The sequence below is a fragment of the Ceratotherium simum genome, chromosome 13, assembly GCF_057802395.1.
Source record: "Ceratotherium simum simum isolate JZ-2026a chromosome 13, ASM5780239v1, whole genome shotgun sequence".
NCBI classification, from domain to species: Eukaryota; Metazoa; Chordata; class Mammalia; order Perissodactyla; family Rhinocerotidae; genus Ceratotherium; species Ceratotherium simum.
This window is the reverse complement of record NC_141912.1, coordinates 47,155,163-47,227,251: the sequence shown is the minus strand read 5'-3', so window position 1 is coordinate 47,227,251 and position 72,089 is coordinate 47,155,163. Positions and strand designations below refer to the sequence as shown.

Here is a 72,089-nt window from a genome sequence, read left to right as displayed (position 1 = left end):
TACAGTGGAGTGAGGCACACTGCCAGGATTTTAACACGAAGCAGGCATCTCTGGGGAACATTGACAAATGAGCAAGGGTTGTCTACACATGGCCAGGAGCCATGGCAGCCAGCTGGGCCTTACTTCCTGATGAATGTGACAGTTCCAGACCTTTGAGTGTTTCAGGATGGGGAGTGAAAGAATTCTAGTGGTATTCAAAACAACAACGAGGTCTTCATCATCTTTCTTAGGATTGTTATCCTCTCGATTATGGTGGCTGTTATTCTGCTGTTGTGGATCTTCAAGGATGTAACAGCCTACTCTTAAAACACAGGTGGCAGGGGAGAAACAGGAGCTAGAGAGAGGGAAGGAACTTCAGGGTCTGACAGGTCCCAGTTGGAACCCCAGCTCCATCTCCTGCTATAGCTGTGTGAACTTGGTCTGGTTTTTAAACTTGTCTGAGCTCCAAGTTTCCCAGCTATATAGTGGAAATAAAGTGCCTGATAGAGCTGTTTGAGCACTATAAATATTTATAAAAATATTTCCTTTTTTTTTTTTGCTGCAACTCTCCTCTCCTTAAAGAAATAAGTCAAGGAAAGTTTTCTGTTTAAATCAACTTTGAGATCTCTTGTGTGGGATTATGCTGATTATTATTTTTTTTTCTTTTTCTATTTTCCAAGTTTTCTATGGTAAACTTATATCAGGATGTTTGAAGTAGTATAATATCTGAAAAAAATTGGGATTTAGAAGCAGGATGGGACTCGTATCCTTGACAAAGTGTTAATTTCCCTAATATATAAAGGGTTCCTAGAAATTAATAAAAAGAAGACCAACAATCCAACAGAATTCTGAGTAAAGGAAAAGAATAGGCAGTTCAGAAAATAGGAAATGCAAATGACTCAAACATGTAAAATAATGCTCATTATAATTCCGAATAAGATGACTATAAATTCAAACTACACAAAAATATCGTTTTTGACCAATCAGATCTGCAAAAATACAAAAGTTTGGAAACACACTCTGCTGTAAGATTCTATGGAGAGCAATCTAATATGTTTACGTGTATCACAGATATATTCATGTGAACTGATATGGAAAGATCTCCAATTTTTTTTAATGTAGTCCCAATTTAAAAATACTTTTAATAAAAAGGATAAAGTATGTTAAAAAGAAAAGGTGGGAAATTTTGTATAGGCAGTCAATAGTGACTGCCATCACATGTATTAATTTCTAATTAGATAAAGAACATAAAAAATTTTTTAAAAGAGAACCATCTCCCCATTGAAGAACTTTATTCCTGAGATATCGTGGGTAGAGTGATCTTTTATTTATTTATTTATTTTTGTGAGGAAGATCAGCCTTGTGCTAACATCTGCCAATCCTCTTTTTTGCTGAGGAAGATTGGCCCTGGGCTAACATCCATGCCCATCTTCCTCCACTTTATATGGGACGCCGTCACAGCATGGCTTGCCAAGCGGTGCATCGGTGCACGCCCAGGATTCGAGCCAGCGAACCCCGGGCTGCCGCAGCGGAGCGTGCGCACTTAACCGCTTGAGCCACCAGGCCAGCCCTGAAAATGTCTGTGCTCTAAGCCATCCAGTCTGTGGCATTTTGTTATGGCAACCCTAGCAAACTCATACATCTCCTGTCTCAGTTCAGGTTGGTATAACAAAATAGCATCGACCAGGTGGCTTAAACAACAGACATTTATGTCTTGCATTGCTGGAGTCCATGATGAGGGTGCCAGCATTGTGGAGTTCTGGTGAGAACTCTCGTCCTGGCTTGTGGATGGCTGCTTTCTTGCTGTATCCTCACATGGCAAAAAGAGAGAGCTCTGGTCTCTTCCTCTCCTTATAAGAGCACTAATCTCATCATGGGGCTATACCCTCTTGACCTCATCTAAACCTAGTTACCTCCCAAAGGCCCCGTCTCCAGATACCATCGCATTGGGGATTAGGCTTCCATATATGAATCTGCAGGGGGGACACAAACATTCAGTCCATAGCACATCCCTTTGAACCTGGGTGAACTTTTATGAGTGCCTCGACCAAAAGAGTATGGCAGAAGTGACACTACGTGACTTCCAAGGCTAGGCCATAAACATGCCAAGCACTGTCTCCTTCTCTCAGGATATTCACTGTTGGAATCCAGAGCTGTGAGGGAGCCCAGCAACCTCACGGAGGAGCCACATGTAGGTGTCCCAGCTGACAGCCAGCACCAATCGCCAGCTATGACGAGTCTTCACATGGTTCCAGTCCCCAGTCAAGTCACCCCCAGTTTGCAAGCTACCCCAGCTGATACCGTGTAACACAGAAACAAACTGTCCCGGACAAACCTTGCTCAAATTGTAGATTTGTAAGGAAAATAAACGACTGCTGTTGTTTTCAGCTACTAAGTTTGGGGTGGTTTGTTATGCACGGCCCAGATCCCTTTTACCAAGCCAGTGTATCCATCCTCCAGCTGCTGTGAGTGTGGGCTGCTAACAGCTTACAGCTGCTCCCTTCTCCAGAGAACTGCCCTGGGCTGGCTGGAGTCACAAGGGAGGTTATGTCCACCACCCCCACCCCAGGGGCAGCCTGCACCGATGACTGATTGGTACAAAAGAGGTCCCCTTGCCTCAAGGCAGAATCAACTCTGTGGTACAGTTCGCACTCCAGTGCTCCCTGGGAATTAGGCTAAAGCTAGGACCCTGGTGAGGCCACATCCTTGTCCAGCTATTTTCCTTCCGCATCCCCTTCTCTCCCTCCCTTTCTCCTGTAAGTGCCCTCAATATTTCCCAGGTGCTGGAATCCCCCAAGTTCTGCATCTAGGTCCCTGACATGGAACAGGCACTGATGGAAGTCTTAAGCAGTAGGGGGAGAAATTTTTCCTAGCCATCTCTTGGTGCCTGCACTGCCCAGAGAGACCTTTGTTAATATTTTTGGGTACATGAAATTATCTAATACTTGTAGAGCTTTTAGTACATTCCCTGGCAAATAGTAAGCTCTCAATAAATGCTAGCCATCATTACCATATCCACCTGTACTCTTTCTATATTTAATAGTCATATCTATTTATTGAGCATGTACTACGTGTGTCAGGCACTGTTCTAACATATTTCACGTACAAGTCACTTAGTCTTCACAGCCATCCTATCTAGAGGGCACTATCATTACAAACGAGGCAACTGAGGCTCGCAGAGGTTCAATAACTGATCCAAGGATATACAGCAAATAAGCAACAGAGCTGGAAGAGTTATATATACGTCTGCTTTATATTTTAATCGTCATTTCAGTGATTACCTTTTTGTGGCCAATTGCTTCAGTGAGGGACTGGATACTTTGCTGCATTTTTAAGAGCGACAAGTATGCACCGTAATTCACTCCAGCTGTGATCGTCTCCTCCCTGTCCTGGGAAGGACCCTGCTCATAATCTCAAATGGGTTTTTCTTCCTGGAATGGAGTCACCCCTTCTAATTATCCAAATCCTAACCACCCTTTAAGAGTCGCATCAAATCTTATCTCTCCATATAGTTTTCCCTCATCTCTGCTGCACTTGCTCAAATCTTCTGCAACGAACTCCTATGGCCTTCATTGGATGTACAAGTCATTTCTTCCGCTAAAAATTTCCTCCCACCACTGGCCCTGGCATATTTCCCAACAATAGGGGTTTACCGATGGGTCTGTTTCCGTCAACTAGACTGCAAGCTTTTTAAGAATAGGATCAAGACTTATTTATTTATTTCTTCAGTATCTCGTATAGTGTCTGGCACAAAGGAGATTCTTAATAATAATTTGTTGATTGGATAAATGAATCAACAAACTATTTCATGTGTGTGTGTGTTTCCTGTCTTTTTGTCTGGATTGTAAGGTCCTTGAGGCCTAGATCTGATTTTCAATATCTTTTGCAACCCTCATGTTTAGCAAAGGTAGGACCAGAGCAGACGTATTCATGGAACTGAACCGGAATTGTCTGCCCTAAAGGATTGGGCACACTTTGGTCTCGCTCTGGGAAGAGGACAGTTCTCTGTCAAAGGGACAGAGTCCCATGTGAAATCCTACACTGGAATTAGAGAAATTTTTAATCTCTTGAGTTTGTTACATGGCTGGCCCTACATGTGCTGTTGCCATTACTCTGCATGTGACCAAATGTCCTTGACTTGACCTTGTGGGAATATGTAAACCCTGAGATTCAAGGAGGGGTGTTTGTGGGAGGAGGGGATCATGTGATGTGGAGCAAACTTTATTTGCAATTCCCTGACTCAGGAGTGATTTCTGGGAAGTGGCAAAAGGTGACTCCGCAAAGAGCCTTGCCAGCCTCTACAAAGACTCTACGGGGATGGCCCTCTGCCAGCCTCACAGGAAGTGGAAAACAAAGGGGTGGCCGACTCCAGGTCCCAACATCACCAGCACCAGCTTTTTTCAGGCTAGTTTTTAGCATGAAGCTTCTCCTTTTGGAGTTGAAAGCTGAGCTAAAGGAATAGTGGTATGTCCTTTTATACCGGAAGACCAAATTCACTTATTTCTATAAATAAAAACTAATTTTTAAAAAGCATCGAAGAGCTTGCAATTCAAAGTTCCCCAGTGCATGCATTTTCAACGTGAGCTATCTCACCGCCCCCTCCCAAGTTTACCTATTTTGTAAGCGTACAGGATCGATATTATGGTTTGTTCGAAGAAATATATATTTATCTTCAAAGAGTAGGAAAAAGGCAGTGAGGTACAGAGGGTTTAGGAAAGTACGTTATGCTTTGGAGAATATTTCAACCTTGCTCTCAAAAGGGGTGCCCAGATAACTTCACGTTCAATCTCAAGGTCACTGTGTATTAAGGTCACTATGTGTACAAGCTGCTTTGAGCTAGAAAGGATGAGGGCTCCTTGGGTTGGGGTCAGGGTTGGGATAGGGTAGGGAGAAATTCTGGGCATCCACAGCTGTAGGAAGTGCTTGTTCTTCCTTAATTTTGTTTACTTAAGAAGAGAAAAAGAAGTCCACATGTCTCTTTGAAGCCCTGTGGGACTGTTTTCACTGTGAACACACAGAAAAAGCCCGTGATTGTTCCTGGAATGCTGGTCTCATTATTTATTGTCTTTGGACTTAATGCCTGCTTTGCATTTGGGATAAAGATTCATTCATTCCTGTGCCAAGAAATAAAGAATCCTGCTGTCTTCCTGCCCAAATTGTTTCAAGATCATCTTTTTTTCTGAGGCCGACAGGCCCAGCTAGCGTCTTGCTCGGCCCCATGATCCGGTCTCCAAAGGAGATGTTGTGCCCTTTGTTGTCAGAGCTTGTCTGCCACAATACTGTTACACAGAGCAGACCTGTCCCCTCAGTACCAGGAACCCGGCCCCTTCACAAGGATCCTTAACAACCTCTGTGTGTTGCCAAACCAAACTTACTGTGATTCTCTACCATTAGGACAGTGGTGTCACCGGAATAGGCAGTGTGATGATGGGCCCGGGGTGGCTGCTAACTGGATCCACAGGGAGAAATGAGTGTAGCTGTTTTGCAGGCTGTGACATGCTTCATCCCAGAACATTCCTTGATTACTCACAAGAATAAAGGCCAATTTAATTACAATGATCACAGACGTGTGAAAAAATAAAGGGCAAAATAAATTTCAAGTAAGCTGGTTATCTCTTCAGACGAAAAGCACCCCCAGGGGCTGCAGTCTAAACAAATTCCTTTTTTTCTAACAGAATGTTCTTATTCATCTGAGGGTTTAATTTCAGTCATCACGACAACGGTCATGTTGTCTCTTTTACATCTGCCCTCCTAAACCTTCCTCACTCCCCTCCAGCCTTCCTCTGCCAGCAGACCTGTCGGTCTCCACCTGTGAGAGAAGGTTGGCGCTATGCCTAACCCCACACCTCTCACTTTTCCTCCAGTTTCAGACAAAGGCAGCCTTTCTCCAGTTTATTGTTGGTCCCTTGTCTTGTGTTCTTCACCCAAATGTCTCCTCCAGGTGCTTGTTTCAAGTTATTTCTGCTCTGTGTTATTTCTGCTCTGTGTTATTTCATCCTTTTCTCTAATTGCCATATCCACTGCCATAGCCTATAAAAATGCTCAGGTATCTGTTATCTTTTAAAAACTCCCTCCCATAACCTGTGTCTTTCTCTCCTTCTCCCTCAATGCTTCCCTCTCTCTTCCCTTCCCCTTCCCAAATAAGATCCTTCAAAGGATACTTCGTATTTGACATCTCTACTTCTATCTACATTTTGCTGCTACACTTTTCTTGACTGTGGTTTCCTCTTTAAACCCTCAACCTCCTCGACATTGACATTCCCACTCCCAGCCCGTAATTCCAATAAAATTGTCTGGAATAGGGCACTAAAGACCCTCTAATTGTCATAGACAAGGACTCAGTTTAACCTCACCTTGTTAGATTTTTATATAGACTTGTCTCCATTGATCACTCCTTTCTTCTTAAAATTCTACTCTTGATTTCCATGACACCACCACCTCCTAATTCTCCTTCTCCCTGTCTGATAACTCTTCTCCACCCCCACCCTGAAATACTGATGCTCCTTGGGGTCCTTGGGTTTTGTTCCTTCTTACTCTTTTCTGGTAATTTCTTCCATGTCCATGGTTCCACCTTCTACTTGTATACTGATGACCCCTATTTATATGTCCATCTCAGACATTTTCCCTAAGTTCCAAGTGCTTTCTTCAAGATCTTTCCTCCTGAACGTCACATAGGCAGCTCAAACTCAACATTCTCAAAATTGCACTTGTCCTTCCTCTAAAACCTGTTCTCCCTCCTGTACCCCAATCCAGGAAATGATACCATCACCCATCTACTCACCCAAGTCAGAGACCTGGGGGGTCATCCTAGCTTTCTCCCTTTCTCTCACCTCCTACAGCCAATCCATTACTAAGTCTTCTAGACTCAACCTCCTTAGCATCTCTGATATGTATCTGCTGCTCTCCTTTCCCCCAGCTCCTGACTTTTCCCTGGATTATGAAAATGCTTTTCTTGCTTCCAGTTTTTTCATCTGAAATCTCTCTCCCACAAGGCAGCTGAAGTGAACTCCTTCAACGGCTCCCTATTGCTTTTAGGATGGGGTCCATACTTCCTAGTGGGACCGATAAAGCCCGACATCATGTAGCCCCACTTGCACTCCACTCACCACACAGACACAAGCTTAACATACACACTCTTTTTACCTTGTCCAGAATGACGCTCTTCCTTTTCTGACTTTCCTTACTTGTTATTGGTCCATTTGCCTCTACCCTCAACCCACTTCAATGCCACATTACAATCATGTGTCACTTAACGATGGGGATACGTCTGAGAAATGCATCATTAGGTGATTTTGGGGTTGTGTGAACGTCAGAGTGTACTTACACAAACCTAGATGGTATAGCCTACTACATACCTAGGCTACATGGTACTAATCTTATGGGACCGCCATAGTATGATGCGGTCTGTCTTTGATGAAAACATCGTTATGCGGCACGTGACTGGATCTACATACATATCTGTTTTAAGACTCAATTCCAGGGTTATTTCAAGCTTAACCACTAGGAGGCTTTTCCTGAATAATACTCCATCCCCTACCTCCAGGTACAACCATTCCTTCCTTTGAGCCACACGGCACTCTGTACATTCTTCAACTGTGGAATCAATAGCCCTTTATTACCAACATTGCTTATGTTTGTTTTAGTACTTATCACAGTGCCAGAACTGAATAAATGAGTGAATGAATGAATGAATGGACTCGCACCATTTCCAATCTGATAAGTGTACCTTATAAATCTCAAGTATTAACAACTGAAGAGTTTTACCCTAAAGGATAAGTCTGCTATGAGAAAGGAGGTAAATCCCTTTGGCTTACCTGATATTTTTAATAATCAAGAATAGGATTTTCTCTTACTTAGCATTTGTGGCGTGTTTACTGACTGTTAGGTAGCACAAAAACATTCCCTGCTGTTGCTCAAATATTTAAATGGCTCTGTCAGGATAAGTGCTTTTAATGCTCTTTAATATTCTGAAGATAAAATTACAGTTTGTGGTTAGAGAAAACTTTAGCAATTTGAATTATTAAGTTTCGCAAAAGGGTTTGTATTTGACTTTTATCTACTAGCAACATAACTAATCTGAATGTGTAGTCTGCTATTTTATTTTTCGCAAGCCTAGGCTCACTCCTTAGTAACTGTGGGGAACACATCCTCAGGTTCATCTATGTAGAATATTTGCCTAAAGGTGGCAAAGGAAGGACACATCATACCTGCTACTATTTACTGAGCATTTATTATGTACCAGGCACTTTCTATATTGTTTCATTTAATTCTTATAACAACCTCAGGATACAGGGGTTCATTTACAAATGAGGAAACTGAGGCTGTGTGCATGTCTAATGTTCATCAAGGGCCTACTTTGTGTGTGTGTGGTAAGGAGGCAAAGGTACTTGTCTGTGAATCCTTTCTTATCACTGGCCCCCAGTACCTGTCAATCATCCTGGGTCTGGCCCTGCCCTGAGGCCTTCATCCTTCTATAACCATGCAGCATGAAGACCTGGTTGTGTCATTCTGCCCTACTTCTTACCCCACTAGTTTCCTTGCTTCCTGACTACCTAGGTGATGTTTCATCCTCTGAAATTCAACACCTCTGAAATTCAACTTGAGCCAGATGTTCTTTTCAAGATCAAATAAACTAATCCTGCAATCTTATAAACTAATCTAAGTTAATGGGTAATGGGGGAAGGGTTAGACAATCTCCATATTCCACATTCATATTGAAAATTCGTATTAAATGCTTTCTTGAAACTATGTCATACAGTGCCAGTGTCGTTTACCCAAAGGATGAATCTTAGGGTAAATTTCAAGGCATGAAATGTGAAAGGGTCATGTCACAGTTGGCTGGAAGATATACTATTTTAAGGAAAGTGTGAGGCCTTGAGTTGGAAAAGGGCTTTAAATTAGCTAGAATAGTACTGTCCAATGGAAATATAATGTTAGCCACATAGTCACATATGTAATTTAAAATTTTCTAGAAGCCACATTGCAAAAAAGTAAAAAGAAATGAGTGAGTTTAATTTTAATAATATACTTAGCCTAATTGATTGAAAATATTGTCATTTCAATGTGTAATCAATATAAAAATAGTTGTGAGATAGTTTACATTCTTTTAGTACTAAGTCTGAAATTTAGCGTGTATTTTACATTGGACTAGCCACATTTCAAGTGCTCAATAGCTAGCGGCTACTGTATAGGCTAGCCAGCCCTGGTGGTCTAGTGGTTATGATTGGGTGCTCTCAACACCACAGCTGGGGTTCTTTTCCTGCTCAGGGAACCACAGCACCCGTCTGTTTGTTGTCATATTCAGGCAGCTGAGTGTTGCTGTGTTGCTGAAAGCTAGGCCACTGGGATTTCAAACATCAGTGGGGTCACCCATGGTGGACAGCTTTCAGTGGAGCGTCCAGACTAGGAAGATGGACCTGGCCACCCACTTCTGAAAAAACTGGTCATGAAAATCCTGTGACTAGCAGTGGAGCTTTGTCTGATACAACTCTGGAAGATGAGAGGATGGCACAAAAAAGACTGAGCAGGGTTCACTGCAGTCTGAATAGACTGGATGGCACTAACCACAAATACCTTTTTTTTTTTCTTTTGAAGAAGATTAGCCCTGAGCTAACATCTGATGCCAATCCTCCTCTTTTTTGCTGAGCAAGATTGCCCCTGGGCTAACATCCATGCCCGTCTTCGTCCACTTTATATGGGACGCCGCCACAGCATGGCTTGATAAGCAGTGCGTGTGTCCGTGCCCGGGATCCGAACCTGTGAACCGTGGGACGCCTAAGTGGAGCTCGTGAACTTAACCGCTACACCACCAGGCCACACCCACGAATACCTTTTATTTCCTTTCTTGGCTTTTTGCATTGGCTAGAAGTTCCAGCACCAGTTTGAACAAGAGTGATAAAAGTAGATGTCCTTGCCCTGTTTTTGATCTTAGGAGGAGAGCATTCAGTGTTTCATTATTAGGCATAATATTAGCTGGAGGCATTTTGTAGATGTTGTTTATAAAATTGAGGAAGTTTCTGTTTATTTCTAGTTTTCTGAGAGTTCTTTTTTATCCTGAATAAATGTTGAATTTTGATATGCTTTTTCTGTATCAATTGACATGATCCTGTGATTTTTCTTCTTTTGCTTGTTAATATGGTAGGTTACATTGATTGATTTTTCAATATTGAACCAGTCTTGCATTCCTGGAATAAACTCCACTTGGTCATGGTGTAATTCTTTCTATATGTTGCTAAATTCTGTTTGCTAATATTTTGTTAAGGACTTTTGTCTCTATTCATGAGGGATATTGGTCTGTAGTTTTTTTTAATTCTATGTTTGTCTGGTTTTGGTATCATTGTAGTTTCATTAAATGAACTGGGAAGTGTTCACTCCTCTTTTATTTCTTGAAAGAGATTGTGTAGAATTTATATTAATTGTTCTTTAAACTTTTGGTAGAATTCTCCAGTGTAATCATTTAGATCTGGAGATTTCTTTTTTGGGAGTTTTTAAATTACAGATTCAATTCCCCTAATAGTTATAGGGCTGTTCAAATTATTTATTTCATATTGGTTGAGTTGTGGTGGCTTGTGTTTTTTAGAGAATAGTTCGTTTCACCTAAATTGTCAAATTAATGTGTGTAGTGTTGTTTGTAGCGTTACTTTATTATTCTTTTGATGTCTCCAGACTCTATAGTGATACCCTCTGTTTCATTCCTGATATTGGTAATTTCTGTCTTCTCTTATTTTTTAAATCAATCTTGCTAGAGGTTTGTCAATTTTATTGATCTTATCAAAGAACTAGCTCTTTGTCTCATTGATTTTCTCTATTGTTTTTTTGTTTTCAGTTTCATTGATTTCTGCTCTTATTTTTATTATTTCTCTCCTTCTAATTGCATTCTAATTGGTTTATTTTGATTTTCTTTTTCTTTTCCTAGATTCTTGAGATGGAAGCTTAAAATATTGATTTGAGATTTTTCCACTTTTCTTTCTTTTTTTTTTTTTTTAAGTTTATTTTTAAATAGTTTCACTGGTGGACATTGCTTTTTTTTTTTTTTTTTTTGTGAGGAAGATCAGCCCTGAGCTAACATCCATGCTAATCCTCCTGTTTTTGCTGAGGAAGACCGGCTCTGAGCTAACATCTATTGCCAATCCTCCTCCTTTTTTTCCCCCAAAAGCCCAGCAGATAGTTGTATGTCATAGTTGCACATCCTTCTAGTTGCTGTACATGGGATGTGGCCTCCGCGTGGCTGGAGAAGCTGTGCGTCGGTGCGTGCCCGGGATCCGAACCTGGGCTGCCAGTAGCGGAGCGCATGCACTTAACCACTAAGCCACAGGTCCAGCCCCGCCACTTTTCTAATAAATGCATTTAGTGCTATTAAATTCTTTCTCTACACTGCTTTAGCTGTGTTCCACAAGTTTTGACATGTATTTTTATTTTCATTCAGTTTAATGTATTCTTTTATTTCCTTGATAACTTCTTCTTTGAACCATGGATCATTTCAAGATGTATTGTTAGGTTGCCAAAAGTTTGGAGATTTTCTTGTGATTTTTCTGTTATTGATTTTGAGTTTGATTATATTGCGGTTGGAGAACATTTTCTGTATTATTTTAATTATTCTGAATTTTTTGGGGTTTGCTTTACTGTCCATGATATGGATTATCTTGGTGTATGTTCTATAGGCACTTGAAAAATGTGTATTCTACTATTGTGGAGTGGAGTGTTCTATAAATTTTTATTAAATCCTGTTGGTTGATAATGTTGAGTTCTTCTATATTCTTGTTGATTTTCTGTCCAGTCATTATATCAATTGTAGAGTGAAGGATGTTGAAGTCTCCAACTATAATTGTGGATTTGTCCATTTCTCTTATCAGATCTCGCTTCACATAGTTTGTAGCTGTGTTCTTTGGTCCATATACATTTAAGATTGGTATATCTTCTGGGCGAACTGACCTTTTATCATCTTGTAATGTCCCTTTCTTTCCTTCATAATTTTCTTTGCTCTGAATTCTCCTTTATCTGATATTGATATAGGCATTCTTGCATTTTTTTTGCTTAATGTTTCTGTGATATCCATTCTTTTATTTTCAATCTGCCCATACTGTTATATTTTGAAGTGAGTTTCTTATAGATAGCACATAGTTGGGTCATGTTTTTTACTACATCCTGCCAATCTCTGTTTTTTTATTTCCTGTATTTAGATCATTTACATTTAAGGCAATTATTGATATGTTCGGGATTAAGCCTACCATTTTACTTATTGTTTTCTCTTCTTAGTTTTTTAGTTCATTGTGGTCGTAGCACTGAGGTTTATGTTTCCTTGTTGGCTGTTAGCTAGGGGCTGGTCTTTGCTCCTAATGGGCCCACTTCCACTCTCCTGCTTTCCATGATCTCCTAAAGGCCCCTCTATGGTCTTGCATTTGAGCCCCTACATCTCAGAGGCAGCAGTGGTGTGCCAGTCCCTCTCACACTTCAAATCTGTCTCATTTCCCTTTCTGCTGCATCTCTCTTGCTTCATCTTTTGCCACACATCTCTTCTGCTTCTATCTGGAAAATTCTCTGCTTATAAGAGTTTATGTGATTAGATTGAACTCACTCAGATAATCCAGGTAATCTTCCTATTTTAAGTTAACTGCAAAGTTGACCTTAAATTTAATTACATCTGCAAAGTTTCTTTGATCATGTAAGGTAATATATTTGCAGATTCTGGGGATTAGTAGATGTACATCTCTGGGATGGGAGAGGGCATTATTCTGCCCATCATAGCAGTCAACTAGAAAGGAGAACAGAACTCAGGTATACTAGCTCTCATTATTTGTGTCTATCAGTTTCGGTAGGGCAGAGCTGAATAACTTCTTGAAGTTCTTTCTGGTCAAAGTTTCTTAAACCCACCCTCCTGATGTTTTCTGCCATCTCCCAGAATGACCTGCCATTGAAACCTAAGGCCACAAGTTAAAAAGAAAGAACAAAAGCTGTTTTCTGAATACAAAGACTTTATTATCCTTGGCTCCCTTCCATTCTTACCTGCCCCCTCCTTCCAGAGTGTTTCTGAGTATTAGGTGGGAATTTGGCCACCCAGCATGTGACAATAGATTGGGAACAAGGAGGAGGAGAAAGGGAGAGGATAAAATGGAAGAGTAGGAAAGGGGAAGAAGAAAAGGAGAATGACTGAGAAGGGGAGGGAAAGGAAGAAGAAATAAGTCATGGCACCTGAGGTAAGAATGAAGGAGATCAGCCAGCTGTAAGGATGCCACTGATCTTCTGTTTGCAAATTACCCAGCATGGCCATCAGGAGGCACAGATACACTAGTGCACACAGGGCCCACACTAGCATTTATGGAGCCTTTGTATAAATCAGAAAAGGTAGTCCCTCTGGGCAGCTGTGGCACGTGGTTTGGCAGGTGGACACCAGGCTGGGTTTCAGCCTTGATTGGGCCAGGTGCTCTTGCAAAGGCACAACCTGCATGGTTGTATGCAGTGCCCTCATAATGGCCTCCATGGGCAGCTGCCTTCACACTGTGTGTTAAGTACAGCGTTGGCCTTGGGCTGCTGGTCAGTCTCACCAGGGACCTTCTCCTGCAATGTCTAGGGGAGACCTGGAGGCAGACAGTCCTTTCCTGGTTATAGACTGGGTCAGGACTCTTTGATCACAAATCTCCTCCTCTCCTCCAGCCAAAAGAAGTCTCCAGTCCCCCGTTCTGTCTGTTTCTCATTTCTCCTTGAGATTAGTCATCAGGCCAGTATTAAAGGGAGCGGAGAAGCTGGCTGTCTCTCCCAGAACCCTCCCCATTTACAAGAAGTCTAAATGGCAGGGCCTGTCCGGTCCTTGCTGGTTGTTTCCTTTGAGACAGCAGCCAGAGGGAGAGGTGGGAGTTGAGGCAGAAAGGAAGAATAATGTTGTTTAACACTGCCCGGCTCAGCAGATGAAAGCCTGCAGGCCTTTGGCTGAAGATAGCACAGAAAGGGACAGGCAGAGTCAAACTTCAATCTTTTCTCATCATTGTTTTCTTCAGCGAACCACGGGCACTGCCCTGCTGGCAGCCTGGGTGCTAGTGGCTGTTGGCTCATGACCTGGTGGGATAGAGATTCCAGATTCTGGAGGGATTGGAGGAAAGTAAAAACAACGTGTCCTGTTCACTCAGAGGGTATGGAGGCCTCTAGAATGGCCCAATGGACAGGTCACCTGGCTGCAGGGTGATGTACCCTCCCACACCCAGGGCCACATGTGCCAGGAGAATCCCACATCTGGAGCAGGAAGAGGTCTTACATTAGGATATGGTTCAGCTCTCTGACTTCAGCTAGGGAAAGCAGGATCCTGCCCATTTTACAGATAAAGCAACCGAGACCTGGCCTTACCGTAGGATATACAGCTAGGAAGTAGACTGAAGGGGAATGAGGGGACGGTAGAAATGCAGGCTCTAGTCCTCTCTGGTTCCATCCTGGGGACACTGGCAACCTGGCCAGCCTGGACCAGCATGAGCCGCACTGTGGAAATAGTGCTTGCCTGTCTGCCCCTTACCCACCCAATCCCTCCACATGCCACCACCTCCTTTTCAGGAGTTGCCAGCATCTAATAAGCCTATTATCCAAGGATTAAGTTTGTGGTGTTAATTATTTAGGTAAAGTCATTCCCATCAGGGCTGGAGTACTTGGAGAGAAAGTAGCTATGGAGAAGAGAACTTGACTCAGGCTTTAAAGTTTTCATCGGATTTGATGAGATGGAGAAGAGGGAAATGGGCATTCCAGGAAGCTACTTTTGTTAAAAAGCATTTGTTATACGCTGATCATTAGCAAAGCACTCTACATACATTATCCCATTTAATCTTCACAGCAGCCTTATGAGGCAGGCATGAATTGTTCTAGGCTTATGGAAGAGGCTTGCGGGGTGCAATACCTCTTCAGCATCATCAGCTCATTAAGTGGAATTGGATTCAAACCCAGCAGTTGTCCCCCTGAGACCTTATTCTTAACCCCTGCACTGTACTGCTTCATGTGGTGCCATAAGAGAGACAAGAGGGTGTCCTGAGAAGAAATGGGGAGTGGAGTTTGATTGACAGAATGGGTGCAATTTACACACATTTTCTGTGGTCGGACATTGCTTAGGTGCTCAGCGCTCCCTTGGGCATCTGCTGCTCTAACACTTAGCCATTATACTAACGTTATAGAAAACCCTGCTGTAACAGTAGAAATGGAGTCCCCCAAATTCATTATCATGTGATGCAGGGTCAGCTCACTGGGAGGTTAATGAAATGACCTGGATGAGTCTGCTCATCACCAGTCTTATTAGACCCAAACTCCTGTTATTATAGGTGAGGTGGTGTCACTACTACTGTTTGTCCTTTGTTAATCTGTGTGTTCCCTGAGGGTGGAGACGGCTAGTATCTAGCTCAGTTAAGTCCCTCAGTAATTGAAGGAACCCTGTCCTGCCCCTCAGTCCTCTCCATTGGCTCTCAAGTTTAGTTAATTAAATGAAGTTATTTTGTGGTAATCATTTTACAATTTTTACATATATCAAATCATCATATTGTATACCTTAAACTTACACAATGCTGTATGTCAATTATATCTCAGTAAAGCTGGAAAAAAGAAAAATTTACTTTCAGCCATACGATTCTGAGTAGAGTTTCCAAGAAGCTAGACTCAAGTCCTCCATTGTCTCCTTCTCAAATGGTCAAACTCTTTTTAAGAATTTAAAGCAGTAATTTGAATTTGGTGGTCTAGTAGTTACGATTCGGTGCTCCCACTGCTGCAGCCCTGGTTCATTTTCCTGTCAAGGGACCACATCATCCATCTGTTGGTTGTCATACTGTGGCAGCTGCATGTTGCTGTGATGCTGAAAGCCATGCCGTGGGTATTTCAAACACCAGCAGGGTCACCCATGGTGGACAGGTTTCAGCCGAGCTTCCAGACTAAGATAGACTAGGACCTGGCCACCCACTTCTGAAAAAAATGGCCATGAAAACCCTGTGAAGAGCAGTGGAACATTGTCTGATATAGCATTGAAAGGTGAGAGAATGGTGCAAAAAGACTGGGGCAGGGCTCCTCTCTGCTGTCCCCAGAGTCACTAGGAGTCGGAATTGACTCCACTGACAACAAAAATCTTGAATTTGTGTTCTGGAACCCAAATAAAACCTCTGTAGTGACATTTCTTTTAACCAATAGGTCCAGAAGCTTTTGTGCATTGCACGTGTTGGAGGGGAGCTTCATCCTTTGAAATGTCCCAAGACTTCTTATAAAGTTTGCTTTAAACCGTATACTTAAGGTCTTGTGACTTCCAAATTTGGATAGAGGGTCACTAAGGCATGATTTAAAGATAAATGATGAAAAGCTCAGGAACCCAAGGTGGACAGACCTGATTTCCAGAGTCAGCTTTTCCACTGTTGTGTGACCTTGGGTGAGCTGGCTAACCTTTCAAAGCCTTGGTTTCATCATTATAAAATGGAGGAAAAAATAGAACCCATCATAGGTGGTGGTTGTGAAATTTAATTGAGACAATACATGCAAAGTATTTCCTGGCGTGAGTAAGTGTTCCATAAATATGAAATCAGGAATGAAATAAATTAGTGGAACTGCCTCAGTTATTTCCATTCAAAGGCTATTTGTGTCTCCTAGGAAGGAGTAGGTGGCAGTGGGGATGGTGGGTGGAGGAACTATTGTGGTTTGTTTGTTGTGGGACAAAAGCATGGAAAAGCTGCTTCAACAGGTTCCATGAGTCAGTGGGGAAATTGCACAGGTATTGTTATGCCTGAAGGAAATCCACTGCCCCCCACCCCACCCCGACCTCCCTGCCCCGAGAAAGGTAGACACTCACATTTTCTCTGAAGGGCTGTTCTCCTTGTTTCTTAGTATAGAAGCCTGTTGTGTGAATCATTACACCTCTTTCCCAAAGACTACCCAAAATAGTCTACCCTCAGCAGAAAGCTTCTTTTCTTTTCCTTGGATTTTTTTTCTTGTATCTAGTGTGCAAGCCAACATCGTAAAGAGCCCTGATGACTAGAACAACTGTTATTAGTGACTATCAGTGTATTCCCCATTCCTAAGTGTTTACTCTAAAAAGATTTTGCCCTTGGAGACCTCTACGAATGTAGGGTCATGTAAACACAGTGATGATGCTCAATGAGTGAGCCTGAAGAGTCCAGACATTGTTTTAACTAGTCAGAGTTGTTGGGATCAGTTGGATGTAGTATGGGGCTCTCCATGTGTTGTGTATCCAAGTACCTGACATCTACCAAGGTCGTAGGAGTCATCTGTGGGATCAGTGGCTAAGGTGATTCAGGTGAAGGGCCAGAAATTTTCCGTACCATTGACAAAGGATGGTAGGCTCTTCATCTACTGATGGCTTCTGTGTAATGCCTAACTCCTCATTGATTTTTATCTATTTCTGATTGGTTAAATAGATGAGTCTCAACTAAATAGTACAATTTTATGATTTTTCAGGAATGTAGTAGACGTCATGTGGAGCCCTGTAAGAACAGCATGAAAAATCTAGAACCATAGATGAGAGAACTCTGGGCTGGACAGTCTATGGCTAGTGAGCTTGGTGTCACGGTTAACTTTATGTGTCAAATTGGCTGGGACACAGGGTCCCCAGATATTTGGTCAAACAATATTCTGACTGTGTCTGTGAGAGTGTTTTTGGGTGAGATTAACATTTGAACTAGTAGACTGAATAAAGCAGATTGCCATCTCTAATGTGAGTGACCCTCATCCAACCAGTTGAAGGCCTGAATAGAACAAAAACACCGACCCTCCTGTGACAGGGAGAGCATCACCTGCCTGGTTGTTTGAGCTGGGATATTGGTCTTTTCCAGCCTTTAGACTTGGACTAATACATCTGTTCTTCTTGGGTCTTGAGCCTGTGGGCTTTCAGACTCCAACTACACATTGGCTTTCCTGGGTCTCCAGCTTGCCAATGGCAGATCTTGGACTTCTCGGCCTCTGTAGTCGTGTGAGCCAATTCCTTATAATAAGTCTTTCTATCTATATAGATATATACATATATCCCATTGGTCCTGTTTCTGTGGAGAAACGTGACTAAAACACTTGGTAAATTTTTTTTTTTTTTTGTGAGGAAGATCAGCCCTGAGCTAACATCCAATGCCAATCCTCCTCTTTTTGCTGAGCAAGATTGGCCCTCAGCTAACATCTGTGCCCATCTTCCTCCACTTTATATGGGACACCGCCACAGCATGGCCTGACAAGTGGTGCATCGGTGCGCACCCAGGATCCGAACCGGGGCCGCCAGCAGTGGAGCACGTGCACTTAACTGCTACGCCACAGGGCTGGCCCCCAACATTTGGTAAATTAGACGTGCTTTTCTCTGGCCATCTTAGTATATTCAGACATTTTTCATGCCATGTAAATTTGTTTTCCCACGTTTAAGTAACTGCACCTGAAACACTGGCCTGCTGCCTGACTGTGAGCTGCTGTTATGTGAGGGAACTAGGAAAGCAAATACGGATTTACAGGGATAAATTTACACCTCCCCCTAAAATCCTCTAAATTTATGTGGATTTTTGTTTAAAAGTTTTTATTAGAAAGTTTCGTATATGATGAATTAACAGGTTAGGTCTCCAGCTTGCAAAGTCTAAGTGTGAGAATGTTTTTGATCAAATTTATGAATAGAGGCTTACAGAATATGTGAAAGAAGCCCTAGGTTTGAGAATACTCTACGTAAAGAGTCTGCTTTGAGGTCTGAAAATTAAAGTTAAATCAAATTAAATAAAGTCTTTTAAAGAGGTTAGAATAACTTACATGAGATGCTGCTACATGCTGAAGACAAAATAAGTTCAGTGAAGGGTTAAAAATTTAATATATGATAGCACCATGATGATTTATTAAGATAAGCAGGAAGACCAAAAGTAGAGCCTCAGTCTCTGGCAGGTGACGTCATAGGACAAATTGGCTGTCCCATCTCATGTCCCTTTGTGCCAATTATGAAGTGAGAGAGGACAAGCGAGAGAAGGCATATCTTAAAGTTTTAATCAAATTCTTATGTGAGGGCTGGCCCCGTGGCTTAACGGTTAAGTGCGTGCGCTCTGCTACTGGCGGCCCGGGTTGGGATCCCGGGCACGCACCAATGCACCGCTTCTCTGGCCATGCTGAGGCCGTGTCCCACATACAGCAACTAGAAGGATGTGCAACTATGACATACAACTATCTACTGGGGCTTTGGGGAAAAAAAGGAGGATGATTGGCAATAGATGTTAGCTCAGAGTTGGTCTTCCTCAGCAAAAAGAGGAGGATTGGCATGGATGGTTAGCTCAGGGCTGATCTTCCTCACACACAAAAAAAAATCTTAAGTTATTGTGGTTATTTTTCTTCTTGTTGCTTTTATTGAATGTAAGCAGGAAATAGGCATTGGAAATGTTTATTGTAATGTCTGATATTGTTCTCAATTATTTTTATGCCTTAGTGCTGTTTCCCATGCAAAATTGTCAGCTCCTTACTTTTGGGACCTGGTGTACTTCTTATTGTGTCTCTGGCAGTACGTGGCATAGTGCTGGGCTCCATGCGTAGAGGCTCTCAGTGTACACTTGTTGAATAGAACTGAGGTTCTCATCCACTAAAACAGGCACTGAGGCACTATAATCCAATGTAGGCAATGAGTGATGGAGATCGTTAGGAAGAGTACAGACTAAAACCAAGGAAAATAATACCTTGCATTTGTACAGCGTTGTCCTTCCACAGAGCCATCCTAGTTATATCTTTCAGGTCCAGGTGGCTTGCTAAAAGTGTTATGTATCTTCTAAGTAGTATTCCATTGTATGGCTATATCTGAATTTATTTGTCCCTTTACCTACTGATGGACATTTGGATTATTTCCAGATTTGGGCTATTATGACTAAAGCTGCTATGAACATTGCATACAACTCTTCGTGTGGATACCCTATTTTCATTTCCCTTGGGTAAATATCTAGAAGTGTGATTGTTAGGTCACATGGTAAGTGTATATCTAATTTTATAAGAAATTTCCAAGCTGCTTTCTAAAGTGGTTGTATCATTTTACATCTCTACCAACAATGTACGAGTGTTCTAGCTGCTCAGCATCCTTGCCAACACTTTATATGGTTAGTCTGGAAGTTCTGGGCTATGTGTGGGGAAGACTATGCTGCACAATCAAAAATCTATAACCTAAGAATACATATGTATGCCCACTGTTAAAAGTTTTACTTGATAGAACAGTAAAACTTTTAACAGTTAATAACACGTGGATAATATTATACCTTACAGAAGTTAGACTCCAAGTTTCTTAGTTTGGATTTTCTTCCTCATCACTTGCAGTACCCTGCCCCTACCAGGCCCTTGCAAGGCAGAGTAACTGCCAAAGTGAGGAAGAGGTGGAAAGGAGAGGGAAGGAAAGTGGATAACCAGATAGATTGACAATTGAGCGTGCTCTGACCCTGTTTAAATTTCAGGCCATAAAGAGGGGCAGCAACAATTGTAAGTAGCCTCAGCAGAACAACCAGTGCAAAAATGCATGTATTCTATTTGTCTCCCTGTCTTCTTTCCTCCCTCTCTTTTCTTTTTTCTTTTTGTGAGGAAGATCAGCCCTGAGCTAACATCCATGCTAATCCTCCTCTTTTTGCTGAGGAAGACCGGCTCTGAGCTAACATCTATTGCCAATCCTCCTCCTTTTTTCTCCCCTTTTTCTCCCCAAAGCCCCAGTAGATAGTTGTATGTCATAGTTGCACATCCTTCTAGTTGCTGTATGTGGGACTCAGTCTCAGCATGGCTGGACAAGCAGCACCTCGGTGCTCACCCGGGATCCGAACCCCGGCTGCCAGTAGCGGAGCGCGCGCACTTAACCGCTAAGCCACGGCTGCTAAGAAACGGCCAGCTCCCTACCGTTTCTTTATAAAAGAAATTCACTCCTCTTTAAAGGTGTTTCTTTTGTCCATTTGTCCCAGAAGCTCCTCTTTGCAATTGCATGGTAAACTTGCAATGGAACATCATCCGGAGAGGAAATTTTCCTCAACATGAGGTTTAATTTTGTTTTGTATTTTAATGATACACGTGAGCATGCAGTCACGCCCCGCAAGCCTTGGAATGTAACTGAGGAATCTTCTCTTGTGTTGTTTAGTAGATTTAGAAAGATTTTGTCATATTGGTCTTGTATATTTGTTAGGATTACTCTTTAATATTTTATTTGAACAAGTCAAAAACCAAGCCATATTCTTAGGGGAACTCAACATTCAAAAGACATTAATTATCCCCAAATTTATCTATACATTTAACTCAACCTCAAAAAATATATCAATACATTTTTGGGGCGTTTGTGTGTGTGGGGAGAACCAGACAAGCTGATTCTAAAGTTTATATGGAAAAATTATTAAATGACAATGGAAAGAAAAATTCTTAGAAGGAAGCATGATGAGGAAGAACTATTATATTAGATATGAAAATGTATTATGAAGCTTCAGCAAATAGTGTTGAGCTGGTGCTTGAGTAGACACAGATGAATGAAAAGAATACAAAGTCCATAAATAGACCCAAAGAAACATGGGAATTGAATATTTGATAAAGATGACATCTCAAATCAACGAGGAAAAGACAGATTATTCAGTCAATGGTGTTGGAACAAATGGGTGGATAATTGAAAAAACAGTTACTAGCATGCTTAAGTTGCTATCAGCTAGTTTAGACTACGTATTCCAAGGAAAAATGGCTAGTTCTCAAGTAGGAGTAAAAGGGAAAAAAATAAGAACAAAAATTTGAGAACCTGCCAGACAGAAGATGCAACTAATTCCTGCCTCTAATTAGTAAAATATAAAACCAAGATAGCCTTTGAGTGATCAAGGCCAATTACAACTAAGCCTCATGACAAGGAGCAAGTCAAGGGTATGACCATCAAAACATTTTGCTTAAATATCTGGAATGATTAAAGTGGTTCTAAGTAAATCCTTTCATTTGGTCAAAATTGCTCAGGGAAAAGAGACCAAAGGTGTAGCTCTCCCACCGAAGCCTGATACACTCAAGGTACCTGCCTGGAAAAGAATTGGGAACATAGCTATTGGCACATAAAGTTAATTGGAAAGAAATAGATAAAAAGTCAACCATGTTTTCAAGAGAGTTGCACTGTCAAGAGAGCCACTAGTTGTGCTAAAAGGAATTCTAACTTCTCTGCCCAAAGCCACAAGCTTGTTCAGCATATTATCTGCCATCCAAGTTCTCATAACTGTTTTACTGTGTTACATAGATCACTTCCATTCTAGTCTCCTATAACAGTTTTCTTGCTGCCCATCAGTCAGACCACAAACAAACACCACATATTTTCAGATTTCTCTTATGGAAGCTTTTGCCCTACTCTTGGCACCAATTTCCCTATTAGTCAGCTTAAGGCAAGTTACGTGGTAGTAACAATTTCAGAATTTCAATTACGTAAAACAAAAAAGGTTTGTGTTTTGTGCAGAAAACGTATTTTAAACAAATGCAATCCCCCACACCTATTGATGGACTTTTATGTTGCTTCCAATCTTCACATATTACAAATAATTCTGCATTGGATATATTTGTATGGATATCATTTTGCACAAGAGCAAGTATATCTGTAGGGTATATTTCTAGAAAATAGAATTGCTAGGTCAATGGATATATACATTTAAAAATTTGATAGAGACACTGATTTATGCTCTCACTAGCGATATACAGGACGGCCTGTTTCTGCCCACCAGCCGCAATAGTATCAACACTTTTAATCTTTGCCCATTGAGACGTGAAAAATAGTATTTTATCAATGCTTTATTCTTCATTTTTCAAGTTATTATTAGAATTTTCCTTGTTTTTCACATATTTCAGAACTATTTTTATCTGTTTTTTCTTGCTTATTAATATCCATTTGTCCATGTGTCTCTTTGGTTGTGTTAAAAAATGACGAAAGAAGACAATTTAGGTCATACAAATAAACTTCATTTAACACTTCATGAAGTGATCAATTTCTATTTGGAGAACTGCAAAATGGGGCAGAAGGCAGGAAGCTTCTATGGGATAAAGAACAAGGAAGAGACAAATATAAAATATCTGATGGGCTAGGATCACACGCTCCACCTTGCCTGGGGTGAGAAGTAACAAGGAAGTAAGTATAGAGCCCAGGGTTAGCTTGGCATTTGGGGATTGGCTGACTGGATATACTGCATTTCTGGTCAAGGGAGCATTTACAGGGACATGAAAATATCTAATTTTCAGTTGCTGATGTGGCACCCCATGCAGGGGCAGCTCCATCTTGGGCCTAGAAAGTTATTTCAACAGTTGTGTCTTTTTCTTATTGATTTACAAGAACTGTTTACATATTCAAGAAGTCATTTATGATATAAATTGAAAATATTTTTCCAGGTAATTATTTATTTATTTATTTATTTATTTAAAATGTTTTATTTATTTATTTTTTCCCCCAAAGCCGCAGTAGATAGCTGTATGTCATAGATACAAATCCTTCTATTTGCTGTACGTGGGATGCGACCTCAGCATGGCCTGAGAAGCGGTGCATCAGTGCGCGCCTGGGATCCGAACCTGGGCCGCCAGCAGCGGAGCGCGTGCACTTAACTGCTAAGCCACGGGGCCGGCCCCCGGGTAATTATTTATATTTAGATGCCGTTCATTGTATTTTTTGCCGTGAAGAATTTTTTTTCCCTTTTTTTGTAGTCAAATACCAATTTTTTCTTTTTCTGATGTCTGGGTTATGCTCTTATTTAGAAAGGCCTTTGTTATTAAATCAACAAATTATTTAGAGTGCAACAGCAACAACTCCCTTGCTTTTTTTTTAGTATCTTTATAGTTTCATATTCTGTTTTAAAATTTTCAATCCAGATGAAATTAATTTTAGTGTAAGGTGTGAGAGAAAGATATGTATTTATCCAATCTCTAACTGGGAACAGTGGGCAGCTTTGTCGATGATGATTTATTGGCTGTAGAACAAGGGCAGTAGGAGGAATTTTTCAATGAACATATTTTTGTAATTTTGTGTTTTGTACCCTGTTCATGTGAAATCTACCCAAAATTCATTGAAATAAGTAAATTCTTGGCTGTTAAGAAAAAAAAAAAAAAGGCTGACAGCCTCTGCTCAACTTCAGTTTAATATCACCCTGCAGGAATATGGAAATAGTGTTGCCAGATCTTCCCATTTTTCAAAAGAAGTCAAAATCTGGCCTTTCATGTGAAATCGCCTGATGTTTAAATGTTAGCAACTATTTCAAAGTTTTAAAAACATTGCATGGGCCAAGCAAAACACATCTGCAGGCCAGATGGGGCCAAGAGGGTGCCGGTTTGAGACAAGCGGTTTAGACATTTCTTCCTCTCAGCCTCAAAGATTCATCGAAGCGCCTTCTCTATGGGCTGCCATACCATACCAAGGTCAGCCCTTATCACAATGATTTCAACTGATTGTTGGTGGCCTAGTCTTTCTATTAAGCAATAGGATCCTTGAAGGCTGTGTTATAAATTATGAGGTCCCCAAGGCCTAGCACAGGGTCTTGCACCTAGTAGACAGTTAATATGAATGCTTGTTGAATGAATAAATGAACTCTGCTGCAAGTAGAAGCCCTACCAAACATCTGGATGAAGTAGTTCAGGGTCTCAGAGGTTACCTGGTTTAGACCACTCCCTCTTTCTCCCCTCTCCCTGCCAAGTCCTCCAGTGCACCCTCACAGCAACTAAATCATTGCACCTACAGTGATTTTGTAAACAGGTGGCCTCCTCCACATTGTGAATTTTGGCCACTAGATGTCTCCCTTTGCTTAAAGGATATTCTGCAGCCTTGGGCTCAATTTGCAGTTTACTCAACAGAAACAACACTTAAGCAAAAAAGAATGTCTTAATCTCAGGCCACATCTTCTTCAGATGTTTGTCCTCAGGAGGAAGTTGAGAACAGCCACAAAGTCAAAGCGCCCAGGGATGGAATCAGATTTATTTTGTTCTAGAAGAGCTTGTCATCCACAGGAATGCACCCTTGGGGCACCGAGTGACAGTCTGTTGGGTTTTAGCCTCTAACCCAGCAGATCCGTGACTGTTCTCCAGAAGCCTTGTTTGTGTTACTTTTCTCTGCTGCTTTAGGTCAGTGCAGAAATGTGTCTTGCTATTAAGGGTCTGGGACTCTAACCTGCATAGTAAAAGCAGGATTCTTGTAAGCTGTGTCGGGTTAAACTTCCCTACTGAGGCTGCCCTGATCCGGTGTGAATTCCTACACATCAAATGAACACAGGAGATGTGCTTCGGTGCTCGTTGTTGTGCCTTCTGTGGGACCCTAGGAGCATCTGCTGAGCTGGAGAGGTGGGCTGCTTGGTTCTGTATAATTCTTATTTTAAAGACAGGCAGAGTGACAGAAAAACCAAAAAAAGCTCATTACTTTTATAGCCCATATCTTTCTTTTCTCAGTGTCATCTCTGATATTCATATACTGTACTTTCTGAATTGATTAAAGGCAATGGACGGAATCTTGCCTGGATCTGTTCAATTTACCCAGGGCCTTGAATTTAGTGATGCCTGAAGTTTACTTGTTGAATGAAACAGAAATATGGATCCCGTAGGGCTTCGGTGGCTCTCCAGTTTATTACGGAAGGATTGGATGATAAGAATGCAGTCTCGTTAGTGCCAGAGACATAACTTTGGCTTTGCCTTTTCTTTGGTTATTTTGCAAGGGTTGGATCCTTCTATTCGCCCACGTCATTGTCTTTGAGAAGCAGTAGAGTGTAGGTTAAGAAAACAGACTTTGAAGGCAGTTGGTGCCCTGGCCCACCGTTTACTTAACTGTTCTGTCCCTCGATTTCCTCATCTATAAAATGGGGATGAGTGGTAACTGCCTCACAGGTTGCTGGGAGCACATGGAAACTGCTCAGAACGGTACTTGGAACTTAAGTGCTCAGTAAATGTGAGCTGATTCTAAGTGCTTCATGGTTCATCTCGTCCTCTAATTTGCTCCCCTGCTTGTAGATTGTTACACTTGTCTCTGATATGGGTAGGAAAAGATTGCCTACACTTCTGTGAACTGTCCCTTTGTTTATTTGAATGTCCTTTATTTTAATGCTAAATCGCAATACGATTATTATGCAATGCCACCGCCCCCACCCAAAACAGTTTCTCATGAGTCACATGGACCAAGCTTTGTCCTCAAATAGTCCAATCATTCCCACCCACCTCTCTTTCAAGTCCTAGTTCTGAGAGTTAAGAGATTACATTGGTTTTGATTGTCTTATCATATTAGGAAAACCTCACTATAATTTACATTTTGCACTCAACTCTCCCCCTCTTTATTCCTCCTTTCAGGTTTATTTTAAATTATTCCTTAAATATTTTTTTATTGCATTTAGCCACTTCACAATGCTGGGATAAAGCCACCTGAGGGCCGGCCCCGTGGCTTGGCGGTTAGGTGCACGCGCTCCGCTGCTGGTGGCCTGGGTTCGGATCCTAGGCGCGCACCAACGCACCGCTTCTCCTGCCGTGCTAAGGCCGTGTCCCACATACAGCAACTGGAAGGATGTGCAGCTAAGACATAGAACTATCTACTGGGGCTTTGGGGAAAAAAATAAATAAATAAATAAAATCTTTAAAGCCACCTGAAACAGCCCAGGGCTGATCGCACCCTTGAATCCCCAAATCATTCAAGGTGGGATCTGAGCTTCTTCGGAGTTCAAAGAATGTCCAGCACTTCTGATGGATGGACACTGCCATCCAGGGTCCATCTGCTCTGGGTGGGATCATGTCCTCCCCAGCTGTTCCTGCTGATCTGTCTAATTCAGATGCTGCCTCACACCCTGGAGCTGCTCAGGGAAAGTTTGGTGACGTGATAAGGTTTAGATACTAGTTCCAATAACATCATCATGTTTGCCAGTTCCTTTCTCCGGGACCTCAGGTTTGTTGCTGTTTATTCATGTGACTCTGCTCTTTTGCTGGGAAATCGAGCCATCAGACTGTTCATGAAACCAGCACAAACAAACAGATGAAATTAGAAGGCTTGAACTCTTCCTCAGCCCTAGATCTTCCTTCTTGTTCTTCTTCCGGCGTTTGTAGGATCCTGGGCCTGGCCAAGCCAAGGAAGCTCTGTGATCAAGATCACCAGAGAAAGAAATGTAAAGTAGACCAGATGGACCAAAACACATTTGTTTAGCTGCCTTCATACACTGAGGTGAACACCTTGTTCCTGCTTCATAGGTGAGTTAGTGTGAGATTTTGTGGCAGAAGGAACACTACGATCACACTATAGGAGCGATACTTCCTTAGCTCTGCCTTCCAGAAGGTTATCTTTTCTGGGGCTCATAACAATGATATGTCACAGTGCTGCCCCAGTGCTCAAATGCATGCTGCTTCCTTTTGCTCTCTGTCCTGTGCAGGGCCTGGGAGCTCCACAACCTAACCAGGAAGTATTGAGGAATTCAGCATACATGCTTTAACAGATTATTAGGAGGGAACTAGAAGGGGTGAGTAAGTGGCTTATTGGTGAGTCATCAGTAATTCAAAAGCACACCCTATTTGTGAAACACCCTAAATATTGGGCATACTATGATCTCCTTCTGTTAAATATGGAATTAATGAATTATGAAATGCGTCCATTTGTTTGGATTCAGATTTTCCCCAAAACCAATATACTCATGAAATCATTGATGTCTACTGGTTGCCTAATTTTCTAGTATCTGCTAAAGTGTTTTTGATCCAAGAAGAAACTGTAGGGATCCCTTTGGCTCTGAGGGCCATACGCCAGTACCTAGGAAGTTGCTGGGCTTCAAGACACAGTGAGCTGGAGGTGAGTAATGGAGCTTCCATTTGACCTTCAAGCCCTTACCACATGAAGTTCCACACTGATTGGCCATTTTGTATGCCCTTCCACTGCTTCCTTACTCCTCCTCCTCCTCACCCCCAACCAATTACTCCTAAGCAATTAGTACATTCTAGCCACCCTGATGGTTAAGATTTGGCGCTATCACTGCCACCACGGCCCAGGTTTGCTTCACAATCAGGGAACCACAGCACCCATCTGTTCAGTGTCAGACTGTGGTGGCTATATGTCGCTGTGACGCTGAAAGCTATGACACCAGGATTTCAAATACCAACAGGGTCACCCATGGTGGACAGATTTCAGCAGAGCTTCCAGACTAGATAGAGTAGTAAAAGGACCTGGCCACCCACTTGCAAAAAATTGGCCATGAAAACCCTGTGAATAGCAGCAGAGCATTGTCTGATACAGCGCGGGAAGGTGAGAGGATGGTGCAAAAATACTGGCAGTGTTCCTCCATGCTGTACACAGGGTCACTAGGAGTTGAAGTCAACTTGATGGCACCATCAGCAACAAAAAATTCATAGATTATTAGTCTCATTTTATAAACACATTCCCACTAGGGTGGCTTATCTGCACCTACACGCACTTGCATTTTAATACAGACAGTAGGAAAAGGGCAGCACTGAACTGAGAAGACAGCATCTACTCCTAGGACATCAGACATTGGATCAATCAAGTGAGAGTATATATTTCCAGAAGTCCTTGACTCTGTATTGAATGGAAATTTGGTCTCCATTTACAATTGATAGATTCTGAAAACAGTCAAAACTTTGCAGAAATGGCACATGAGGAGAATAGAATTAAGTTGGCCAAATTATGAGATCAGCTCTATTCTGCCCAGGCTGGTAGGGGACAAAGGAGCAGTAATTGATGCCCTTGGATAATTGGGGGTTGTCAGGAAGGCCTCATTCTCTTGACAACTTTCCCATTGGACCAGATCCAGACATGATCATGAAGAGTTATGATATGGACCAATTGGTCCAGCTGGTGTTGGAAACAAGAGGGTCACATTGTATTTAGACATGCTTGGCACTAAAGGTCTTCAACATGAAATTATGGGCTCCAGTGTGATTGGGAATGTTATTCACTAAAAAAGATATTTCTATTAGAATTTAGTGCTCCAAAGACCATTTTATTCTTGCTGAGAAGATGGATGCTTCCTCTTTTCTGGTAACAAGCACAATGGGCCTGAGTAGCTTCCTCTTTTCTTTGACTGCTAGGAAGCTCTGTCTCAGAGTTAAGTTTCAAATTTACAAAACAGTGTAGATACTTCGTAGGTTTCTATTTGCATTCTTTTTCTTCATTGACTCTCTTCTTTTATAGCTTCTCTTTTTATAATTCGTGTAGTTTATACAGAACTTTTATAGTTCTCATAGAATTAAAGAAACAGAAAAAAGAATTTCTGTTCTAATATCATTTTATTTTATGCATTAGCATTGTAAGCCATCTCAAGTCATTTGTAAATATGGAGTGTTAGTTTTCAAGTTGGGTGACTCCTTGGAAAGGAAAGAAACCTTTATTAAAGAAATTAATAAGGTTTAGCTTTAGGTTTTCTAAGGACAAAGTACATACTAAAAACATTCACCCTTGGCACACACATCATTGCTCTCTTTTGCCGTCCCCCTTTCCACGTTATCCCACTCAGAAGTCCGAGGTTCCTTTGGGAAAGTAGCAAGTTGATTCTTCAGACTTAAGTGAGAAAGTTGGAAAAGGAAAAATAATACCTACCCCTACCCCCACTCCACTGGAATTACCTCCCACTCTCCCAACTGGAATTAAGAATGAAGGGATGCATTCCTTCGGATTTATGGGGTATGACCCCGGATGTCCAGAGGCTGGACATGAGAGCCTGACAGAGTGGCATTTTGTAGCAAACTGATCTAGGACAGAAGTGTTCCGCATTCCTCTAGAGCACTGTTCTCCCATTTCCCTTCTGCGATTTCAGCAATTCGTCTCTGTTTGCTGGAAGAATCATTAGGACTTGGTCTCTGCACTCCTTCCTCTTACCAGGCCTGATATTGACTCGAGGGTGAGGGAGAGTCAGCAGAAAAATATTTCTCTTTTCCTTCTTGAAGGGGGTGTGTCCTGGGCTTGTCTGCCGCAAGGGCAGCGACGTGCACCAGAGTTGCTCATCAATCAGTGGACTGTATGCGTGCCAGTGAGCTGTCCTGGTTCAGATGCTAAAATCGTCTTCCCAAGCAGCGTAAGAAGTGATTGAGCCACAAGTACACTGGAGGAAGGGCTCCCTCGGGCTGTGATGTGAAGAGGGGAATCACCAGGTAAGCCCAATAGCTATGATTTGATTCCTTAGAAAGTGTATTACTATCACCAGTACTACCTGTTAAGTGGATATGTTTTCCCCTTCACATGGGGAAAACTCTGATTTCAATATTCTATTTTCTGAAGAGGATTAAATAAAGGAACAGAGAGTGGAAAAAGCAACGAGCAGTGACAACAGAGGTCAGCCTCTTGGTAACTATAGAAATTGAGGTGATTCGCTGAGTCTCAAACTCCAGGTTTTCTGACTCAAAGCTCACCGTTCTCTCTATGGATCATAACACAGTACCCCCTATTCTTCGGGTGTGCCTGGGAGGTAGAGTGACTGAAATAAAGAAGGCTCCACCAAGGATACTTGTTAAAAATATCATCTCAAGGTTTCCACTAATTAGTAATATATTAGCCTTAGCAATCTCTTAAAATAAAAATATTCTTGAGAGGATTAAATTTACTTTCACTTTAGGATGAATTCATTTAAGCTTTGACTGAACCAGTATATGTCTGGGAAGTACTTCCCAGTTTAACTCCCTCCTCAGACTCTGAAAAATCCAAAAATTGGCCCTGAAAACCATCTCCTCTGCTCCTTGCCCCAAATAAATATAAAGCGACACTGTATTTTCTGACTGAAAGGCCTTGAAAATTCTTAATTTTTCTTTTCCATTTTTTTCTTTTTCATGAAAAATCCACTTATGTAAACCTGATATCCTATGTAATCCACCCATGCCAGAGACTCCATGATGGGAAGTGATTGAAGGAGGTTTGGAAAGAAGGTCGAGGTGGGAGAGGAGTGGAGAAATGATGACTTTGGCTTTTTGATGGCCATACCCATCAAACTAAAGCTGATAGTTACACATATAGGCTGGAAATCATAGACATAAGACAGGTAACAAAAATAGGTAAAAATACATTCTAAAATTTATCAGAATATTAGGACAAGCCTTTTGTTATGTTCTTTTTTTTCGATAATAAAACCACTAGTAATTATCCAATCATAACCAATATTAAAAACAATTTTACAACAAGGACCACATAGTACTTTATTCCACTCTTAACAAATAGTATAACTTGGAGCAAATTATTTAGCGTTTCTTGCTCTAGTTACTTAATTTGCAAAACAGTAGAACTAAGCGTTAAGATTTAAAATGGGAATGTATGTTCAGTTTTAGCAGCTTGAGTTGCAAACACTCCTATTTTGTGCACGACCACAAGTTGATGTGGATTGTTGCTGACATGCCTTAAAGGTATGTGTGTCTTGCTTCTCTAAAAAGACAGTAAATTTCTTTAATTTTTTTAAAGAACAAGGCAGGGTCCCCATTACAGAGTTTATCTTTTGTTGTGCTGAGGGGAAAGGGAGCATCATACTTTTACATCCATATACCCTCTGATATCATTCATTCCACAATTAGAAGAATGCAAATATCCTCTTAGAAAAGATAAATGAACACATTCATTCAAAGTGGGGTATAAGTGACTGATTTTAGCACTTTCGTTGGGAGCAAGTATGAACCGGAAGGAACAAGAGGGTACTGGGGATTAAAGGGCATAACAGTGGTAGGGGTGTGTGTCACAAGGGTGAAAGACTCAGAAAGTAGACGAGCCGCATCCCCAGGACAAATATCACTGAATTCTCTGTTTTGCTTAAGGCCACACCTTATGAAACTATGTTCTACCCAATCTAAAGATATGTATTTGCACTTTCAAAATCTCCTGCCTTGTTTTCTTTCTAAAGTTCTTTGGCAGGGGACACCCATAGCTACAGAGAAAGGGAAACCATGTTCCCAAACACATCAGGGATTCTCCTGGGTTGTGTCTGAGCAGAGAAGTGCTCACGGGATGTCAAGTTCTCCACAGTTCTGGACAGGATAGATATGCGGTCTTAATAGTTGTGAAAATAATCTAGAAACCTGGAGGGATAGTGCCAAGGTCTATAGCATCATGGCCAGAAACATACACTCTCACATGCACAGTTGGTTCCAGCCTTGCTGAGTTCCACAACTGTAGTACACAAAACCAGCTGGGAGGGGAGGCCCTCTAACCACACTCTGTCCCCGACAAGCCACAGGTTCTCTCATAGAGGCGCCTGCACAATGGCAGATGAAAATCTGGGCTCTGACATGTTGAGGATGAAAATCCATGAGAATTATTAAGTGTGACAGCGCCCTGGCGTTTCACAGAGTTATGGTAAATTCCCTGTGTGCAATCAGTTGAATAAATAAAATGCAAAGAGGCGAACAGCAATGAGGTATGTAGCCCTAAAACTGTGCAAAATAGAGTTTAATCTCGTTGATGAGGGTTATCAGGTCTTCATGGCGTCTCTGGGTCTCAGCGCAAAAGTCAGTTTTTAATCTCCAGAGGTGCAGAGATCTTGGAAACTCTAGTTTTTTGGTTCTGTTTTAAATACAGTCTTTTAAAATAAAGTCTTTAAGGTAATTTTCTTATCATTTGCTTCTGTCTCAAAATTTTAAAAATCTGATCACAGAGTTCCTTTATTGTTTAGGGCTAAAAGCAGGCGTTTACTATAAATTTGTGGTGTTGGGACAGCTTGTCACAATGGAACAGATTCACACCTGCAAAGTTTTGGGTAAAGAGAATTTGTATTAAGCAGATTATATTTTCCATGAAAACCTTTCATACTTGTGTTTGTACTTCAGCCTAATTTTGCTTGAAGACTTTCCTACACTTAATTTCCCAGGGAATCAGGCTTATTATTTTTAGTAAGAAACTTAACGATATATTTCTTAGGCATATAACACTTTTCTATGTTGTTGACCAAGATATCGATTACGCAACTAACTAGTAAAAGAAAAGACACAGATAGCAGTAGAATTAAAATATAAGTCAGAATTTTATTATATGACAAGTTGGCCTTTAAAATTGATAAAGAATTATCGAGGTGGTATTCATAAAGAATCTTTTAGCCAAGAAACATAGTTAGGATAACTGGTTATTCATTTGGAGGAAAATGAAAGTAAACCCCTATTTCATACTGAAACCTAAAATAACTCCAGAAGGACTGAAGATTTAGATGGATTTTTAAAAAACCTCAAGAAGTGTTAGAAGAAAATACAGAATATTTTTATAATTATAGACAAAAATTCTTAGCATGACCTCAAGTTTAATATCTATAATGGGAAAGATTAACGGGTACAATTTCACTTACATTTTGAACTTTTATGTAGAACAAGACAACATAAAAAGTTGAAAGACCAAAGACAAATGATAAGCAAATATTTATAACACAAGTAACAGACAAGATCTAATATCCATACTATACAAAGAGCTCCTAAGAAGCAGTCCTTAAGAAAATATGAACATTCCAATAGAGAAACTTAGAATAATGACTTAAATAGTCAAGCCAGAAAAAAATACAAATGGCCAATAAATATCTGAAAAAATGCTTAAAGACATGAAAATTAAAACAATTAGATAAAATTTTGCTTATCAGTTTGGCGAACATTAAAAAGGTGTTGGGCCAGTGTGATGTAACAGAATTTCTACGCCTTACTAGGGAGTGTAAACAAGTACAGATTAGAAGGGCAGTTTGGCCATGCCTATGAAAAGCAAAATGTATAAGCCTTCTGAAGCAGCACTTTCACTCTAGAAAGATCCTGGTTCGCCTGGAATTAAGGATACACAAGAGGAAGCTTAATAGAAGGAACGTCTGAGGGCAGATTGTAGGGGTCCAAATAACGAGTGTGCCATGATAACAAGTTTGACATAGCAGGGAGCCTGGAAAGTTTCTGAGTATGGATCGACGTGACATTTGCAGGATGGGTGGAATGCCAGGCAACTGGTTCTATTTCTAGAAGAATCATTTGGTGAATATGATTGAAAAACTTGCCTTTTACTTTTTAGGAAATTGTGATGAAGATACTGTTAATATGCATAGGGAAACTTAAAGAATGAGTGTTTTTTGGTAGATCTGAAACCATTAAGGTTTTCAGGATAAGTATTGAATGAGAAGTCAGATATCTGTTTTAGTCTTACTTAAAAATAGATCATTCCAGAAAAGTTTGTAACGTCTTTAATCCGACTGCTCACGTGTGAAGACCCCACAAAGCCTGTTCTGTAGCTTCTTCCCAGTTGGCCTGATGAATTCTGTTTTCATCACTAGACTGCTGAGTATCCTTAGACATTGATGACACTCACATTTGTTAGGAGGATAGCTTTGCAATATATATCCTTCTTTTTCCTTACCAAAGAGAGCTTATTTGTAAGGAACTCAAATGGAGATCAAAGTAACAATCATGACTTTATTAAAATCACGCCCCAAACAACAAAACAAATTGGCCCAGAGTCCAGGAGAAGTATTAGATTCTTTTGGGAGAGAAATTCAGGGAAGTAGTCGATAAACTCTTTTTATTTAAGATTTAGGCTTACTCTTCTCATTTTCGCAAGTGTGAAAAGGAAATAATTCCCACTTAATTTACAAGATTGCCAAAATAATCAAATCAATACATATGAAAGCATTTTGTAAATTTGAAAGAATTATTCTTATTTCTTCTTTTTATGTAATTATCGCCTCCCTCAAGTGGTATTCAGGTACTTTCTCAAGTGAACAATCTAACAGGAAGCTCAGATTCTCTGGGGTTTACCCACTCTGTGTAAGCAAAGTCAAATGCGGAATATGAGAAATAAGCCTGACCTGGGGATTCCAGGAAGGCTGGGTCCCCATTGCTAAGCTGAAGGCTTGCCTGGAAGAAAGAGCTTGGCACCTTCTCTGGAATGCCATTAATCATCCTTTAACGACTTGGTGGTAACTTCTGCTTCACCAAGAGTGACAGGAGAAAATGTTTAGTTACAAGGGGTTGGAATAGAGCCAACCCGTGAAGCTGGCAGTCAGGTTTTTTACAACGGAATTGAGAAGTATTAGGCGTTGCGCTAACAACAAACCATCCTGTATCTCTTGTGAGATACAAAGCACAGACCAAATGGACTTAAAAAAAGCCAGAGTCCTTGTTAGGAGGGAGCACACAGCTGGGCTAGGCTGACAGCACCTGCAACAGGAGAAATGCTCTCGAGCTGAAGTTCCAATGGGTGGCAAAGGACACACAGGCTTGTAAAAAATGTGTCTCAATTCTTGGATCACAAAGGGTCAGACGAGGAGGTAGGGTCACAATCTGGGCTCTGCAGGGAGATCCATTCATTGAAACATCAGAGGGTTTAAACAGGGACCCCGGAACAAAGAGACCCCAGCAACCCAGCAGTTGTTTTCACAAGCGGGGCTGGGTCACTGCTTTTGGAGTTTTTCCTTGTGGATGGAGCTACAAAGCACGAACACCCTGCGTGACTATGTTGTGAACAGCCAGTGCTGGGCACGGTGCCCGGGAAATAGGAGGCTCTCAAAGTACAGTTGGTGAACAAATTAAAGTTTAGCAGATTGGTAAAGTGTCCCGGGGCAGGGATGCCTGAGCTAAGTAATTCCCTTTGTCTCTCTCAGCCTTATAATTCTAGAATTCTTAAAAATCATATCTCTATTCCCAACCCAAGGGCTTTTCTTAGGTCCTCAACCCATCTCAAAGAAGGCTCAAGAATTGTAATAACCTCTTTGAAAAGAAAGTAGAAACAAAGCCCGGTAAAATCTTTCCCTTTAATCTTTCCAGGCTTAGATTTGAAGACGGACAGACATTAATGAAAAGAACAATTAAATAAATAGTCTATAAATAGAAACTGGGAAATGGGCATATAATAATAGAATCTGAATGTGAATGGATCTGAGCTCACCTTATTTTATCACTCATTTTATAGAGGAGGAAACTGAGTCCGTTGAGGGTTTTTTTTTTTTTTTTTAACTTTTTAAAGATCTAACAGACAAGAGACAAACCTGGGGTCAGGGTCTAATTCATCTGGGTCTCTTTCTACTAGGTTTATACAAGATAAACATACTAAAAACATGCTAAAATATAAAATATATGTTTAAAATTTTACTGTGCACACATATTTATAGACACTCATTGAGATTTTAAATAACTTTAAATTATAGTCCTTCCAGAAAAAGTTTGTCTAGCCCAGAAAATTTACCAAATCTCCAAACAGTTTTCCAGATATGAAATTGGTTATCTTTTCTCTCCCCCACCTGTCTTTCCACCTGTCTTCTCTACTATTTCTGTCTACTTAAAGGAACACAAAGAAACTCTTCTCAAAGGCAGATGGCCCACAGTTTCCTATGCAAAGACAGAGCTCAATGAAAAGGTTACCAAAGACTTATAAAATAAGAGGTAAAATAAAAACAAGATTTTACAGGTCCTCTGGGTGTAAAACAATCAGTTCTTTTTGAGTCATGATTTTGTTCAGATCCTAGCTGAGATCTGCTCTTTCCATTAGTATGTGTGTGTGTATGTGTGTGTGTGTATTATGCATATGTACACATGTGAGTCCAAGACAGAGAGAAGGGAGACAACTCTATGGGAATTCTCTTATTTATAGAAGAAGAAACATGATCCCATAAATAATGATGCCAGGAAAGCAAACCAAGTGTTCAACTGTGTCTCAGATTAGATTGTTGTTAAAAATGCTGGAAAGTGTAGGTGTGAGCTGTTCCAACCATGCACCACTGTTGGTAAGGAGACAGCTGTTGACATAAATAAATGATACTTGGAGTCCATGAATACAGAACTGGAAGAATGGGGAGACAATGGACCACAGTCTCCAGAGGCATAACAGCAAATTCTAGTATTGTTTTCTGCAAACTGAAGGACAGGGGTTATCAGGCATGAATTCACTTGGATGAATTCAGGGAAGTGAGGGGGGTTCAACCATGGCCAAGCCTTCCCACGGAAGCCAGTGCCAACACAGCTGTAGGTCAGGCATCACTGGCCCCAGCTGCCTCAGAGCGCGGTGCAATGTAAACACACATACTGTGATGACAACAGCTCCTTATCTGTGGCAAGGACAGACGATTCTGGGAATTTTTAAATAATTGAACCCTTCCAGCTTGGAAGGGAAGTGCTGAAAATACCGTGGGGTTTGCATCTAGTAAAGGCAAAATTAAATGGGATATCAGATTCCACACCCCACCCCTCACTGCCCCACAGCATTTCTTGACATCCTCACTACTGAGGACTTGCCTTTGAGTCAGGTAACTCGGTTACTATAAATACGTATTTTTATTACCTTGAGACTGGGATCCCTCCATTTATACAGTGGTGGCCATCAACCCAGGAACACCTTTTATTTGTTAAGTTAATTTGACTCAGAACTGAAGTCAAATTCTGACAAAATCCAACAAGTAACTATATAAACTGGTGGTGAGATCGAAATGCTAGTAATGCTTATGTTAATAGCTAACAAGAATTGAAGCTTATCACCTGCTGGTCATTGTTCTGGGTACTTGATATGCAAAACTCACTGAATTCTTGTAAGAACCTGTGAATTAGATACTATTTCCCCCATTTTATAGATGAATAAACTGAGGTATAGAAAGTCTAAGAAAATGTCAAAGAGCATCTAGTCGATAGATGTCAAAGCTGGGACCTGAGCCCTGGGCAGTCTAACTACACAGCCCATTTTGACCTATGTGCCTTGAGAGACTGTTTTCCCACCTTTGACTAGTTGTTGAATACAGGATGCCCAGTTAAGTTTGAATTTCAGAACAACAATAAATAATTCTGGACAGTGAATAGTGTCCCAAGTATGGTGTGGGGCATACTTACACTACAAAATTATTCGTTATTTATCTGAAAACCAGTCTTTCAACTCTATCCCAGAAAGGGCTGTATGCACCGAGGAAGCAAAGAAAAAGTTTTGATTAGTTGGAGCTTGCATCCCAAACCCCAAAGAAGAATTCAAATGGCAGTATTAACTTAGGTGTAGAACTCGTTTTTCCCCAACCTAGAACCAGTCCTGGTGGCCTAGTGATTAAGATTTGTGACCTTGGGCCCAGATTTGTTTCCCAGTCAGGGAACCACACCACCCATCTGTTGGTTGTCATATTGTGGTGGCTGCATGTTGCTGTGATGCTGAAAGCTATGCCACCCATATTGCAAATACCAGCAGGGACACTCGTGGTGGACAGGTTTCAGCGGAACTTCTAGACTAAGATAGACCAGGAAGGAGGACCTGGCCACACACTTCTGAAAAAATTGGCCATGAAAACCCTGTGACTAGCAGTGGAACATTGTCTGATACAGTGCCAGAAGGTGCAAAGAGGGTGCAAAAGGATCAGGCAGTGCTCTGCTCACAGTACACAGGGTCACTAGGAGCTGGAATCCGCTCAACAGCACTAGCAACAACAAAAAAGAACCAGTCTAGAACAACAACTCTCAAAGCTACCTGAAGGTCAGCGTCAATTGGGTAGCTTTAATGACGCACATGGCTGAGCCTGGCCTTTCTAAGATTTAGTAGGTTTAGGGTGGGATGAGGGCATCTGTGTCTTCTAATGAGCTCCTACATGTTTTCGTTTCTCCTCTTCTTCTTCTTCTTCCTCTTCTTCTTCCTTCTCTTCCTCCTCCTCCTCCTCTTTCCTTATAGTCCAGCTATTCAAGATTGGTATACAGAGCAGTGACTTGAAATCACTGGTCTGAAACCCTGACTATAAGTTACAGTTTACCATTTCTAGCAAACCCAAGGAGAAAGCCCACAATCCACCCTCCAGTGTAGGAGGAAGAAGGAATAAAGAGGGCCGGAGTATGAGAGAGTTTTCTCACAATGCCCAGAGCTGTCACCCAGGCCTTCTTGAGCTGGGTTTGTAGCCTCAGGCCTGGACTCCATGTGGGAGAAAGATTTTTCAGAGAGAGAGATTGAGAGAAAGAGCCATATGAGGGCCAGGCCTCCCACTTAGAAGCAGACCCTGGCTCAAGAGAGGATAGATCACACCCATATGCACTAAAACTCTTATGCACTTTGAAAGCTCTAGCACTACAGACTATGGCCTGAACAGTACCCAGGAATCCGTGTTAAAAGTCTCCTCTGGGTGCTGGCCCCGTGGCCCAGTGGTTAAGTTCATTGCACTCCGCTTTGGTGGCCCAGGTTCGGTTCCCAGGCATGGACCTACACCACTCGTCAGTGGCCATGCTGTGGTGGCTAGCCACATACAAAATAGAGGAAGATTGGCACAGATGTTAGCTCCCTCAAGCAAAAAAAAAAAAAAGAGGCAAGGTTTGCAATAGATGTTAGCTCAGGGTGAATCTTCCTCAACAACAACAGCAAAAGTCTTCCCTGGAAGAGGACAAAAAGTGGGAAAGGGGCCAGAAAGAGCACAAGTTCTCTCTATAATGTGGCTGCCCTCCAGGAAGTATTGGGAAATCAATTTAGTGGGACACGACAATTTACCAATAAAAATGAAATAAAACAAAATGAATAGAAAATATCCAAGGGCATGTTTCAGAGAAAGCATTAGTTCTATCTCACAAAACTGTTCAGTTATTTACTCTCTCTCTATATATATATGCACACACACTCATACATTTTATTATTTGTGTGTGTGTGTGTATACTCATGTTATAAAATATATTTCTTTCTATGGGTCAAAAATGTTTGAAAAATACCACTCTAGAAGCAAATATCCATCACTTTTGGAAAGCAGAAAGCACAGGGCAGGGGGAATAAGACTCAGAGCAGAGAAGTTTTGGGAAGCAATATCTGGAGGAATGATCTGGAGCACAGGCTGCTCCCTTAAGAAAGTTAAAGCCACAGATTTAGGAGGAGTCTTGGCAAGTAGAAAGGAGGGGGGGGCATGTGAGGACCGCTCACCAAAGAGGAGAAGGTAAATCCAAAAGTTGATGTGTCCCATTGCCTATTTTTCATACTTCCCTGGAAAGCCCTAGAAAGGGTCCCTACTGACATGTAGGCCACGTCTGTGGTAGTCATTTCCTGTCTCTACTGCCTTTCCCCTTTTCTTGTAGATCAGAGAGTAAAGCATGGGGCAGCACTGTTGGGGATGGCAGGGTTGGCATGAAGTTTGAAGTAGACCCAGGAAGGAGGTAGGGCAGGAAGGGGGCCCAGTTCTGCCTCTTCTGCACTGCCAATCAAGGGCACTTATCCAATGGTGGGCTGTTGAGTTTGGGAATCCTAGTGCTTCATCTTTTCCTATGGAGGTGTGAAAGGAGTGTGGAGAGGCCATAGGGAAGTATTCCTTCATGTTCTGTCAATATTGTCCAATAAAACGTTTTTCTAAATTGCAGTAAAAAAAACCCACACGGCATAAAATATACCATCTTAACCATTTTTAAGTTTACAAATTCCATAGTGTTAAGTATATTCACATTGTTGTGCACCAGATGTCTAGAACTTTTTCATCTGGCAAAACTGAAACTCATATCCAGTGAATAACCACTCCCCATTTCCCCCTCCTCCAAGCCCCTGCCAACTACAAATCACTTTCTATTTTTACGAGTGTGACTTCTTTAGATACCTCATATAGGTGGAATCATACAGTATTTGTCTTTTTATGATTGGCTTATTTCACTTAACAGAATGTCCTCAAGGTTCATCCATGTTGTAGCATGTGACAGGATTTCCTTCTTTTTTAAGGCTGAATAATATTCCATGCCTCGTAAAACTTTGGCCAAGTTGGAAGTGTTCTGTGTCTACACTGCCTAACATGATAGCCCCTAGCCACATGCGGCTGTTGAACACTTGAAATGTGGCTATAGTGACTGAGAAGTTGAATTTTTAATTTCATTTTATTGTAATTAAAATCTAGATTGCCACATGTGCCTAGTGACTACTTTTTGGACAGAACAGTTCTAACTTATCGTGATTTGTTTCACTGACACCAAATAACCTGTTAATACAAACTCCTTCTAGGGTATAAATGATTAATTTTGTGACCATGACTATGTGCTGAGTTTTGTCTAAATTATTATGAGATAACCATAAACTAGAGGGCAGTTGTTGCCAATTACATCAACTATAAAGAAGGAAATTTGCTGGATTGGTTCATTATTATTTTTACGCTTAAACACTCAGACTCTGTCCTTAACATTCACAGTTCTAAGGGTCCTTGGTTATTTTAATGTTTGTTTTTACTGAGATGAAAAGGGAACCTTGGTGAAATATAAAAGACTGGACGTTGAAATATAAAAGGCTGGATGTTAAATGTACCTAGCTTCAAAGTTAAGCAAGTCATAATTTTAAAATAGCCTCTGTTTAGTTAAATTTGGTCACTAGAATAGAGCGCTTGAGAAATTTTCTAGTAAGTTAGTAAAGACAGAAATTTACTACTTCTGCAATGGGAGCAGAAGTACTGGTGTCTCAGGCTACACACATGAAGTGGAAAATAACCAGACACTCAGGGCTTCTGATCAGCTCAGTTGGGCCCTACCACTGGGTGTGTTTTTAAATTTTGGCTTGAATTACTTGTTTTTGTGCTCAGCCTTGCATGGCACACCATTTGTCTAGTCACAGGCTGTGAACCCAGCTCTTTGTGTTCAGTCCAGGAAAAGGAGAAGGACCTGCTGAAGATGAGAGCTCGGGTATTCTGGCTCATCTCTTTCTTTGCAACCACTGAGGGCCATGATGGCTTCCTGGAGGTGAGTTGGCATCTGTTCCATTTTTTCTCTCTACCACCCGTCCTCTCTCCTTCTGGCGCTTGTAGAATCCATCACTCTCTAGGCAACTGAAATTATATAATTTACCAGACTTGGAATCAGAAATCCTGAGTTCTCATCTCAACAGTACCAACATTAGCTGGGTGGCCTTAGATGAGTCATTTCATCTCTTGGAGCTTAGATGTCCTAATTGCAGAATAAGGATCTTGGACAAAACCATTTTGGAATTTTTTTTTTTTTGAGGAAGATTGGCTCTGAGCTAACATCTGTGCCCATTTTCTTCTATTTTGTGTGTGGGACGCCACCACAGCACGGCTTGATGAGCAGTGCGTCGATCCACGCCTGGGTTTCGAACTTGCAAACCCCAGGCTGCCATAGCGGAGTGTGCGAACTTAACCACTACGCCACTGGGCCAGCCCTTGGAGTTTTTTTTAGTTCAACACATTCTCTCCTATGGCATCTTTGATGGAGAAAAAGCATATAAGATGGCATTAGCAATCCTTGGACTCTCTCTTCCCATCTAGACTCACTTTCTTGATGCTTTCATCTAGGATCATGGTTTTAATGTTCTCTACATGCCGATGAATCCTAAATTTATATCTCCACCTCAGACCTCTCCCCTGAACTCCACACTCACATGTCTGCTACCTACTTGGTATCTCCAATTGGATGCCCAATAGACCCCTCATCTTAGTATGTCTAAAATTAAATTCTTGATTTTATTCTCACCAAACCTGCTCCTCCTTTCCTGTCTTAGCAAGTGGTGTCACCATCTCTCTAGCTGCTTAGGAAGAAAACTTATTTTCATGCTTGACTCTTCTCGTAATCCATATCTAAACCATTGGCTCTTTCTTTTTGTGGCTTTATCTTTAAAATATATCCAGAATTCAAATACTTTTCACCACCTCCATGGCTACTACCTTAATCCACACCTTCATCATCTCTCAGCTATATTATTTCAACAACTCCTGAAATGTCTATTTTCAACATGGCTGCAGGATCAAGCCTTTCAAAAAGTAAATTAGCATGTGTCTTTCCTCTGTTCAGAACTCTCCAGTGGGTTCCCATCTCACTCAAGAAAAAGCTAAGCCCTTGTCATAGCCTGTAAAGATCTACACAACCTGCCTCCCTGGAGACACTCTCTGACCTCACTTCCTGCCCCTCTCTCCTCACCCACTCCACTTAGCTACTCTGGCCTCCTTGCTCTGCCTTCACATGCCAGGCGTATTCTTATCCCAGGGCCTTTGCATATGCTGTTCTGTCTGCCTGGAAAGTTCTTTCTCCAGGGATCCTCACTTCCCCTCCTCCTTCAGGTTTGTGCTCAAAAGTTGCCTCGGTGAGACCTTCTCTTGCCACATCCCCACCTTCCCCAGCTTGCATTTTAAATCCGTAATTTCAATTTATCTGGGAAATCCAACATACCTCATGGAGTACAACGTTACAAAGCCTCGCCGTAATTATTCTTTTTTTCTTTTTAACAGAGAAGTGATGGCATCAAAACAAAAAGAGAACTCATTGTGAATAAGAAAAAGCCTCTAGGTGAGACTCCATTAGATAGCACGGTGCAGTGGACACTGGTGCCAACAGACCAGGGTTCAAACCCCAATAGTACTTCTGACTGGTTGTGTGATCTTTGGCACAGTATTAAACAACCCAAATCTGTAAAATGAGAATAATAGTAATTCTTGCTAGTAAAACATGTGTGAGGATTAAATAATGTAATGAAGGCATAGTATCCTGCACCAGACCTAGCGAGTAGCTGCTCCATATTCTTCCTTACCTTCATCCTAACAATGTAATTAATGGGCACAGCCTCCGTTCTGGGAATGAGTTGTTTTCTGAAATTTAACTTGTGGGTCTGATATTTCAAGCACTGAATGCATTCCTCATGGAAACCGTGAGGCACACAGATGGTTGTTATATTCCTGGGTCAGTCCATAAAGGTCTTCCTACGGTGCAATGAATCTGCCATACAACAATGTGCTAATCGTGCCATAGAACTTACCACCATGCGAGGCTACAATTCTTCAGGAAAATGAAATGATTCAACTTGGAATGCCGTGAATACATTTTCCCTGACAGTAAAATACAGCTGATAATTGTTGAGCCGTCACAATGTGCCAGGCGCTATTTGAAGTGCATTAGATGAATTCAATCCTCACACTGACCTTCTGAGTTAGGTACAATGGTCATGTTTATTTTACGGCACAGTGAAATAAAGGCTAGGGGGCAGGAGGAATGATCAAACCCAGTCAGTCTGGCTCCAGAACCAGTGCCATTAACCCTTGACAATGTGACTAGGGTTAACCTTTCCCCTGATCCCCACTTCTTACCTGCTTGGGCAGTAGAAGTGGGAATCCTCTTAGCTCCCACCATTTGAGGTGACTCCTAAGACCTGGGGTAGAGGTTCCAGCCTGCAAGGAGTTGGGGAGAGTACGAGAAGGCGGTTAAGGCTCAATGGTATGAGATGGCCAGAGCCATGGCAGACAGAAGTCTCTTGTAAATGTCCTAGGACATGTCTCAGCCTCGACCAGCTTCCAGTTACCCTCTTGATTTTCTTCTGAGAAGCCTAGGGATTGATCCAGCTGCTTTGCTTCTCTATAAATCTCCCTCTGCCTAGACCCACAGGACCCCTAAGAAACAGGACAGTCTCATAGAAGCTCCCCATCTCATCTGTCCCTTCAGAAAGCATGGTGGTGTCCTGAGAAATCTAAGAAATTTCACTGTCAATGGCAATGAAACGAGACCCAGGATAAAAGGATGGTCACCTGTTGCTTCTTTTTCTCTAAGGTCCTTCACATTCTTAATCTGGGGTCCATAGATTAGCTTCGGAAGACCTTGAAACCATGGAATTTCATACTAAGTTTCATGTGAATGTGCCTAAATGACTTCTGGGTGGGAGAAGACTATTAGGATTCATCTTCTCTCCCAGCCAAAAACACTTAATGGCCTCTCCTTAGGGAAACAAAAGTGCTGCTCAGAAATGATAGGATGGAGATGAAGGAGCATAAAGGCTTAAGGAAGGGTTTGTTTTGTTTTTCTTTTGCATTTCATATAGATACTCAAACTCGACTAATTAATGGAACATTTTTACAGGAGGAGGAAGGGCTCTTTGGAGAGGAAAGTATGAGATCGGGAGTTTTATATTGGAGATAGTTCAAGGAGACCAGAGCTGGGGGAGGAGGAAGAGACAGTGACTAGGATTTTACCTCTTCTCGCTTCAGTCTTGACCCCTGAATCTTGACTCTGGATGTGTCCTGAGGACAGCTGTAAAGTCAGGAGAGTGATGCTGGGGTGGGAGCTAGAGCGCGCGAGCAGCTGGCCTGGCAGAAGTGAGAGGGTAGACATATCTCAGGCATGTGTGGGACTCTGCATGTTTGCTCTGGATGCTTGTTTTTAGTCAATGTCTGGATGAGCAGAAGTCAATAACAAGCAGTGCGGTGCAGTCCATGACCTCCAGGCTGAATCTGACGATTGCTTCACGGTCACTTCCTCGGCCAGATTCCCCTCCCAGACTGAGACAGGAGGGCTTCTGACTCTCTCCCTCTTTTTAGGCCCAGTCCAGGAATATGAGCTGCTGCTTCAGGTGGGCTATCGAGATTCCAAGGAGAAAAGAGATTTGAAGAATTTTCTGAAGCTTTTGGAGTCTCTGTCATTATGGTTACATGGGCCAATGAAGATTATCAGAGCAAAGGCCACCACATGTAAGTCAGCTTTCTGGGGACTGGGAGTGGACTGGGGCAGGTGGGTATATCAGTCGGGATAGGTCAGGTTATGCTGTGGAAACAATCATCCCCACTATCTCTGTGGCTTAAAAGAATAAATGTTTTATTTCTTCTTCAGGCTTCCTGTCCACTGAAGTTGGCAGAAGGGCCGTGTTTGTGTGGTCACTTGGGGACTCAGGTTGATGAATCAGACACTATCTCAAATGTACCCATTCCAAGCCAAAAAGAAATGGAACACTGGGGGGTTTCACATTGGCAATAGAATTCTCTAACGCAGAAGGGACACACATTAATTCTGCTCACAACTTATTGGCCAGGACTGGTTTCATGGCCCCATCCAACCTCAGGGGCCCAGGATATGCAATCCTACTATCTGCCTGGAAGAGAGCAAGAAATATTTGGCAAATAGCACTAATGACCATAGCAGTGGGATTCAGAGAAATTAAATGATTTGTTTAAAGCAGTGGTTCTCAAAGTGTGGTACCCAGATTAACAGCAGCAGCAGTATCAGGGAACTTACTAGAAATGCAAATCCTTGGCCCCATTCCCGGCGTACTGAATCAGGAACTTTGGAATGAGACCCTCCAGGTGATTCTGATGCATGATAAAGTTTGAGAACCATACACTGCACACCATCATGCATATTTTCACAAAGATGTCTGGTGACTTTACCCCATTTTTTTGTCTGTTATAAAGGAATGGTTTTTGGTGGGAGTTTTAGGTCAGTGAGAAGGGAATGAGCATACAGGATTGGCAGATGGAATTTTTCATCATGACTCTCAAAAAAAAAAAAAAAGTATCTCTGCCTTTGCCATCTTGCTTATAGGGCCTTCCTGGGAATGGTGTTAGGTGGATGGAGGGGAGCCTCCAATAAGATATTGGACAAATACCCTCTAGAACTTTTCAAATAACTCTCAGGTTGACATACCATCTTCTGCTTCTCTCTTCCATTCCAAAGGATAGCCACTGGACATACATTCTTCTTTTGGATGCTAGTCCCAGCCATTTGATTTTAATGTTTGATAGGTTTCTGATACCAACCTCATAATCTGTTGAGTTGAACATTTCTTTACCTTAAACAATGTGCCATCTTAGTTTCATCCTTCTAGCCTTTGGTGAGAAATATTTGGCTCAGATTCTAAGTCAGAGCCATGGAAGAGAAGTCAGCAGTAGTCAATTTATTAACCAGGCCCTATGAGACAAAGCTCTGTTTTTTTAATGCAGACTGTGGCAACCAGAATGGGGTCCTGCGGTGTGCCTGTGAAGATGGCTACACCTGGTTTCCCCCCTCATGCCTTGATCCCCAGAAATGCTGCCTTCACACGAACGGATCACACCAGAGCTGTGACTGTCATCTCAACAACCTCGCCCAGAGCGTCAATTTCTGTGAGAGAACAAGTAAGCACAGAAGGATACCAGGAGGGGCGCTCTGGGCTGGGACACCTCCCACCCAGCATGCGACAGAGAGGGGACTCTAGCCCTTTGCCCACGTGTTACTCTTTGTCTCCCTAACAGAGCTAGTGTTTGCAGGGAGATTGGGGGGCAGTGATGATATACCCCGGTAGGCTTGGCTGGACACAGTGAGAGCCTCACACGTGCAGAAAATTCAGAAATGCAAGTTCTTGATTGGGCATCACTTTAACCTTGAGACACATCCAGCTCAGCTCTGCAATTCTATGATTCTATTGAGATTTAGGGAGATTCATTGAAATCACAAGTAGGGGAACTGCTTGAGTAAATAAAATTTTTCTTCCTACCTTCATTTCATCTCTTTTGCCAACATCAATTTCCAGAAAAGAGACGTCTAGAGGTGTGAAAGCAGGGAAGAAAATGCAGTGACTATATTGAAAGAAATGCTCTAAATTGCCAACAAATACGTGTACTGAATGCATCACCAAAACAAAACAGAAGTTAAAAGTCTAGCTTAGGAAACCAGTGGAAGCTGAGGGAGCTACTGTTGACTCAGGTTGATGTTCAATGGATGAAGAGTGAGCCAAATGACGTGGCCTCCAGGGCTTGAAAGACTTTAAGAAGTTTCCCCAAAGAAACTACTCCAGTTATATATATATATATTTTTTAAATAATTTTATTTATTTATTTTTTTCTCCCAAAGCCCCAGTAGATAGTTGTATGTCATAGCTGCACATCCTTCTAGTTGCTGTATGTGGGAAGTGGCCTCAGCATGGCCGGAGAAGTGGTGCGTCGGTGCGCGTCCGGGATCCGAACCCCGGGCCACCAGCAGCGGAGCACTTGCACTTAACCACTAAGCCACGGGGCCGGCCCTACTCCAGTTATCTTGAAGCTCAGAATTTTAGTAGAGCTGAGCAAAGAGTCAGAGAGAACCTCTGAAATAGTCCAGCTTTCCTGGGCATCCCTGGTTCCCCTTCCCAGGATCACAGCAATTCAGATTAAGGCAACGTGTATTTATTAAGCACCATCTTTATACTCAGATCTGGGTCAAATTCTGGGAGGACACAATAAAGCATTTCTCTTGCTATCTACGAATTAGCAGGCTAGTTGTGGAGACCAGAGTGTAACACAAGAAAGAAGACAATGTAATTTCTTCCACAAATTTTGATGAAAGCCTACCTTTTGAAAGGTGGTCCATATCTGAGCCATCTTCGTGGGTGCAAAGATGGATCAGACAGGGATTACACTCATAACGGGTTTCCCAGAGTAGAGTGGGGACATATATACATTAGACATGTTCACAAACAGTTGTATAGGTATAGAGGTTGTAAGGGAAATATGGATAAAGTACTGTAGGGATTTAGAGGAAGGAAAGACTTTGCCTCTGGGGATCAGGGAAGGCCTTGCAGAGGAGGTGCATTTGACTAGGTCCTGAATGAAACATAAACAGGATTTGTCCATACAAAGATGGGGAAAGACCTGTCCCAATGTAGAAAAGCACCAGTGATGAGTAAGCAAGGGGTGTGTTGGAGTTAGCAAGTAGTAATTTTTTTTTTTTAATTTTTAACAGGAACAATGTTTAAGCTCAATGCCTAGATGGGCATATATTTCAGTGCTAAGTGACTGCCTTATTTAACCACAAGTGAGTGACCACACATTTACCTACTTACAAGGTTGTCTTGATTACCAGCAATTTCCCATTACGTTCCAAATCAACAATTGAAAACTCTGATTTTACGTACACTTCTTATATTATTTTAGGTGAACATACATTATAAAAAGCAATTGAAATACCACTGTTGAATAGATGGGCCCCAAATCGTACTTGGTAATTTTATGCTATAATAAAATCAAGTGAGTAGTTTTTGTATCTATAAACTTCTTTTTAATTTCCATAGAGGTTTGGGGCACTTTCAAAATTAATGAAACATTTACCAAAGACCTTTTGAATTCATCCTCTGCTACATACTCCAGATATGCCACTGGAATTGAAATTCAAGTAAGCACTTTCTACTTATTACATAAGAAATTGTTGGCTGTTTAACCAATAAATTCAGGTATTTTCAATTCAGCATGTTTATTTTATATATTTTTATATAAATTTTTATAATAATTATAATATAGTAATATAATATAAAAATTATAATAACTTTTTATAATATTTTTATATAAATTATTATTTTTATTTTATATATTCTTAGTTATTCATTTTCAATGAGTTATTACAGAGCAGTTAATAGCATTACCCACAACTGATGTTATTTTGAACTTTTTTTCCTGAGAGAGTTTAGCAGTTGACTTCTTTCCACTTCTCTTGTGTTCAGTCTTGCTCATTTATGTGGGTAATATTATACCAAGACTTCTTGATGATTTTCTGTTTTTTATTTGTCAAATGAAATTTTCATTTGGGAAAATTTCATTGGAATGTGTTCCATAAGGAAGCCTCTCTTGTTAGAGGCTAAAGACAGTTACTAAGCAAAATTCTGGACTCATAATAAGGTCACATAAAGGCTAGATCAGCGTACCTCTGCCTAGGATGATGGTTCAGGTGTGAACCATCAACTTCTAATTGAAGATATGCACAAATACTTTGCAGGTAGATTTAGTTTAATTATATATGGAAATCAATGGCTTATTTTTGAAAAGGAGAAAATAGATAAATTTGGGGTAAATTTATTGTATTATCTGGTACCAAATTCATCCCCTATTCTAAGTAGTTAGTTCTTCACTCTATATTAGCAACCTCAAAAATAAATTATATGTGTGTGTGTATGCATACATTCTCAATTGTCATTTTAACCGTATTTGTATAACGTGCAACTACCTCCTGCTGTATCTCTTTCCTTTGTTCAGTGCTTCTGTTGTTTTATTTATTGTCTGCATCCATTTTTTGCTCAAATGTCTTTCTTGTGTGGGGACAAAGATCAACATATTGCCCTTTGTTCTCTTTGTAAGCTTAAAGAAGCATACAAAACAATTCAAGGTTTTGAGTCAGTTCGTGTCACCCAATTTCGGTAAGTAACACAATGGCCTTAGAAGGGCATCCCCGGAATTGTACACCAGTCCTGCAGAATGCCTAGTGCTGTTCTCAAGTGACCTTTACAGAAAAGAAGGCAGAACTGATCTGTCTAGTAGGATTCTTACTAAAACTGGACAAGAATCTGTGATCCTTTAAAAAGTCTGAAGGGGAAAGCCTATATTCTCATTTAGGTGAGTTTAGGATCTTAAATATTGAATGGCATTCTCAAAGCTACGGATCAGAGACTAGGATTGCAAACCCACAGTAGTAAGGCAGAACTTGAAAGGAAGCAGGAGACCATGGTGTGCATGTATGGGAAGGGGCGAAAAGTGGGGATGAGGGTTGTGGGTGGTAGAGGGATGGATTTTCTCCTTCCACAACTGCAGGCGGGTATGATATTGTATAACTGGGAGTCACAAAGGGAGCTTTGGGTAAAATATTGTATTTTTGCATAGATATCATGTATGCACCATAGTTCAAAACCTAGTAGTCATTGTCTACAGCAAATAAACTATCCTTTTGTTTATGCTTAATTCCAAGTTATTTGGTTAGTTAGCCATGTGTGCATTATCAACTATTATTAGTCAGCTTGATAGAGGAAGTAGCTTAGAGGTGAGAGAACTTGACATATTTTTCTTCACAGGTAATTGAAAGAATATCCATAGAAAATTTTCAACAGCATTTGCTATAAATAATTGTCCTGGACATTATCCTTTAAATCATCTCATGTCCTTATATAATGTATAATTTTCTTTAAAATTCAGTGCTAGGAAAAACACTACTTCTTTTTTTCTTATATCAAGGTCTATATAATTAGCTATATTTTCCTTTTAGACTTTGCTGTCATTGAACTCATAGACAAAATTGAAACCCAATCATAATAAATTTTGTATTCAACATTCATATTTTTCTTTTCCTTGATCCTGGTTTTCTAGTTATATTTCTAACTTTCATTCTGTCATATATATCTCAGAAGCTGTCTCCAATAATTTGTAGACAAAATCACAGTAAAAGTAGGCATAAGTCTATAAAATACAGCTATTTAGGTTTTACTCTTTACATATATGATTTAAAGTAAATTTTAATCTCTCATTGTCTCAATTTGAACAGGACTGTTAATACCTGTGGAACTTGATTTAATTTCATTAAATCAAATGAAATAATAGGCAAGAAAATACTTTTTAAACAATATGGAAGGGCCATATGAACACAAAGACACTGTGACCATCACTACGTAAAAGGGTATTTTGATTTATTTACTGTGAGTGGTAGTTCAACATAGTGATTAAGAATTTGAGGGCCAGCCCCAGTGCCTAATGGTTAAGTTTGGTGCACTCCACTTCGGCAGCCTGGGTTCAGTTCCCGGGTGTGGACCTACACCACTTCTCCGTCAGTGGCCATGCTGTGGTGGCAGCTCACATACCAAAAAAAAATGAGGAAGATTGGCAGTGGATGTTAGTTCAGGGTGAATTTTCCTCAGAAAAAAAAAGAAAGAAAAAAAGAGTTTGAACTTTGGAGCATCAGAGATTCTAATTCATCAATTAGTAATTAATAATTACCTGACTCAACTTGTCTCTGGGACTCAGTTCCCTTATCTATAAAATGGGGATAATACAGTGTTTACCTCATGGATTTATTCCAGGGTCGACTTAATTAATACATGTGATCTCACTGGCTTTCATGACTTCAAACACCATCTCTATGCTGATGGTTTCTAAATTTATTACTGGAGCTTGGCCTCTCCCCTAAACTCTAGACCTGAATATCCAATACCTGTTAACATCTCTGCTTGATTTTCTAGCATGCATGTCAAATGTAACATGTCCAAAACAGGGGTCCTCCACCCCACTCTCCCAATCTTTAACCTCCTTCTCCCACTGTCTTCCCCATCTCAGTTACAGCGATGCTATTCTTCCTTGGAGCTATCCTTTGTTTTAATTTATTTTATTGAAGTATAATTTATATACTGTAATATGCTCAAACCTTAGGTGTACAGCTTAATTAGCTTTGACAAATGCTTGTACAAGCCACTTCCCATCAATACAGAACATTTCCATCATCCTAAAAGTTTTCTTGTGCTGCTCTCCAGCCAACCTCCATGCCCTCCTTCACCCCCCTACCAGAAACAACCACCAATCTTATTTCTATCACCATAGGCTGGTTTGCCTGTTCCAGAACTTCATATAGATGGAATCATCCAGTGTATAGCTTTCTGTGTGCCTGGCTTCTTTCATGCAGCATGATGTCTTTGAGATTCATCTCTGTTTTTCTGAGTATCAGTGGTTCCTTCCTTTCTATTGCCCAGTAGTATGGTATCGTACGAATACATTAGTTTGTTTTTCCATTCCTTACAGTCATTCTTGACTGGTTTCTTTTTCCCACACCTGAAATCTGCTCCATTAGCATGTCCTATGGCTCGGTCTTCAAATGCAGCCTGACTCTGACCACTTCTCCCCACATGCACTGCTACTCAACTAGTTCAAGCCACCACTACCTCTGTCCCTACTACTCTTCCTGCTTCCCTGCTTGCCTCCCTTCAGTCTGTTTTCTACCATAGCCAGAGTGATGATCTTAAAAAATAAATCTGATCATGCCACTTCCTTTTGATAAAGAATAAAACCTTTTAATAAAAATAAAATTCAAATGCTAAGGCCCTATGTGATCTGGCTCCTGGCTACTTCTCTAATATTATCTCCTGCCCATCTCTCTCTTGCTCATTGAGCTTTAACCATGCTAGTTTTTGCATTTGTCAAACTCCTAGACATTTTCTTGCCTCAGGACCTTCACATGTGCTGGCATGCTACACCAGCATTTTTTGCATCACGGGCCTTTTCTTCTCATCCTCTGACCTCAACCTCAAAGACCCTCTGCACAGAGAAGAGTTTCCTGATCAGTCTTATTTAAAGCGGGCCTCGTGTCTACCTGCTATTCTTATCACTGTACCAGTCTCACATAACACTTACAAAATTTATATATATATAAAATTATATATTATTATAATTAATAATTATATATTTTTATATTATTATATATAATTATATGTTATTTATACAATTATTAATATTAATAGTTATATATTATTATAATTAATTATACTATATAATTATATATAATAATTATATATATATAATTACTTATATATGGTGGTTACTTGTTTCTTATTTGCCTTGCCTTCTCCACTAGAATGTATGTTCCATGAAAGCAGGGACCAAATTTGTTTGATGTATTCCTATGGATCTAATGCCGTGTGCACACAGAGTAGGCCCTGAGTGACTGAATGAATGAATCTCACTTTTCTTTCCACATAATCATTATAGGGATGGAAGTGTCGTTGCCGGGTATGAGGTTGTTGGCTCCAGCAGCACCTCTGAGCTGCTGTCAGCCATTGAGCAGGTGGCGGAGAAGGCTGAGGCAGGCCTTCACCATCTGTTTCCACTAGAAGACGACTCTTTCAGAGTATTCGGAAAAGGTAATACTGGACTTCTATCCTCTACTTAAGTTAAGGGAGTCCTTTAATTAGTAGCTCATTTGTATCTTCAGGAAGTAGATTGGAGAAGTTTCTGATACAGAATTATTCTAGGACTGACTTACAGTAGAAACAGGGAGCTGTTCATGGTGAAATTCAGTTTCAGCTGACTAGTTCAGATCCTTGCCAATGGGTGATCTGACCTCCACTGTAAACATCACGGAAGACTGATTTCACTGCAGGCTGTGATGGAAATGATTCAGCAGTAGGGTACTGGTATACATGTGGAGATATCACTGAGGCTGACAATATTCCCAAATCATAATCCAAGGAATCAAGGAAAGAATGCACACATCCGGGTCTTTAACACCACATACACACCCCCACACACACACGTCTGATGTTTTTCTTTTTCTTTTGTTTCTTTACATTCAATCTTAAAGCTCTCCTACCAAAATTTGTGCCACTTTCAACTATACTTATTCAACAAATATTGACTAAGTGTCCAAAGTGTCTGGGCACTTAGGACACAGCCCTGGGGAAGACAAACAAAAATCACAGCCCTGTGGCTCTTCCATTCAAGATTTCCTTCTCCCAGTCCCAGTCATGGTAAGAATATATTATTAAGGGCCAGCTGCAAGAGTCACTAGTGGCTGGTCACAGCGTGAGAAACCTTTAAAGGGGTACAAAGTAGGACGTGTCACCCCCGATGGCAACTGCCCATCTTTTAACCATATCATTACTGCTTTGTTCCATAGTGTCTTGAAGATTTTCTGGTTTTCTAGTAGTCCCTTAAAGAGTGAAAATATTTGCTGGGAGTTATCATAGTCTGCCGTATTTTCACCTAATACTATTTGATAGCCCACTAAAAGTGAGATTGTTGGCACAGATCAGACACCTGGAGGGAGAGGGGCCAGCCTTGGGGAGGGGAGGGCATCAGGAAGGAGAAAAAGGTGCTGATAGGAATGAAGCTGGGCTTCAAAGACAAACTTCTCTTCCTGAATTTTGCCTTGGTTTTGTCTCTGAAAATACGATTTCTAAATCATTGCTATATAGTTGATATAGAGGGCCAGGATATTCAGAGACATTTTTCCTCTCTGTTTCCATTCTTTTCCAGTCCAGTGTAACAGCATCGTCTTTGGATTTGGGTCTAAGAATGATGAGTATACTCTTCCCTGTAGCAGTGGCTACACTGGAAGCATCACGGCCAGGTGCCAGGCCTCTGGGTGGCAGGTCGTCAAGGAAACCTGTGTGCTCTCTCAGCTGGAAGAATTGAAGAAGGTAAAGCATTTCCACCTTGCAGACTCACCTGGTTTTGAGTTTCACAGTGGGCATCTCCCAGTGAGCATGGACAGGTAGAGGGTAAAACACATCAATTTGTCTCATTGGCGAGTGCTCAGAACTCAAGGGTGACCTCAGAGCCTGGCAAACCCAGGGAGTGGAGGCTTGAGTAGCAGAGTCTAGGTGGCAGCTGAGAAGGTCAGCAAATATCAGAGTCGATGGTTTTGGTGGAGAGGGGTTCTGCAGAGGAGTGAATCAATGTTGAAGAGGTCTATGATAGATGATAGAACAGCAACTAAGCTGGCCTCAGAAGTCCAGAAAACCTGGGAACCAAAGATCTAAGTGAAAGGTATGAGTCAGAAGCTATAGTCTTAATACAAGTGAGGATGTACACATGTCAGAATTTGGGGCAGGGAGTGGGTCAGGCAAAGGTGAACCATAGAGAATGATAGAATTGCAATGGATCTTAGGGGTCATCTGGTTTACCAACCTCTTTTATAGATCAGGAAATGAAGGGCTAAGGGGCTAATGGTCCCTTTGGTAGCAATAGTGCTGAACTAGAAGCATGGTCACTTGATTCTCAGCCCAGTGCTGTGACCTCCACATCATGGTCTTTTAGGAAGATTCAAGTATTTAAGACAAAGTAGATAGAAAGATGGAAGCAAATGGTGATGAATTAGGACTCAAGCCACAGGAAAGAGCGACTCCAAGACCAGTTCACAGATACTGTTCTACAAATAGATCCCCATATTGAGCAGAACTTCTCTCCCAGCCAGAGACCTGCTTTTGCAGTATAAAACCCCAGAATGGTCTTTATATCAGGGACTGTAGAATGTTTACTTCTCCCTTTCTGAACCTTAGTTTCCTTATCTGTAAACAGGGGAGAGAGATTGGACCAGATGGCTCCTAGAGTCTCCTTGCTCTTGCCTTCTTTGCTTCCCATCTGGACATGGACCATAGCTGGGACTAGTCCACCCCAGGGTGTGAGGGCAGGCAGATCTCAGGTGCCCTGGGCAGAGAACAACACTGTCAGCTGAGAAGAGCAAAAAGGAAAATTGGTGGGATCTGGGCTCCTGGGTTGACTTGTTTTGAACAGAAGGGAATAACCCTTCTTTGCCGCCTTCCAAGCCAGCTCAGTGTAGTGGAAGCAGATGGGAGCCTCAAGGAAGAAGTAAAACTCCAAATTCAGTGACAAAGTATAGTCATATCTCCACATGTGTCCCTCTGTCTTCTCATCCTACCAAGGATTTCTCAGCATAGTATAGTGAATATAGCATAGGACTTAATGCCAGTAGACCCTACCTTACCACTTCCTAGCTGGGTACTGTTTGGAAAGTCACTGAATCTCCCCGAATATCAGTTATTGTATAATTAGGATAATAATTTATATGAAAATGCCTTTTAATAAGTCTCTTCAAGTTTCAGTTTCCTTAATTATAAAATAAAAATAATAATGGTACCTGCCTCAAAGGGCGGTGAAAGGATTAACTCAATGAATCCCTAGTAAAGCATTTAGTACAGTGTCTGGAACATAGAAAGCACTGAATAACACCCATTGTTGTTATCATTGTTATAGAATCATCCTACATTACAATGCACCATACAAATGTTAGTGATATATGGCCAAGAAATATGATTTAAATTTGATGAAACACAATCATTTTATTGTTTTTTAGAGTGTAACCATTTTTATTTCTAGAATTTCGGTGTGATCGCAGGTAATGCCACTGAGGCAGCTGTGTCATCTTTTGTGCGAAATCTTTCAGTCGTCATTCAGCAAAGCCCATCAACCACAGCTGGGAATCTGGCTTCGGTGGTGTCGATTCTGGGTAGCATTTCGTCCCTGTCACTGGCGAGCAATTTCAGGGTGTCTAATTCGACAATGGAGGTATGGTCTGCCTGTGCTTGAAGGGCTCACTTTAAAGATTTTATTTATTTATTTTTTCCCCCCAAAGCCCCAGTAGATAGTTGTGTGTCATAGCTGCACATCCTATTCTAGTTGCTGTATGTGGGACGCGGCCTCAGCATGGCCGGAGAAGCAGCGCGCCGGTGGGAGCCCGGGATCCGAACTCGGGTCGCCAGCAGTGGAGCGCGCTCACTTAACCACCAAGCCACGGGGCCGGCCCTGAAGGGCTCACTTTAAATGCTTCATCTCACAGGAGGAACGACAAAAGCCTAAGTTGATGGGGCACTGTTGAGAAAGACCGGAGGAAGAGCCATGTAACAGTCCTGGTGCCAGCTTTACTGCTTCCTCTGCTATGTACGAGGAACTCATGGAATCACTTATGTGAGTTCAAAGTAAGAGGGAGCTGCCCCTAGGCAGGCTGCCTGGGCAACACCTGGCTTAGGGGAAGCCTTAGTGCCTTTGCACCATATGACTCAGGCACCAACTTTTAAACATCTGTTTGCAATCTATAATTGTTGTTTCCTGTGGCCATAAGCTCTGACTTTAGCAGCATATATTTTAAGAACTCTCTTTTTTCAACTGGGAAATTCAACATTTAGTATAGATATTTAAAAATTAACTTAAAAATTGCACAAATAAGTCTTGGTCACTCTAAGAAATGCAAAAAAGCAAAAATAAAAATAAATAATCTGTAATCTGGTCACCCTAGAATAGCCACTGCTTACATTTTAGGTATCACAGTGCCTAGAAGAATGACAAGTGACACCTAGCAGGCACTCAATAAATATTTGTTAAATACATTCCTTCCAAACATTTTGGATGTATACAGTTTATATTTTAAAGTATATAATATTTTACAAAACTGGATCATATAATGTATAATGTTAAATAATCATACAATTATACTTAACTATATGAGGTGAGCATTATGTCAGAGATGACATTAAATATGAATAAGTTAAACTTCCTGAATCCGAGAAAAGATGCTCAGATTTGTTTGAAAAAAAAAGGCTGACCACATGTTATTTACAAGAGACTAAAACAAAAATTTAAAGACAAACGGCTAAAAATAAAATAAAGGGCAAAAACACAGCAGACAAACACAAACCAAAAGAAAGGTTCCTGGGAGGGAGTAGAAGAAGCGTGCTAGGGGACTCTGGGCCAGAAGCTACCGGGGGCTCTGGTAGGGTAAGACTCTGCCAGAGTGACAGACGCCTGCGGCACAATGCCTGGGAACCAGAGCCACAAGCAAGAGAGGGTCCTGTGGGAGAAAGTGGCACCTTTCAAGGAGTTGTTTGGAAAAGGAATCCCTCAAACTAATACTGACCCTTAAAACCCACAACAATTCAATGCTTCCTTGTTACTTGGGTACGGTTTTAAAGGATTTTTGCTTTATATTCTCCTCTATTAAACAAAAAGTCATAAATACACAGGAATTACAACTTGAACTTCCATGACATGAATTTAGAACTTCTGATGTTAGCAAAACAAACATAATATGGGAAAGCAGTTAAAAGTCATGTCTCACTCTTTGAACCTCAGCCTGAGTAGTAATGCAGTCATGTCTGCCATCTCAGGAGGAAGCAAATGCACACTGTCGCAGCCGGAGTTGCAGGGTTCTTTCTCACTCACTGAAACCCCGATGTGCGTATGTATGCCCTGGGGTGATCACTCCCGAACTTACATGATTCCGCTGACTCAAATTTCTTAACCCAAAGCTTCTACTGTGCAGAACAACTGAGATGAATTTCGTTGATGAGTTTTAGTGTGATCCTCAACTGAGCCAATTCTCTGGGCAATTTTCCTGTACTACATACTAATGACTATTCACTCTTAGTCCTTTGAGTTGTTTACTCAAAATACAAACTGACTTTCACCTTTGTATTTCAGGATGTCATCAACATAGCTGACTATATCCTTAATTCAGCATCAGTAACCAATTGGACAGTATTGCTGCAGGAAGAAAGGCGTGCCAGCTCACGATTACTAGAGACGTTGGAAAATATCAGCATTCTGGTACCTCCGACAGCTCTGCCTCTGAGTTTTTCTCGGGAATTCATTGACTGGAAAGGGATTCCAGTGTCCACAACCCAACTCAAGAAGGGTTACAACTATCAGACTGAAATGTTTCAAAAAAACACCTCCATTCCCATCAGAGGCCATGTGTTAATTGGGTCAGATCAATTCCAGAGGTCCCTTCCAGAAACTATTATCAGCATGGCCTCATTGACCCTGGGGAACATTCTACCCATTACCCAAAATGGAAATGTTCAAGTCAATGGGCCTGTGATATCCATGGTTATCCAAAACTATTCCATAAATGAGATTTTCCTGAATTTTTCCAAGATAGAATCAAACTTGAGCCAGCCTCATTGTGTGTTTTGGGATTTCAGTCATTTGCGATGGAACAACGCAGGCTGCCACCTAGTGAATGAAACTCCAGACACGGTGATGTGTCGATGTACTCACCTGACCTCCTTCTCCATGCTGATGTCATCCTTTGTCCCCCCTGCCATCATTCCCATTGTGAAATGGATCACCTTTGTGGGCCTGGGCATCTCCATGGGAAGTCTCATCTTATGCCTGATCATTGAAGCTCTGTTTTGGAAGCAGGTCAAGAAAAGCCAGACCTCACACACACGTCATATTTGCATGGTGAACATAGCCCTGTGCCTCCTGATTGCTGATGTTTGGTTTATTGTTGCTGCAACTGTGGACACCACGGTAAACCCTTCTGGAGTCTGCATAGCTGCAGTGTTCTTGACGCACTTTTTCTACCTCTCCTTGTTCTTTTGGATGCTCGTGCTCGGCATCCTGCTGGCTTATCGGATCGTCTTCGTGTTCCATCACACAGCCATGCCTTTGATGATGGCTGTCGGGTTCTGCCTGGGCTATGGATGCCCTCTCATTATATCTGTCATCACCATTGCGGTCACACAACCTAGCAATGGCTACAAAAGGAAAGATGTGTGTTGGCTTAACTGGTCTGAAGGGAGCAAACCTCTCTTGGCCTTCGCTGTGCCTGCACTGGCTATTGTGGCTGTGAATTTGGTTGTGGTGCTGTTAGTTCTCACGAAGCTCTGGAGGCCTGCTGTTGGAGAAAGACTGAGTCAGGACAACAAGGCCACGATCATCCGCATGGGGAAGAGCCTCCTCATCCTGACCCCTCTGCTGGGGCTCACCTGGGGCTTTGGCATAGGAATAATGGTGGACAGCCAGAATCTGGTTTGGCATGTTATTTTTGCAATACTCAATGCATTCCAGGTGAGAACAATAAGAATAACCTCTTCTATCATTAGGTCCTTGGAATAATTATAGAGAACTGAGGTTGGTAAAACCACTCTGGAGGCTATCTCATCTCCCTGTCTCCAGCAGGACAGTAACCAAAACTGTCTGGCAATGTGAATAGAAAAAGAAAAAAAAGGATCCATTTTTCCCAACAGTTACTCTCATACTGAAGCAGAATATTGGACTTCTCCAGTAATCCATTCCAGAGTCTTAAATCTGTTAGAGTTTACGTAGCTAACGTTAATCCCTCTTGCTGCTGACTCTTTCTCTTGTGCAGACCTCTGTAAAGCCCAGAGGGAAAGAGAAATAAATCAAGACTACTTGTTGACTCTGAATGGTGCATAGGAGGTCCCTGGAGTGTGATAGAGCAGGGGCTGGCAAACTGCAGCCAGTGTTGTTTTTGTAAATAAAGTTTTATTGGAACACAGCCACGCCCATTCTTTTACATATGGTCTGTGGCTGCTTTCGTTACACTGGCAGAGTTGAGCAGTTGCAACAGAGACTGCATAACCTGCAAAGCCTAAAATATTTATCTGGCTCTTTACAGAAAAAGAGCACCGACCCCTCCTGCAAAGGATGGTTTTTACACGCTGCAGTTAGAATGTGTTCAGAGAGTAAGTGACTAAAGTAATCCTTAGGTTTTGATGAATCTGGAAGCGAGTCTTCAATCCTGGTTTAATGAAGGTTTGCTGGGTCTCCTCTGGACAATGACTCAGGGAATTGGTGGGTAAATGTCTGAGCTCTAGAGTTAAATAGATCTGGGCTCAAATATGTCACTTTATCAACTGTGTGACCTCTAACAAATCACTTAATCTCTCTGTCCCTCAATTCTCTCATCTGCTAAACAAGGATAATATTATTAGCTATATCATAGAGGTGAAGATTAAATGAGATGACTTAGCACTTAGCACAGTGCCTGGCACGTCGTAAATGCTCTGTAGGGGTCTCCTGAAAGCAGCTGGTTCTCCACCTTCTTCAGCAGACCAGTGGACGTTTAGATGATGGTACAGATGGCAACCACGGAGAGCACGCACGCAGTGGTGGCAGGTTTAGGGAGCTCCTGTCGAGAGCAGACCCATGGCGATGTGCTGTCCTTACAGGCACCAACTGAGGGTGCTCTGACTGGGAGGAGGATGTCAAGGTCTGAGAAAGCCTCCACCAAGGGTTCTCCAAGGGCTGGACTTGAGGGAAAGGGGGCTGATATAGGGCAGCTCTCTCTGCTTGGCCTTAGCGTTGGCTCTCAGTGCCTGCCGCCACCATAGATGCTCAGGAAATGTCCATTAAATGCCTGTTCTAAAGAAAGACTAAGATATGGAAGCAAATGGAAGTTATTTGTTTTGGGTTTAGGATTACACAAAGGAGAAAATGAAGCTCCACACGCATTTAAAACTTTATTCACTCAATAATTTATTTACTTATACATTCAATGAAAAAATTTTTGAGTACTTTGTGTTATGCCAGGCATTGTGGAGATCACACAGTGTCCTTGACTTCAGGGGGCCCATAGTCCAATCAGGAGAGAGACGAGAAATCAACTTCAATGTTGGGTGATGGAATAGTATTACATACAAATGCTTTCTTTTCTGGAAAAGAAAAAGATAATATGTGTGATTTATTCCTTTTTTCTAAGGGGTTTTTCATCTTATGTTTTGGAATCCTCTTGGATAGTAAGGTATGTGTATTCATTTCTCTCTTTGTCCCCAACTCAGGCATCTAATCCTTCCCCTTCAGTTCTGGGGCCCTTATTCATATAGTAAGATCTTGGACTACAGGTACTTTGTAATAAAATTCCATAATTTTGCAAAATGCAGGCTCAATCAGGAGATAAGAGAACAAAACAATCATCGCTGATAATAAAACTACATGGAGCTAATCACAACTTATAATGTGAACATTATAGAAAAAAAGGGAAATTGTTTTTACTTTTAATTTTTCTACCTTAAATTACGGTTTTGCAATAATTCGAAAGCAAAAGTATTTTCCTTAGGGGTGAATTTCCTTTTGCTCCTTTTTGTTTTGTTGAGGAAGATTCACCCTGAGCTAACATCTGTTGTAAAGTTTCCCTTTTTGCTTGAGGAAGATTTGCCTTGAGCTGTCATCTGAGCTGTCATCTTGAGCTGCCAGTCTTCCTCTATTTTGTATGTGGGATGCCGCCACAGCGTGGCTGATGAGTGGCATAGGTCTGCGAACCAAAGAACGGGAGCCACCAAAGTGAAGTGTGCCGAACATAACCACTATACCAAAGGGCCGGCTCCTCCCTTTTGCGCCTTTGATTAATTTACCCATTTATTTAGAATATGCCGAAAGATATATCTACTTCTATATTTGTAGAGTTTTATATAGTAAATATTAAATAACCTCTAACATTAAATAAAATTCCTAATGAAGGACGATCAGTGTAAGTGAAAGACTGAGAAAAAAAATTTAAATAAACTTGTTTCATTATTTTTCCCAAGCATTGAGCAGTTCTATTGAGAGAGGTAAAGACAGTAAGCTAATAGACATAGACTTTGTTTTAATAAGAAGACGAGAATATTTTATAATTAGTACAATTGTTGCACATGCACAAAACTCTTGTTTACAAGGAAGCAATTTGTTGTTCTTGATTGGACTAAATAATTCCCTTGTTTGCACCATTCACATGGTTGGGAAACTCTTCACTTCAAAGGTAAACTTCAATTTAGGAATTATTGCCAGTTACTAATGTCTAGAATCTGAGTTATTATGGCTTTTGGTACTGTTGTTCTTCATTTAATTCTGGATTTGTTTATAGGTAAAGAAAAGAAATAAAAGAAAATAAATGCTTTCATCAGATACTCATGCTTATGGTCTATTAAGTGCTTCCAGGAAATACTATTATTAAATAACAATTTCAATCTGCAGTTTTGTTCTTGATTTGTCCATGTGTGATTGTATATGTGTATCTCCTCAATATTTTTTGTTGCCCTTATAGCTGCGACAACTGCTGTTCAACATGTTGTCTCCTTTAAGCTGTTGGAAGCAAGCATCAAAGGTAACTTTCTCCTACTGCCATGGAGCCAACGCATGAAGTTCCAGTTTTGCATTCTTCTCTTTATGTGGTCCCACAGCAAGCCCACTTGTGCATAAATGCCTTGAGCTTCTGTCACCATTATGTTCCTAATATCTGGCATGATGCCCAGCACATAGTCACTACCCATTAAAGAATTGTTGAGTGAGGGAGTAAATGAATGAATGAATGAATGAATGAATAAGAAGGCATGGAAAGCTTCAAGGATGCTCAAGCATCAAGGTCTGTGGGTGCTATTGTGAGCGAATACCTTTGAACAGTATTGTTTGCTTTACTCTGACTTGTCTCCCAATATCTAGAATTAGTAAGGCCCTTTTCTCTGCTTGACATCCTGGACCTCCTGTAGACCATTTTTCCTTCTCCAGAAAAGCAAAGGGTGAAGTCTTGATTAACTTCTCGTGTAGAAAATGCTCTCTGTGACTCTTAGGCTGGGATAACTGACTTTGACCTTGTAATTTTCGCTCTGAAGTCTACAAACTGACAAGTGTGTATGGAAACGGGATTCCTGTTTCATTCTTTGACACAAAAGTACAATTCATATGAAGAGAGTATAGTTAGAAACAAAAGTACTTGCATCCATATTTTGCATTTTTGATGTTAATTTAGACTTTTCTCTTTCAGCAAGACACTGAGGGCCTTTCAGAAAGGGTTCTAAAGCAGAGATTTCTGTGTCTGATAAAAGTCAACTGACTTAAGTGCATGAAAACCTACACAGATGTCTAGAGATTTTTACAAAGGACAACAATATAACCTTTTGAAATAAAAAACAGTGAGGAAATTAACCTCTGACATTAAAAAATTTTCCTGGGTCTGCATTTCATAGTAGAGGACACTGATGAGAATTAGAAAGCCGGTGGCCTATGTGCTGGCAGACCTGCCCTGTATTTCTGTCTCAGTAAACAATTGACCTTGTGATCTTAGGAATGTCACATGCTACCTTTTGGTTTCAATTTTCTCAATTGTTAAAAAGAAGTGTTGGACTGGTTACTCAAAGCAGAAGTCCTAACATTCAGTAATTTTGAGTTTCTGTCTTGGAGAACTCAAATCTCTTGAACCAGAAAGTGTGACACTGATGAATCGTTCACCACTCTTAAGAAAAGGAGGGAGCTACAGCACATGTGACTGCATTAAAGAAAAACCTTTAGCTAATAGTGAGACAGGACACTCCCCACCCTCCAGAGCAGGAAGTCAGAATTTTTTTTTTTTTTTTTGTGAGGAAGATCAGCCCCGAGCTAACATCTGTCACCAATCCTCCTCTTTTTGCTGGGACAGACTGGCCCTGGGCTAACATCCATGCCCATCTTCCTCTACTTTATATGGGACACCGCCACAGCATGGCTTGACAAGTGGTGCCTCTGTGTGCACCCGGGATCCAAACCTGTGAACCCTGGGCCGCCCAAGCAGAGTGCGCACACTTAACCACTACGCTACCGGGCCGGCCCCAGAATTTTTTTCATTTGAAAACCAAAGAAAGAAAACCACCCAAAAGTAAAAAAATGAAAACAAAAGTAAAGATGCCTGACAGTGTTTTTCCTCCCCGTTTCTAACGTGAAGTGTTGATACTTTTCAGAAGGCAGCAGCGGTCAGTGAGGGCCTTGCATCTTCTGGATTTGTACCCCTTCTCCAATTTTGTTTTCAAATCAGGTGACAATAATGGGATTTTTGTATTCTGGTTAGGTGGCTCATTTGCTTAAAAATAAATGTACATTTGGCAGAAGAAAAGATGAGTATGTGTAATTTTCTGAGGGAGTGTGAATGTGAAAGGAGGAACCCAGATTGCAGTGGTTGAGAAACGATAAGGTGAGGAAGAGATAACACTTAGCATGAATGCTTCTCTCAAGAACCTTGCTTGTGAGTGAAAAGAGAGTGAGGGTGGTAACCAGATGCAGACATGGAATCTGCAGTGACAGGGTAGAGCTGAGTTGCCAGGATGTGAGCAAGTCCATATGTTGGGAGGGATGAGCCAGCAAAGAGAGAGTTTGAAAATAAAGAGAGGAGGATAATTGACAGAAGAGGATTCCCAGGAAGATGGATTGAGTGGATGTGCTGAAGATGGAGGGATTAGCCTCTTCCTAGACTCAGGAAGTATCAGGCTGATGTGGATTCCCATCAACATGTACACACTGATGTTGAGAGAATTTAGATCTGGATACCTTCTTTTTTTTTTTTTTTTTAAAGTAGGAGACAAGGCCATCCACTAAAAGATGGGAAAGGGATGGTGAAGTAGGCATCTTGAAAAGAGCTGTGAAAATTTGGATAGTCGGTTTAAGGGAATGGAAGAAGAAGCCAACAATGTTCTCAGCAAGGACCATCCCTCAGGCTACCATAACACTGTATGGACCACGGTGTGGTTTCTCTCAAAATCCTCTCCCTGCTGAGGGCTCAGGGACCCCTCTTGTCCCGTCCATTGTCCCTAGCCACATTCTCTGTAACTCTTCACCAAAAGGCCGACTCTGGTGGCCTCTACAGACTCTCTGTCTACAAAGAAGGGATTTATGTAGTCTTAGTTCCAACAACTCAGGTCCTGTTAGTTGACCAACAGCTTAAACTCATATAACCTTACATGCCTAAAGAGGCTGCTTTTCTCGAGACCGTGTAGAGTCCCTGAGTGTGTTGCAATCTAAGATTCTTCTCTCCAAATGGGGCAGGATGCAGTTTTAAATGCAGTGATCATGGCCTTAGGATTTTTCTTTAGGGTTATAGTATTATATATTTGCTGAGCTCTAAATTCCAGAAAATCAATTCTTTTGCTTTGGAACTTTCAGACGTTTCTCATTACTGTCTCTATGATAATTTTTTTTTCAGAGCTCAATGTGATAGCTGCTTACATATATCAGTGAAAATCAGGAAGCGATCACTGGGATGTCTACTGCATATAACAAGAACCTGTTTCTCCCATCTTGATTTAGCTTCCTCATGACCTGGACTGTAGCAGGAAATGGAACTTATTCCTTCCGATATTCCTGGCGTCTAACACAGTGTCTGGCACACAACGGCACTCAATATGAGATGTTAAATTAATGAATAAATCAATTAATGAGTGGGAAAAGGATATGATGTATCTTAACACTGTTATCTTTTCCAATAAGTTCATGTTCTTTATTTGAAATACTTTATTTCAGTTTGATAATTCAGTTTCAAAATTTTTGAACTCTGCTTAGCCTCTGCTCCAGTAACCAAAAGATTATTCACAAAGAGATTTGAATGCTAAGATAAGTGAGAGTAAAGCAAAGCTTTATGCGAGACAATTTTTACTAGAAATATTGTCTTTCCTTTGTGGGTTCCTCTTCTAGTGATAAATGTGTGAATCAAAGAAATGTAAGCAAGTTGGGCCGGTCCCATGGCTTAGCGGTTAAGTGCATGCGCTCTGCTGCTGGCGGCCCGGGTTCGGATCCCAAACGTGCACCGACGCACCGCTTCTCCAGCCATGCTGAGGCCGCGTCCCACATACAGCAGCTAGAAGGACGTGCAGCTATGACATACAACTATCTACTGGGGCTTTGGGGAAAAAATAAATAAATAAAATTATAAAAAAAAAAAAAGAAATGTAGGCAAGTAAATGGAAAAGGATAATATCTCCTTTAAAATTGTTTTCCAGTTTGTTGTAAAAGTTGTGAGAATTTATAGGGACACAATATTCACTTAGAAATAAGTTCTTAGGCATTTTTATTTTTTGTGTGTGAGGAAGATCAGCGGTGAGCTAACATCCATGCTAATCCCCCTCTCTTTTTTTGCTGAGTAAGGCCGGCTCTGAGCTAACATCTATCTTAGGCATTTTTAAATAGATTAAAGCAGAAGAAAGAGTAAGGAAGTAAGGACTCTAATTTCTTGAAAAGAGAATAGTGCACTATACAAATGGAATAAAGGATCATTAATAACATCAAGAAGTCAGGAAATGCAGACCATCACTAAAAGAATACTGTTAATGTCCATATGACTTGTTTTTCTTTTATGCAGCAAAAATCATCAGATTTGTCTGCCAAACCAAAACTCGCAACGCCTTTCAACCCATTGCAACACAAAGGTGAGTTACAATAAACCAAAGGTTATAAAAGGTAGAAAGAAAGAATATGAATACATCATATGAAGAAAATTCAATGGCAACTTTAAAAAAATGCATGTGACAAGTGTGAGGGTATCAGCTGGCCACGTGTTCAGAGTTCATCAGGATGATGCTCAAGGATGACAGAACAATGTTGGAGATTTGATGCTCATGGAGACCAGTGAGTGTCTCTTTTAATTTCATCACCAATTACCACCATTTCCTCAGTTAGGTATTATATAAATCTGTGATATTAATCATCAAAGCCACAGGGTGAAGGAGAGTGGTTAGACTAACAATTGTGTCCTTACTGGAGAATCAAACTCTTGTGCCAGCTGCTGAGCAGTGGGCATGGTGCCAGGTGTTTGTGCCCTGAGGTTGGACATATCCTCCTCCTTAAAGTGTTCCTGGAGAGGGAGGAGCCACCACCTGCTGTGGGTGAGAGAGCACTGTCCCTTCTGCCTATGACATGGATTGTTCCTGTGCTCAAATGTTGGCTGTTCCTAAAGTCAATGATGCTCAGCTACTGGAAGACTGATATTTAAGCACTGCAAATAGTCCCAGTATGCCTGGAGGAGAAGGGTGGAGCATGGGGGTTGAGGAAGAGATACTGCATTACAAGTTAAGTTGAAGTCATACTTAAGTGCCTGAGGCCCATTTCACATTAAATTATGTTCATATCCTTATTAAGGTAGGGAAATGGGTGACTCATTTTAGATTCCAATGAAAACTATTTGAATTCCAGATAAAGTTTAAGTGTCTGAACTTGAAAAAGCACTTTCCTCCCAAAGTGTTCAATGTGCTCATCTGGAAGCCTTGAGTCTTGTTGACACTGCTACCAACCAGCCCTAGTGCTTTTTACAAATCTCTTTACTTTTTTGGGCATTTATTTCTCATCAGTAAAATGAAAAACTAAGAGATCACTAAGGTTCCTTCCAGCAATAACATTCTGTGATCTCAAATCTGCTTTATCTCATTTCCCAGCAATATCTGAAAGATATGGTGCTTCCCTTCTCACAAATGCAAGCTTCTAGGGTATTAATGCAATGCTGTGCCTATCGACCAACTATACTCTATATCTTTCCCTAACATCTTCCTAAATCTGTCCAGAGTTGTAATGAATTGCATAGGCTTATATTCATTTTGGTCTCATGCTTGATTCCAACTTAGTAGCAGTAATTCCTACCTCTTTTTCCTCCTTTAGGCACTTACGCGCTTTCTCACACTGGAGAGTCCTCAGACGACATCATGCTAACTCAGTTTTCTTCAACTGAATAAGGCTGGGAACCATAAAATCAAGGAAATTTTTTGGAACAATTTGACATTTAGAGCTAAATGTCAGTGAAGAAATTATGCTCAATATTAGAAGGAATTTTTCTGATTTAGGAGTCTGGGAGTTTTCAGTGGCTTCATCACTGCCCTCTTTATTGTCAATTAAATGGAAAGACTTATTTCCATGTGGTTTGATTCAAAAGAATTGCCGCATAAATGTAGATGAGCAGGTTTTGTCGGAAATTATGTCAGTTGTACCAGCTTCTCACTGCCACAAACTATGGTTTCTTTTTGCATAAAATAACATTATTCCTGTGGCACTTCCAACCATCTGAATTGGAGTAAGAAACCTTACTTATGAAATTAGTTGTGAAATTTCACAGCTTATGAAATTGCCTTGCATAAATTGATGGACCATGTTCTCTTTCTTATCAAAAACTCATTGGAGGGGCCGGCCTGGTGGCATACTGGTTGAGTTTGCGCACTCTGCTTTGGTGGCCCAGGGTTTGCAGGTTTGTATCGTGGGTGCGGACCTACACACCACTTATCAAGCCATGCTGTGGCAGGCATCCCACATATAAAGTAGAGGATGATGGGCACGGATGTTAGCCCAGGGCCAATCTTCCTCAGCAAAAAGAGGAGGATTGGCAGCAGATGTTAGCTCAGGGCTAATCTTCCTTACACACACACACACACACACACACACACACACACACACACAAGTCATTGGTGCAAATTTCCTAGAGAAAAGGCATTTCCCTCCCAAATTTTCCAGTTAGATTTTATGCTTATTTTTGCTTTTTAGGTCTAGTCACTTAACTTTGAAAATTAATCAGAAGGAAATGAAATAGCTTTGTAGCTCGTACTCCATTCTGCTTTTAAGGTAGAGTTTTGTATAATATAAGGTAATCAGGGGAGTGACGTCTCATAACTTTTGGGATATCCTATTGGGTAGAAGTAAGTCACAGGTCCTGGCCACACTCAAGGGGAGGGGATTTCAAGAGGTGTGAGCAGCAGGAGGAAGGGGTCACTGGTGGTCACACACATGAACTCTCACGGGTAGGCAGTTAGAGAGGAGACAACAGCAACAGAACTTTGGAAAGCAGGTGGTGGAGTGCTAACTGACTTAGTAGACCTAAGAAAGCTAAATATTAAGCCAGCAGCAGAGAAAGCCAACAAGCAACCTGCTTTACACTGCAGAATCCCTCAAGAGACTCTAGACTTGGCAGCACCACGTTCCTTGAGAAGTGTAGTCAATGTAGAACTAAACAATATAGTTGGTTCAAAGTCAATTTAGGAAACAGATTCTTAGATCCCTCACTAATCCCACGCTGCCAAGTAACTGTCCCTTCCTACATCCTAGCAATAGATTATATGAAGATGTGGGAAACAATGGGATTTTGGGATTGGGAGACTCCAGAAGCAGTTGAGGGAGAGTTTAGTATCCTGAAAACAAGGAGATCAGTGAAAGTTGACATACAAGACCAGCAGAAAGACTTACCTCCTCCAGGCAAGAGACTGGGACAGTCGTCTCTGGAGAATCTGATCATACCAGGAGAAAACACTGAAAGATACTGACTTTGGATATTTGCTAACGAAATGTTCACCCAGATCACCCTATAGTGAAGCCAAGAGTCAACATACTCACTGCGTACACAGACCTTCCAATCAACTATGTAATGTCTCACACTTAAAAATAACCAAACAGTCACGGATCACTAGGCACTCTAGGAAAGCATCCAGTATTAAATGCAGAAGCCAAAACAAACCAAAAAAGAGACAGAAAGAGCCAGTGTGGTGTTATCTAGAATCCTGCCCTGTTTGACTAGAGGGCAAAGAAGAAACAGAGAAAGGCAACTTCAGGGAAAAAACAAGACTAGGAGGTGGGGGAGGGGCAGGGATCAATGTTATCCTCAAACAGGATGTTGCCTTTAGGAACAGGATGCTGTGAAAAAGGAATACTTGGGCAAAAAAAAGTATCTTTGAAACTAAAAGTAGGATAGTATAAATAAAATACTTCAATAGAGAGGTTGGAAGATAAAGTTGAGGAAATGACCTAGAAAATAGAAATATAGTCATCCCTTGGTAGCCACGGGGGATTGGTTGCAGGAACCCCATGGATACCAACATCTAAGGATGCTCAGTCTCTTATATAAAATGGTGTAGTATTTGCATATAACCTACGCACATCCTCTCATATACTTTAAATCATCTCTAGATTACTTATGTAACTGCTATGCAAATAGTTGTTATACTGTATTGTTTAGGGAATAAGGACAAGAAAAGAAATCTGTACACGTTCAGTACAGATGCAACCATTGTAGGCCTTTCAATTCAAGCTTGGTTGATCTGTGAATGTGGAACCCGTGGACGTGGAGGGCCGACTGTAGAAGAAAAAGGTGTAAAATCAAAGGGAAAAAAATTAGAGGATGAGGCCAAGAGTTTCACCATTTGAATAACAGGATTTACAGAAAGAAAGGCTAGAGGAGTAGAAGGAAGGACATCATTAAAGAAATAGAGAACAATTTTTGGCCATTAAGGGACATGAGTTTCTCTAGTGAAATGTTCCACCAAAAGCTCAGTGTGACAGATGGAAATAGACCCACAGTTAGACATGCTATGATCTGAATGTTTGTGTCCCCCCCATCCAAATTCATATGTTAATACCTAACCGCTGATGGTATTTGGAGGTGGGGCCTTTGGGAAGTGCTTAGGTCATGAGGGTGGAGCCCTCATGAATGAGTTTAGTGCTCTTATAAAAAAGACCCCAGAGTTTCCTAGCCTCGTTCACCATGTGTGGACTCAGTGAGAAGTCAGGGGTCTGCACACCAGAAGAGGGCCTTCCCCAGAACCCAACTGTGCTGGCACCCTGATCTTGGACTTCCAGCCTCCAGAACTGTGAGAAATCAATGTTTGTTGTTTATAAGTCACCCAGTCTATGGTATTTTGTTATAGCCGCCAGAATGAACTAAGACCATTGTGAAATTTTAGGTCACAGAAGAAAAAAGATCCAAAAATTTTCAGAGAGAAAAAATTGGTTTTACATAAAAAGGCAAAATCAGATTATCAGAACTCTTCACAGCAACATTGTAAGCTAGATAACAATGGAGAATGCCTTCAAAATGTTAAGAAATGATTGCAACCGAGAAGCAATTAACGTGTGGGAAGAATGAAGATATTTTCAGACACAGAAATTCTTGATAAATTTTCCTGCAATGCTTCCTTTCTCAACAGCTTTTGGGGAATAGACTGCACTAAATGTGGCAATAAACCCAGAAAGAGGAAGACTTGGGTCCCCCATACTTTTGATACGATAGAAGAGAGAGCAGAGGGAAACTTGGGAGTGGGAGTAAAGACTGCTACCCAGGCAAGAGCTGTGGGGCAGGTCCAGACCAGCCCTGCAGGGTAGACTGCTCAAGAAGGTGAAAATGATACGATACCTAAAGTATTCAAGTGTGATTTAGAGGAGATTTACATACCTGGGGGTGGGTTGAGGATGGATTTTTTTTTTTTTTAAGATTTTATTTATTTTTTTTCCCCCCAAAGCCCCAGCAGATAGTTGTATGTCATAGCTGCACATCCTTCTAGTTGCTGTACGTGGGACGCGGCCTCAGCATGGCCAGAGAAGCGGTGCGTCGGTGCGCACCCGGGATCCGAACCCGGGCCGCCAGCAGCAGAGCGCGCGCACTTAACCGCTAAGCCACGGGTCCGGCCTGAGGATGGATTTTTGATAAGAACACAGAAATCCAAGCAAATAGAAAAAGTGTTACATCTAACAGAAACAAAATGGTGTGCAGAACAGGAAAAGCAATGAAACATACTACCCAGCTCAGCTATGAGCAGAGTATACAGAGTGCCAATAATGAAAAATGGTTTTAACATATCCCAAATAATAACAATATAAATATATTGGGAAGGTGGAGAATAGGAGGTATATTTGGGGGGATGGCAAAGAGAACTTAACCTTCATTCTTTGTTTTTGGAAATCAATAAAACTAAGAAACCAAGAAGTAACATTATAATCATGTTATTTAGAAATATGAAAATAAATGTCAAAAGAATAAACTAAATTAGTTAAAAGAGATTGTCTCTGAGAAGCAGGGAATTATAATTATTTGACTCTTGAAAGCATATTGATATAACT

General features: G+C 41.2%; 1 protein-coding gene across 2 annotated transcripts; it reads left to right on the top strand.

Annotated features, from left to right (window-relative positions):
- Nucleotides 1-29,804: 29,804 nt before the first annotated feature.
- On the top strand, nucleotides 29,805-68,267 carry ADGRF1 (adhesion G protein-coupled receptor F1). 2 transcript variants are annotated; one of them, XM_004424046.3, is made up of 14 exons: nucleotides 41,375-41,469; nucleotides 42,969-43,026; nucleotides 45,042-45,191; nucleotides 46,437-46,610; nucleotides 48,521-48,621; nucleotides 49,578-49,636; nucleotides 52,959-53,110; nucleotides 54,225-54,388; nucleotides 56,088-56,276; nucleotides 58,185-59,558; nucleotides 61,213-61,254; nucleotides 62,536-62,595; nucleotides 66,589-66,655; nucleotides 67,878-68,267. In XM_004424046.3, the coding sequence occupies exons 1-14, from the start codon at nucleotides 41,401-41,403 to the stop codon at nucleotides 67,949-67,951; spliced, it is 2,733 nt and encodes a 910-aa protein (XP_004424103.1). In that variant the 5' UTR covers nucleotides 41,375-41,400; the 3' UTR covers nucleotides 67,952-68,267. The 2 variants fall into 2 exon arrangements, with proteins under 2 accessions (XP_087294003.1, XP_004424103.1); XM_087437877.1 differs by lacking the exons at nucleotides 61,213-61,254; nucleotides 62,536-62,595; nucleotides 66,589-66,655; nucleotides 67,878-68,267 and adding an exon at nucleotides 29,805-30,000 and having other exon boundaries at nucleotides 41,372-41,469; nucleotides 58,185-60,000.
- Nucleotides 68,268-72,089: the final 3,822 nt, after the last annotated feature.

What these genes read in the sequence shown, in the direction of transcription:
- ADGRF1 (XM_004424046.3), top strand. Translation starts at nt 41,401, where the DNA reads ATGAGAGCTCGGGTATTCTGGCTCATCTCTTTCTTTGCAACCACTGAG. An exon ending in TGTCTAATTCGACAATGGAG is followed by an intron (nt 56,277 to 58,184) that starts GTATGGTCTGCC and finishes TTTGTATTTCAG; the next exon opens with GATGTCATCAACATAGCTGA. An exon ending in CAATACTCAATGCATTCCAG is followed by an intron (nt 59,559 to 61,212) that starts GTGAGAACAATA and finishes CTTTTTTCTAAG; the next exon opens with GGGTTTTTCATCTTATGTTT.